Raw genomic sequence first — 72089 nt, 5'->3', positions numbered from 1 at the left:
TTGCTGAAATAGAAATTATAGGCCTGCCTGGCGTGGTCTAAATCTGCAGTTACATTTTATTGTACCATAGCTCACTCAGAAACAGGAGAGGTGGCAGGGCTTAGTACTAATCTTCCTCAAACAATACTAATTCATCCCCGCTGGAATGCACCATCATAAAAGTCTGTGTACTTTGATGTAATTGCCGATAATCGCCTTCGTCATGGAATTTGTAGTTCATTTTATGGCAGAGCTGTCACGAATTTTGGGCAATTCTTTTAGAGCAGAGCAAATATCAAAATGTTGTGCTGACTCATCTGCATCACCACTGGGTGTCTTGGGAAAGCTAATTTTTTTCCGAGAAGCAGTTGCCAGAGAAACTGAAGGCGTAGATGTCATTACAAGATGTTGATAGCTCTTGGATCCTGGCAAAACGAATTAAGTACTTAATCTACAATTACAATTTAGTTAGCAGATTTACTTTTACAGTTTTATTTCATCCGTAAAATTTCTCTAGCTGTTTCTCAAAAAGTATAATTAAGTCAATCACTTGACTGGAGCTAACCGTGTCTGCACTCTCTTCACAGGTGACTACTTCGCTGGACTAAAGTACATTCCCCTCAAATGCTAGGCTTCTTCAGTTGATGCATTCTCCTACATGCTGTTGCAGAATCTCGAAAATGACCTTAACTTTCTCGGGACACAAACAGCATCTCCTGCATGTCATTATCATTTTTTAAAAGTTCTGTAACACCAAGTTGATTGTGTGAGCAAAACAAGAAATGTGATGGAATTCCTCTCCGCTGCAATGCTCTAACAGTATTGGTGTCGTTATCAGAAATCACATATCCTCAAGAGAGTCCAAGAAGGATTAGCCATGTTGCAATGGCATCCCTTACTTTTTGTTACAGATTGTCAGCTGTATGCCTCTTAGTGAAGCCACTGATACACAGAATTTTATTATTATTATTTATTTATAAGGCATCACAAGGTTTCCGTAGCGCCGAACACAGTACAAACAATGGACAGTACAGGGAATAACAGTACAGAACAATAAACAACTAGTACCAAAACTTCAGAGGCTCCAGGCAAAGCAGATGTAATGGAGTAGGAGCAGAAGAGAAGGTAGAGAGACAGGAGGGAGAAGGGCCCTGCTCATAAGAGCTTACATCCTAAAGGGAGGGGAAACAGACAGCCGGCACAAAGGGAGTCAGAGGGGGGGGAGCAAGCGTGCACCCCAACAGAGGAGGAGCAAGGGGATGGGAGCGAGCATGGAGAGAGGGTTAGGTGGAAGGCTGGTAGGCTTTAAGGAAGAGATGAGTTTTGAGTGCCCGTTTGAAGGAGCACAAGTTAGGGGACAAACGGATGGAGCGTGGGAGGTCATTCCAGTGGAGGGGGGCAGCTCGGGAGAAGTCTTGAATTCTAGAGTGGGATGAGGTGATCAGAGTGGACGAGGGGCGACGGTCATTGGCCGAATGCAGGGACCGGGCGGGAGTGTGGATGGAGAGAAGGTTGGAGATATAGGGGGCAGTAGAGTGGGAGAGGGCCTTGTAGGTGAGGGTGAGAAGTTTGAAAAGGATACGGTAGGGGAAGGGGAGCCAGCGAAGGGCAAGGCAGAGAGGCGAGGCAGAAGAGGAGCGGCGAGAAAGGAAGATGAGCCTCGCAGCTGCATTGAGTATAGAACGGAGGGGGCCGAGGCGAGAGCGGGGGAGGCCGGTGAGGAGAAGGTTGCAGTAGTCCAGCCTGGAGATGATAAGAGCATGGATAATGGTTTTGGTTGCTTCATGAGAAAGGAAGGGCCGGATGCGGGCGATATTGCGAAAGTTCGAAGCGACAGGATTGGGCAAGGGATTGAATGTGGGGGACAAAAGAGAGCGAGGAGTCGAGGGTGACGCCCAGGCAGCGGAGTTGGGGAACAGAGGAGATGGTGGAGTTATTAACAGTTATGGAGAGATCCAGATGGGATGAGGATTTAGATGGAGGGAAAACAATGAGTTCGGTTTTTAGCGATGTTAATTTTAAGAAAGCCTGAGGACATCCAAGAAGAGATGGCAGAGAGGCAGTCAGATACACGAGAGAGGAGGGGGGGGGAGATCAGGAGAAGAGATGTAAAGTTGAATATCATCGGCATATAGGTGATACTGAAGGCCAAGAATAGCCTGCTACTGAAAAATGTGACGTACTTGGGTACATGCTGCTGCTGTTCCTGTTGGTGAAGGCGAATCACTAACCCAGTGGGCTGTCACAGTCATATAATCTTTAGTTTGCCCAGTTCCGCTTGTCCCCATCTGTGGTTAAGTGTATAGTGGGTAGAATGGCATTTTGTAGCCTAATAATTACATTTTTAAGAAATTTCTGGTAGAGATGAGGAATAGCTTTTCTAGTAAAATGGTGATGTGATGGAATTTGGTAATAGGCACAGAAGACCTCAAGTAACTGTCTAAAACCAGCTGCTTTAATAGTGGACATTGGATGCAGATCTAATACTACCATAGTCCCCTTGGTTTCTGTGATCCGCTTTGCGACTGGGTGACAGCTTTCTTACTTTCTTTCTCTAGCAAATGATTGTTTAACAGTCAATTGTTGTAAACTACTAGTAGTCTTCATCTGGGTTGAAGATCCACCCCCAGCAGCAGCGGGACAAACGCTCAATAATTCTTCAGAGGAATCATGGTTAGTGGATCAGTCATCTAGCCTTAGCAACTTGGATGCAGGACTAACTCCCATCACTTGTGAGGAAATTGATGATGAAGGTGTTGGGGGTTGTACATTGCAGGTGCTGAGATCTAGATGAGAGAAGGGAGGTAGATGATGCTGGACTGCTTGTTGTTATTTTTTTAACATAAGTTTCTGATTTTCCCAACAGCTTTCAATAAACTCACTTTAAATGCCGTAACATGGATGAGGATCCTAGATAGTTAAGGTCCCTACCTGTACTGAGTGTGGCTTTAAAAATGTAACAATTGGCTAGACAACTGTTGTCAGGATTTGTGTAAAAATAATTCCACACATAAGAGGTGTATTTTTGATCTTATGCCCAGGCATGACAATGGTCTTTTTCTTATATTAGTGTTAGTGAGGTTAATAATAATGTAAGATAAAAAAAGAGCAAAATTATGTGATTTTAGCATATTTGAGCAAGTTTTAGAAACTGGTGTAATGGTCTAATTAAGTATCTATCCAGTGAAATCCATTTCATTGATGCACAGTGCCTAAGTTCAAAGTGGGATATATTTATTCAGCGACCTATGTGTTGTGCTGATTTATGTTGGCATATTGTTGAACCAAGATTCCTAAAATGTTATTTAATTTACATTGCATGCTCATGGTATTGTGCTATTACTTCTCTACACTACCGCTGCTTGTCTGCTGTGGAGTAAAGCCTTATGCCAGAAGCAAAGAGAATAAACCCACGAGTTTATGCAGTTTTAGACCTGTGTTCCTTGTTTTCTTCCAACACCACTAGGTGGATCTTCGCCTCTCTACCATACCATTGGGTCTGTAGAATCCTTCCTTACACCACTTTTCGGGAGCCAACCATCTGCCCCGATACAAAAGCACCATTTTTTTGCGGGGGTGTGGTCAAAATGATGTGAATCACCACAAATCTCGCCATGGAGGCTCCCATCCTGCCCAGTTCACTAGGAAGTGGGCAGGATGCGGGAGAATGGCCTGCTCTCCCGGACATTCCGGTAGAGTGAGCAGGTATGCTTTATTTATTACTCTTTTCTATTAACATGTTAGCTCATTTCATGTTTAATGTTGCAATGTGATATATAAAAAAAACTTCAGATAACAGAACTAATTTTTCTGATGTATAGAAAACATTTGGACTTCTCTCTCTGGTAAATATTCACAATCCATCTGATAATTGTAGTTTTGCATCTGATGTGCATACATGATGAATGGCTTTAATGACAGAAATTGTGTAATTAGGCTTTTTAAAAATATGTACATAAGCTGCTACAACTCTAATCCTCTCCTGATCTGAACCTCATCTCACCTCATTGTAACTTCACATATGTGCAAACTGTGCTTTTAAAAAGTATCTAACAGAAATGTGTTATCTACTGTTATAATCTGTGTTAGGCTGCTCACAGTTTAGAATGGTCTACAACACCATTCTGGCCTGGCTCTCATATAGCCTGACTAAGACCAATGGGGTTCATTATCAGCTGACCATTTAGCACAGATGTAGCTAGTTTTTATTCATGCTAAATATATTTTAGCATTTACGCTAAAGAGAGGCATGTTGGGGTATGTACGTGTTGGGGTATTTCTACACTAAGGGACTGATTCATTAAGGATCTTAATTTAAGAAACTTCTTATTTAAGTCTCCTGGACAAAACCATGTTACAATGCAAGGGGTGCAAATTAGTATTCTGTTTTGCACATAAGTTAAATACTGACTGTTTTTTCATATAGCACACAAATACTTGATAGCTTATTTGTACACTGAAATTTAAAGTTGATATTTGTGTGCTACATGAAAAAACAGTCAGTATTTAACTTATGTGCAAAAACAGAATACTAATTTGCACCCCTTGCAATGTAACATGGTTTTGTCCACAAGACTTAAATAAGAAGTTTCTTAAGTTAAGATCCTTAATGAATCAGGCCCTAAGTGTAAGGAAATGCACAGTTAAACAACACAGTTGAACAATGAGGGAACTATATCTGATGCCTGCAAAGAAAAAGCTTCACGTGATGCAGCTATCACTGCACTTATTTCATTGTCCTGAACATTGTACCTTGATCTTTGTTTTCTCTCTTTATTTCCCAGCTCATTCTCTCCCTCCAGCAGCTCAACATTTGCCTTTGCCATTGTACTACTCTACCATAACATTGTTTTGCCATAGTATTGCCTGTGTTGTTGTTTTACCACTTATTGCATTGCTGATTAGTGATTACATTGTCATTGTCATACCTCCCTTGTCTCCATCCAGGCTTCTAAACTTCTAGACCACTGCACCATCCTGGACATTGCCCAAATAGGTCTCTACATCATCTGGACCCTCCAGGACTCTGTACCACCTAGGCCCCTGCACCATCATGACCCCATCTAGGCCTCTTTACATGATGGCCTCAGTATCTTGCTGATCTCTGTACCATAGTGAACCCCACTATGCCTATTGTTCCAATTTGCTCCTTTTGTCTCTCATTATCCCCTCCATTTAGAATGTAAGCTCTCATGGGCAGGGTCCTCCACCCTATGTCTTATGTCTGTACTCTATGTCTCAAGTCTTCCAACCCTCCATCCTCCGCTTTTTCCCTGTTTGGTCTTATGCCAAAATGTTTTTGTATGCCATGTGATTTGTTATGTTAATTGCATCCGTGCATTTATTATTCTGCCTTTCTGTCTGGAGATAATGCACCAAAATAAGTATCATCATTCATCACTTTTGTTTTAAACAACTTGTTTTTTTTCAGACTGTTACTGGATTTGGTTTTTTGTTTTGTTTTTTCGTGGAAGTAAATCAGCGCCATCACTCTTTCCATTCATTCTTTTGTCTGCTCCTGTTTCTTGGAGCCAGGGGCGGATCTAGAAAAGTATCCTACCCTGGGCGATTTAGGGGGAGCGATTTAGGCCCCGTCCCCTTTTTGACTTCAAGGCTGCCGGCGGCTGCACAATATGTGCAGGTCCGCTCGGCAGTGACAATGTGCTGCCTGGCTGCTGTGATCGCCCCCCCCCCCCCCCCCCCCCTGGATCCGCCACTGCTTGGAGCGCAAATTAGTTTTGTTTATTTACATATTTACATATCGCTATCCCTACCCATTGTTCTTATCTGTAATTTTGCAATCTTGTTGTGTACTATAGCTCCTATTTACAGCACTGCAGAAGCCATATGGCGTCTTATAATTAAAAGATAATATTAATAATAATAATTACAGTATAAACTATATGCAGTTCTACATAGCTACTTTATTCATTGGGAAATAGTAAAGTAAATCATTGACAGTTGTTTAGAGAATTTATCAAGATAGATTCACTCTCAGGACATATCGCCTTCTTGTCCTGCTCAGGAAAATCACCGTGGTGCCTGGAAAATAAAATTATGGTTGAAGGTAATGTCATTGTGTGTTAGGAAAACTACAGTATCTTATAATACATTATTAGTTATAGAGTAAGCAACGTGATTTTAAAATAATAATCAGTGTCAACAGTTCTATCACAATGCACTAATGTTCCCCCTAAGCTGAGTGGTGAGAAAAGGAAAGCATGATAAGTTTGTGTTAATGAGAGCTGACCACTGAAGAGATATTTTGAAAATCTGCTGCTATCTGCAGCCCTGCACAATGGATTTGTACAAACAAAATCAGTTTATAACACTATTATTTCCAGATCAGCTTAGATTGGACAGTGAAATGCACACAATAACATTTGATGCCAACATTTAAAGGGGTGAACCAGTTCCTGTATGAAAAAAATCATTGTTTTCAGCAATCGTGACTGAAGAAACATCAGAAAACTACAAATATGAGGCTTTCCTGGCAGAAAAGAGTGGTATGTGGCTAATTACAGGTCATTTGTTACATCATGTAATTGACTTCCATACCATTATGTGTCTCCAAACCCCTGATATGATAAGTTTCTAAAGCATCACTAAACCCAGTGGCATTTTGCTCCAGATCTTTCTCTCTCCATTAAAGAGCCACTAAGTATACCAAGAGTATACCAAGAGTATACCAAGTTACCTGGCATATTCTTCTTTTTTTTTAAAAAAAAAAAGAAAATAAAATATTTTATTGATTTTCAACACATATAATACCTATCAAACAATACATGTTATTAAAAGAAGGCATTGACAATAGAAGAGAGAATAAACATTGAAGAAGGCTCAGATTTTTTTGTAAGTAGGTAGGTATTTATGATAACAGGGAAATGTACTTTGAGAAATACACAGGGGTTGAAGAGGGAATTGACAGATTGAGGGGGAGATGTTCATCATCATCATCATCATTAATTTATATAGCGCCACTGATTCTGCAGCGCTTTACAGAGAACTCATTCACATCAGTCCCTGCCCCATTGGAGCTTACAGATGTTGGAGGTTTATCTTATTTGTGATGTTAAAGTAGTTTTGAAGGAGAAATAAAGTGATATTTAAGAGGGCAGAGGAGTATTTAAGTCATGTGTATATCTGGAGGGGTTGGTGTAAGTCACCAGGACTGTTGTAAATTGGGAATTATAATAATGAGATGTGTCAAACGGTTGTTAGTGGAGGTTCGGCTTCATAATGATTCATCCAGGAAGATCATGTGTTTTGGAAATTTACTTGTGTCATTAAGAAAAGCTGATATGCTTTCCATTCGATAAACTGATCAAATTGTGTTGATGGTGGCAGATATTGTGGGGGGGCGGTTCCAATATGCAGCTATTAGACATTTAGCCCCACTTAAGATATGTTTGATGAGCTTTTGCATAGACTGGATGGTGTCAGGCAACGGTCTAGGAAGAAGAGAATATAGCGGGGAGTCAGGCAATTTAACCCGAGCAATAGATTCAATAAGAGTATGGATTTGTAGCCAATAGGGTTGTATCTTCCACCAAATGTGCAGCAGGGTACCACGCAACCCACATCCTCTCCAACATCGTTCTGTGGAATTAGAAATTAGGAAATATAGCATGTAGATGGGAGGGGACCAAATACCATCTATAGAAGAGTTTGAAGGAATTATTCTTTATTCTAATTGAAATTGATGTCTTAGCTAAATTAGATTTAATTTTTGACCACTCTTTGGGAGTCAGGGTCTCTCTTGCATCCTGTTCCCAGTATATTTCATGGGGTTCTTTATCTGGTAGACTAAAGTTGTTAATCAGTAGATACAGAGTAGATATTAGGCCCCTGGTATTTGGAGAATTGCGACACAGAGATTCTAGAGGCGAGCATTGGTCCAATGGGAGAGGTAGTTGAGAGAATGCTAAAACTGATTTGGAAATATTGATAGAATATTTTGTGTGGTAAGTCTAATCGTGTCTTGAGATCTGAGAATTTAGGGAAAAATGTCATTGGGTCTAGGTCCCATACAAAGAGTAAGTTATGAAAAGTCCAATGATGAAACATTTTATGGTCCAAACCTGGTGCAAATTTTTTATTGTTCCACAGTGGGACTAATAGAGGATGTATGACCGGGTTACCTGGTCCCATATGTAAATGGAAAATCATGTTGTGGGGAATTGAGCTAATCGTCTGGTCCTGTGTTGGGGTAGGATCCAAAGCAGTGAATAAGGAGAATATAACTGAAGCATATCGGACTCAATAAGGGTCCATACTCTATGATAGGGGGGGCAGTGCCAAAGAATACATTGGGACATGTGCGTTGCTTGATAGTATTTTAATATATTAGGGAGGCCAAGACCTCCGTTAGTTTGATGTTTAGTAAGAATTTGTATTCGTACCCTGGATTTACGTCCCGCCCATATAAATTTGGAAAGCGTTTGTTGCAGGTGCTTAAGTACGTGTATGGGAACTGGGATTGGAAGAGTTTGCCACAAGTAAAGTAGTCTGGGTAAAATGTTCATTTTGACAGAGGCCATGTGTTCAATCCAGGAGATAAGGAGTTTATTCCACTGTGCTAAATCAGATTTTATTGTGTTGATGAGTCTGGGAAAGTTGTTCAAACACAGTTAGGAGTAATTCTTTGTTAGATAAAACCCCAAGATACTTGTTCTATTTATGTTGCCAGCGTAAGTTATAATTAGCTTTGAGATTTTGAACGTCCTTTTGAGGCATATTAAGGTCCAGGATTTCAGATTTATCTGCGTTTATTTTATAGTTTGATAGAGAACTATAGTTAGCTATTTCTTTAAAGAGGTTAGGTAGGGATATGTGCGGTTTAGATATTGTTAATATAGCATCATCTACATATAGAGCGATCTTATGATCTCAAGTTTGCAGGGATGCCTGTGATGTCAGGGTTGTTTCTCATTTTCACCGTTAGGGGTTCCATAAAAAGAGCGAAAGGTAATGGGGATAGAGGGCATCCCTGGCGTATTCCATTGTTTATGTTAAAGGGGGGACTACGTGTCCATTAGCTAATACTGAATCTGTAGGATTATTTTATAGGGCTGACATCCCTCTATAAAAAGACCCTTAGATCCCATGCTCATCAGGGTATGCTGCATGAAAGGCCAAGCCACTCTATCAAAGGTCTTTTCGGCATCTAAAGCGACCACTACAGCAGGAAGAGATGTGCTGTTAGCTTTATGGATCAAGTTAATTATCCTTCTGCTATTGTCGGTAGCCTGCCTTCTCGGTATAAAACCAACTTGATTTGGGTGGACAAGTGACGGGAGGACAGTACCCAATCTATTTGCTAGCATTTTTGCAAAAAGCTTTAAATCTACATTAAGAAGAGATATGGGTGTATAACTACTCGCCTCAGTTGGATCTCGATCTGGTTTGGGTATAATCACCATTCCTCCTCCAGAGTTGGCCCAGTCAAATTATTTCCTCCCTCTAAGATCGAGATGAATAACCCTGTGAGCATGGGCATCAATTGGTCAGCAAATTTTTTATAGTATATAGCAGTAAACCCGTCAGGGCCAGGGGCAGACTGACATTGTAATGTTTTGATAGCTTTAGTGATCTCCTCTGATGTGATTTCCTTGTTGAGTGATGCTAATTGTATTCTAGGGAGTTGGGGTAGTTAACATGAGCGGAGATAGATCTTAATATTTTCCTTAAGCAAAATTGGATCATCTATTGTTGGGTGCAAATTGCGGAGGAAAACATAGTATTCTCGAAATCTCTGTGCCATATTTTGAGGGTCATAAAGGAGAGAACCTGTGGATGTTTTCAGTGACATTATTCTATTTTGTGTGTGCCGGGCACGAAGTTTACATGCAAGAATGGTATCGGCTTTATCTCCTTTTTCATAATATTTTTGTTGGACCCATAGAAGTGTTTTTGCAACCTTTTTGGATAATATTTGATTTAATTGCCCTTTAAGTGATAAGATTTTGGTATTCAAATGCTTTTTGGGATGGATTTGGTGGAGTGATATTGTTTGTTGTATTTTTTGCTCTAGAACCCATATGCGCTCTTTCTCTTTACGGCTCTGTGTCGATGTCATTTTGATAATTGTACCATGGATCGTAACGTTATGGGCTTCCATAGAATAGATTGTGAGATCTCTGCAGAGGTATTGTGAGCAATGTAGTCAGTGATATCCTGAGATATCTGATGAATATGCTCTTGATTAAGGAGTAATGATTCATTGAGACACCATCTGGGGCAGACTTGTGAATGCTGAGCTAAAAGTAGCAATAATTCAATGGCTTCATGATCAGACCAGGACACAGGGAAGACCTGGACCTCCATTAGTTTCTGAGTTGTTAAGTGGTCTACAAAAAAATAATCTATTCTTGAATATAAGTCACGGGGAGCCGAATAATGCGTGTAAGCTCTGGCTCAGGGCTACAATATTCGTAAGGCGTCATATAGGTTGTATGATTTTAACTAGGCTTTTAGTTTACAGGATTCTTTAGTATGACCTGCATAGATGTGTGTTTAGGTGGATCTATCAAGTGTTGGATCTAGAACATAATTGAAGTCCCCTCCTATGATAGTCATGTGATTTGTAGATTCAGATAATTGTTGAAAGAAGTTGGCACAGAAGGCTCCCTGCTGCATGTTTGGAGCATATATTGAAGCTAAAGTTACCGCAGTTTAGTCTAAAAAGCCTCTGAGGATAATATCTCTATCAAGAGCGTCAGAAATCTATAGTCAGTGGAACTCTATGGTGTATTAATGTATTGCTGTCCCTCTACGTTTCGCATTTGCAGATGAGTAGTAAGCATGAAGATAAGATTTAGAAGCTAATGTGGGATGTGAATCTTTAAAATGTGTCTCTTGCAAAAAAATTAAGTCGGGGTCTTGGCATTTAAAAAACTGTAATGCCATTATGCATTTATTTGGTGAATTTAAACTGTTGGTTTAAAGTTAGTGGCAGCGGGTAGGGCAAAACACATGAGGAGGAGAGGGCGGAAAGGAAAGAGTGACCCTGAACTTAGAGCGAGTATCAGGGTCTAAAAGAAAGCGATACAGTGAACTGTGTGATACCATCTGTTTGATAGTGAAGATGATGGGGACGGAGGTTATTTGTTGGGCATATGGCGAATTATAGATCAAATCTGCAAATAAGAGAAATTCCGTGCACATGGGTGCAAGCAAGAGAGGTGTGGATTTCGGAGATTAACCCATAAATATTGATCAGAGAGATATAAATAACATAATAGGAACAATAGGTAAATTGAAACTAAAACATTTCAACAATATAAACATTCATTCTATGAACAAGTATAATGAACTAAAACAGGACAAACTCACTTAACTTTAGTCAGAGAATAAGTGGGAACTCCAGCTCTAAAGTTACTTAATTTGATGCCGCACTTTCTAAGTAAAAACTCAACAGAGAAATGGTGTGGGCATATTATCTAATCTGCCATAGGTTTTGAGTATAGTAGTAAACGCAATGAGCTTGTGAATGATTTAAAATACCAGAGAAACATTTAATATTATTTAATATTAGTCATAGTTAGTGTAAAAAGATTACTTAAATCTCATAGGAAATTTAATAAAGAGAACAAGAAACCTGGAGTCAAGTTATATTCCTGGATAATGCCTGCTGCCAGACAGGAGTCGGAGCAGAGGATCTTTGTTGAGACAATGTAGTTGAAGTGGAGGACTCAGAGTTCTGTAGGAGGCTGAAATTTTTGAGCAAGTCAAAGCCTTGGTCTGGTGTTTTCACTGAGTGGTTTCCGCTGTCTTTGGAAACAATTAGTTGAAAGGGAAAGCCCCATTTGTATTTGACTGAGTGGTTACATTAAACTTTTGTTACATTGATGAGATCTCTGCGTTGTTTCAGTGTTGAAGGAGCCAAGTCCTGGTATATCAGCAGATGTGAGCTGGCATATGAGAATGATTGGATATTTCTGGCTGATTTAATATTCAAATCAGTGTATATGTATAGATCAAAATCAATTCAAATATGTTGAGTAGCACTTCAGAGGGCTTCCCAATAAATGTTGAGACATGTGATTCACTGTTTAACACATTAAAATGAGATTGGATTCCCCACAATCATTGTATTTATAGTGGAGGTAACATCTTGTGTCACTTTGTTATTGAACAGTAAATCTTGCAAAGTTATTAGTAGTTTAGAGGTGGGAAAGGCTTAATATCTCACTGTGATCAAATTGTGTTGTGGTGTACTGTGAATAGTGCACTACAGTTGAAATATACTAAGTCACCACTTGATGGCAGTGTGCATCCAAGTTAAATCACAGTATCAATCAGATCATGTTGTTCAGAGAGCTACCAGTAGATGGAAAAACAGATGTCACTGCAATAGTATACACAGAAGGTGATCGGAAGGAGGAACCCCCCCCCCCCCCCCCCAGAAAACCCACAGGTTGTTTAAAATGGGGGAACTTCTTATTAGAATGTTTTCTGATGATGTTGAACAAGTATAGCAGTGCTATAGGGATGAAGTAACAATAAAACTGAATACACAGGTAGTGATATATGTTAAGTTCTCTTCAGTTTAGGATCCCCTGTCACGCTGTGTTACACTGTAATTACAGTCGGAAAGGTGTTTTGGTGCCAAGATAAAGTTATGCAGTTAGACTGTAATAATTGCTCAATTAAATTAGGTATAATTGAAATATAATCTGGTGATTATGTAATTGTTCTATTAGTGATTTGTGAGGATTATTACTGCGATCAGTGAGTGAGTACAAAGAAGTATATCACAGTGAGGACCAGATAATAGGTGGTTATGGTGTCCGGAGATCTATTAGTTATCAGACCTGTCAGTTCAGCAACAAATGATCCTAGATGACAATTAACAGGAGATCGTGCAATGCTGTGTCTCTGACCCAGAGGAAGATCAGACAGAGAGGTGCTCAGTAACTGTCATGCAGCACCAACCTCTATGAAGGCAACACTCGCCGTTGGCCAGATCTCTAGCTTCCCGACACAACTTCATGTCCTCTCAAAGGTAAACTGCAGCAGAAGGATGTCAGCTTAATCTGTAGAGATATACCTACAGCAGATAAGGTTTGTTTGTGTGGCTGTGGGGTAGACGTGTGTGATTTCTACACGAAGTGGGATTTTCTCACAAAGTATATGAAAATGCACAGTTAGACAACACAGTCAGACAAACATTGGACTACATTTGACTGGATTTTACTTCCAGCAATAAGCAACATCTGCCACAGCCTATTTCTGCATTACTTGTCTTTCTATATGGAACACTGCAATAAGGTTATTCTTTAAAATCCCCTAACTTTTTGGCTTTAACTCCTTTTATCACAATGTGGAACAAATTGCTTTTCTTGGTCTCTTTTCATGGCATGATCTTTAGAACTGTGTCATTTTTCACCCCTCCACCAACACAAACATTTGTTCATATTGCAGCTGCATTACTCCACTCACCTCTAGTTAACACCCATGAACTGCTGTCCTATTTATTATCTCTAACAAGTACAGCCTCCACCTGTCGCCAGAAAATAAAACGTCACACATCTTACAATCCCCTTGCCTATCTTTTTCTCACTCTGCTTCTATTAGCTGGTGATATATCCCCTAATCCAGGTCCCCCACACTCCTCACACACACATACATCAGAGCACTACCGTTCTATAGCAAACCTCAAACACATCACCTGTCTCCCCTCTCTTCCAAAGTCCTTTAAATGTGCCCTTTGAAATGCACGCTCTGTTTGTAACAAACTTACCTCCATTCATGATCTCTTCCTCTCAAAAACCTCAACCTTCTGGCAATAACAGAAACATGGCTCATGCAATCAGACACTGCCTTACCTGCAGCACTTTCACATGGTGGCCTCCATCTCACCCACACCTCCGGACCTGAAGGCAGACAAGGAGGTGGGGTTGGACTACTTCTCTCCCCATAGTGCACGTTTACTATTCTGTCACGGGCACTAGGAGTCTTTGCCCAGGATATCACCAGATGTAGTCTTACCACAGTAGTGTATATGTGGAGATGTCCCCGAAGGGAGACTTCCGCCAGCGCTGTGCCCCTGGAGGGGCTGAAGAGGTCCCTGATGGTGCCCAGCAGGAAGAAAGAAGAGGAGAAGAACTTACCCGTCCATCGTTCCAGCGGTGAGTATCGTGGCTTCTTTCCTGCAGGTCCCGTCCGCGGAGGAAGGATGAGCCAATCAGGGCTCATCTTTCCCCGCTGGCCAATCAGCGGCCGGATACGCGAGCCAATCACGGCTCGCGCCCGGCCATTTAAAGGATTGGCGGCCACGCGAGCCAATCAGCGCTCGCGCCGGTGATGACGTCACACCGGCGACTGTATAAGTCGCCGGGTGGCGCCATTTTCTTAGAGGTCCGTCGGCGGAGGAAGGAAGCAGACGTCTGGAGCGGCGGCGGAGAAAGAAGACTCCAAGCAAGCCGCCGGAGCAGAGAACGTCGGCGGGGAGCCCTTGTAAGGGCTGAGAGCACCCCCGCCAAGCAGCCCTCAACAGCGCCGAACCGGAGAAGAGGCGCCGCCGGCTGGAGGGTCTGAAAGACCCGGAGAAGAAAGAAGACGGCGTGGCAAGTTGAGATTCCTGCGCAGAGCAGGTAAGTATACTCAACGTTAAATTCAGGCACTAGGCTCGTGGCCACGGTCGGGCACAAGGCCCGTGGGGACTGTCTATTAGGGGCACAAGGCCCAGGGACCTGGGCACTAGGCCCCTATAAGTAGTGGGCCAGTAGGCCATATTGTTAACAGGCACAAAGCCCCATTAGTTCGGCAGGGGGCGTGAGAGCCCCAGGTGCAAGGGCAAATGACAAGCGCTGCTTGAGAGATACAAAGTCACTACTGAGATCCAGGTCAAATGAGGCAAAGTCAATAGCCTCTATAACAGGGGTAGGGAACCTGTGGCTCTCCAGGTGTTGTGAAACTACAAGTCCCAGCATGCTTTGCCAGTAGATAACCAGCAGAGAGGTGGCAAGGCATGCTGGGATTTGTAGTTTCACAACACCTGGAGAGCCACAGGTTCCCTACCCCTGCTCTATAACTTCGTGAGATAGAGGACTCCGTAGATGAGCAGAACACAGTCCAAGTGGATATGCAATAAACTGGTAAAGTCAATAGAAGGTAAGCATACCGCGATTCAGTTGAGCAGGCTGTCACGAGAGAAACACAGGGATAGCTGAGCGGCTGAACGCCGACACGAGTAGAGGCCACAGGAGAGTGGTAGCGGTAATCCGTGTCTGTGTAGCACACAGGCAGAGAACTTGACACGAGTGGAGCAATGAAGATTCTTGCGGAGGTCAGCAGGAATAGAAGACACGATGAAACACAGGAGAGTTGAAGCAGTCTGGAAACCAGCAATGTAGCAGTCAGGAATCAGCTGGGACTGAAGACACGATGAAACACAGGCGAGTTGAAGCGGTCTGGAAACCGGCAATGCAGTAGTCAGGAATCAGCTGGGACTGAAGACACGATGAAACACAGGCGAGTTGAAGCAGTCTGGAAACCGGCAATACAGTAGTCAGGAATCAGCTAGGACTGAAGACACGATGAAACACAGGAGAGTTGAAGCGGTCTGGAAACCGGCAATGTAGCAGTCAGGAATCAGCTGGGACTGAAGACACGATGAAACACAGGCGAGTTGAAGCGGTCTGGAAACCGGCAATGCAGTAGTCAGGAATCAGCTGGGACTGAAGACACGATGAAACACAGGCGAGTTGAAGCAGTCTGGAAACCGGCAATACAGTAGTCAGGAATCAGCTAGGACTGAAGACACGATGAAACACAGGAGAGTTGAAGCGGTCTGGAAACCGGCAATGCAATAGTCAGGAATCAGCTAGGACTGAAGACACGAGGAGAAACACAGGTACACCTTCAGAGACTCACAGGGAATGAGACTCCAAGATCAGGCAACGAGGTAATGACCACAGGTGCTTTAAATAGGGAGTGTTGCCTGATCAGCCAATTAACTAAAAGCAACAGGTCTGAAGGGTTCATAGAGGCTGCGCATGCGCAGACCATCAGGATTGCAGGCGGCTACGGTTCCTAATAATGGGAGAAGAGGCACTCACGGTCCGGTGAGTGACATATTCTACCAAATGTCCCATCACTCACGTTCACATCTTTTGAAGTACATGCTATTCGCATTTTTAATCGACTCTCTCTACGTGTTGCAGTGATCTATCGTCCCCCTGGAGCACACCAACAATTTATTGAGGATTTCTCTGCATGGCTCCCTCACTTCTTATCTTCAGACATCCCCACCATCATCATGGGTGATTTCAACATCCCCATTGATAACCCACCTTCCAAAGCTGCTTCCAAACTACTCTCTCTAACCTCCTCACTTGACCTTTCCCAGTGGATTCAATCATCTACTGATAAGGATGGCCACTGCCTTGATCTTGTTTTCTCTAAGACTATGCTCAGTTTCTAATTTTCTTAACACACCCTTTCCCCTCTCGGATCATCACCTTTTCAGCTACTCACTCACCCCCACTGCCCTAACCTCTCTACTGTCTAACTCTACCAAGCCTCCTCATACCCGCAGAAATCTGAATTAATCTTCAACAATTTTCCACCTCTCTCCAACACCTTCTCTCCCCTATCTCTACATTCTCATCTCCTGAGATGGCAGTACCCCAATTTCACCTAACCTTAGCAACGGCCCTTGATCAAGTGGCTCCAGCGACACTACATACTACACGTCGACTTTGATGTCAAAAGTGGCACACTAAAGTAACACGAAATTTACAAAAACTGTCCCGTAAAGCAGAACGTCACTGGCGTAAATCTCGCACCTCTAATGACTTCTTCACATATACTTCTGTCTACCACTCCTATCGAAATGCTCTGGACACTGCAAAACAAACATACTTCCAATCTCTTATCTATGCTCAGGCTTCTAACCCCAAACGCCTTCTTAATACATTTAAATATCTTCTCAATCCTCCCACCCTGAACCCTCCATCTACTATCAGTGCTCAGTATCTTGCTTCCTACTTCAAGGACAAGATTGACAAGATCAGACTAGAAATGGTATCCTCTTCCTCGACAAGCAATCAGCTCAACTCCTTCCCGCTACCCTCTAACACTCTCTCTTTATTTGATCCCACAAATGAAGAGGAAATTTTTACGCTCTTCTTATCTTCCTACTCTACCTCCTGTCCTCTTGATCCTATTCCCTCGCAAATTGGTAGATCCCTGTCTTCTGTGCTCATTTCACCTCTAACTCAAATCTGTAATCTCTCGCTCTCTACTGGCATCTTTCCATCACTATACAAGCATGCAGTGATTACTCCTATTCTAAAAAAACAAGATTCCGACCCAAACTCTCTATCAAATTACAGTCCCATCTCTCAGCTGCCGTGCCCCTCCAAGCTTCTAGAGAGACTTGCCTACACTAGCCTCACACGCTTTCTTTCCGCTAACAACCTGTTGGATCCTTTTCAGTCTGGCTTTCGTTCTCAATACTCCACAGAGACTGCGTTGACCAAGGTTGTCAATGATCTGATCACTGCTAAAACTGAACGCCATTACTCTCTCCTAATTCTCCTAGATCTCTCAGCTGCATTTGACACTGTTGACCACTCTCTTCTCATACAAACGCTGCAATCCCTAGGTCTTCAAGACACTGTTCTATCCTGGTTCTCATCCTACCTTTCTAATCGCTCTTTCACTGTTAATTTCTCTGGAGCCACCTCTGCTCCGTTTCCCCTATCAGTTGGCATACCACAAGGCTCAGTGCTAGGTCCTCTGCTGTTCTCTATCTATACATCTTCTCTTGGAAATCTAATAAGTTCCTTTGGCTTTCAGTATCATCTCTATGCGGATGATACCCAAATCTATCTATCCTCTCCTGATCTGTCGACATCTGTGTTGTCCCGTGTAACTGACTGTCTTTCTGCCATTTCATCTTGGATGTCCTCTCGCCAACTCAAACTTAATCTTTCTAAAACAGAGTTAATAATATTCCCACCCACCAACAAGAGCATACCTGACATTTCTATCTCTGTTGATAACATGACCATAAATCCCACCCCCACGCTTGCTGCCTAGGTGTAATCCTTGACTCACACCTATCCTTTGTTCCCCACATTGACTCTATATCTAAATCCTGCTACATACATCTAAAGAACATTTCCAGAATTTGCACATATCTCATGCAAGACACTGCAAAAACCTTAATTCATGCACTCATCATCTCCCGCAATGACTATTGCAATTCCCTCCTTACTGGTCTTCCCAAAAACAGACTCAAACCTCTACAATCTATTTTGCATGCTGCGGCAAGACTGATTTTCCTTGCAAATCGTTCTTCCTCTGTTGAATCACTCTGTATGTCTCTACACTGGCTGCCTGTTTTGTACCGAATCCAATATAAATTACTTTTACTAACCTACAAGGCCATCAACAAAGCTGCACCAAAATACATCTCCTCTCTTGTCTCAAAATATCTCCCAACTCGGCAACTCCGTTCTACACAAGATCTACGTCTCTCATCCACCCTCATTACATCCTCCCATTCCTGGTTACAGGACTTTTTTCGGGCTGCACCCACTCTATGGAATTCTCTCCCTCGCACAGTAAGACTCTCCTCTAGTCTACAAACTTTCAAGCGTTCTCTGAAAACCTACCTTTTCAGACAAGCTTATAATATTCCTCAGCCACCCTCTTAACCTCGCTACCTTTAGTCTGTTACACAATTTCACACAAGACAACTACCCCCTGACCAACATTGTTGTGTGACGGGTTCATTTAGCTTATGAGTCACTTTTACCTTTGCAGTCTGGCTGGGCCAAAATGCAAAATGTAGACTTAACCTCATGTGTCAATCTCCCATTGTCCCATAGATTGTAAGCTTGCGAGCAGGGCCTTTTCATCTCTTTGTCTGTTTTACCCAGTTTGTTTATTAGTTTATTATGTTTGTCCCCAATTGTAAAGCGCTACGGAATATGTTGGCGCTATATGAATAAATGATGATGATGATGGCTGGAGGGTCCTTTATGGTAATGTGGAGAGGTACCCCGCGGATGTGGTGCCCGTGAAGAGGACGAAGAAGGAAAAAGAAGGAAATTACTCACCGTTCCAGCGGTGTGTATTCTCCTTCTTTCCTTGCAGGTCCCGGTGGCCATGGGCAAGTGAGCCAATCAGGGCTCACTTCCCGCTACTGGACAATCAGTGGGTAGACATTTGCATTTTTGGTGCCGTCGCAAGCCAATCAGGGCTCGCAGCAATGGCCAATGAAGTCAGCGCGCCCATGGCTTTATAAGCTGCTGGGCACCGCCATCTTGGCAGAACAGTCCGGTGACGGAGGGAGATGGATCGCTGGAGCGGCACCAGAAGCAAAGAAGACGTCGCAAGGTGGGCATAAGGCGCTGGGCAGTTAGGTGCAAGGTAGGTTTTGTTATCGGGCACGAGGTCTTTACCGTAGGCAGGGCTCGAGGCACTTGGTTCAGGCAGGGCATGAGGCACTTGGTTCGGGCAGGGCACGAGGCCCTTGGTTCAGGCAGGGCACAAGGCCCTTAGGCTAGTCTGGGCTTTAGGCCCCAGTAAGGAAGGGCAGCAGGCCCTAGGGTTTATCTTGGCGCAAGGCCCATAGCTAGAGTTAGCAGGACGCAAGGCCCTTGAGAGTGTAGCAGGGCGCAAGGCCCTTCAGTGTAGAGAGGCGCAGGCTTCTAAGTGAGTGGGACACTCGGTCTCTGGGTAGTGTAGGGGACACTTGGTCCCTTAATAGTTAAGTGGATTAGTTACTGAAAGTGGCTTACAAAGCCCCTCTATCCATCCGAAAGGGCACCTAAGGTCCTGAGCCCCAGGACAAGGCGAGCGTAACAGCCGGAGTTCTGGCCGCGGGCAGAGGCCTGTGGAGCGACCGAGTTCAGTGGACCCGGACGGCCGAGGATGTGCGAGTGGGAGATTTCCATTTGAGGAGAAAAAGGGTACGGTGCATTTCATAGTGGTCCCTCAGGATTTGGTGAGTACCTGGGGTGTTGGGGAAGGGATTGTTCTGTGTGGCTTGGTCTCCCTTGTCATACAGGCATTGGCTGTCAGACAAGGTCTTCGCTAGACCCCTGTGAACGAGAACCCCTGGAGAAGCAAGGATAGAGGGAGTCAACGTCGTACACCCTCTTCCGCGAGTATAGCCCGGCCCGTGGTGCACTCACCTTGTGGAGCTGCCCCTCCCAAATTTCCCCCTTCCCTTACAGCATAACGAGTGACCGGAACCCTTTTCCCCTTTTTGGGCGCTCGGACACCCCCCCCCCCAATCTTCTCACTGTATGCCTGATCTGAGGCTGTCACAGAAAACAAATGTCGTGAAACTGTCCTGACAAGAATATCGGTATTAGTAGTGTTGCACCTCACTTTTGGTTACTCAAGTGGGACTATACAGTTGTTCGATAGATCACTAGTATTTTTGTGATGGTATCAAGAAAGGTTAGTTAAGATAAGTGGGTTGTTTGTAGGGATATATGGAGGAGCTCTTATACTCTTCGTTTTTATACAGTACAGCAGTAGATGCTGACTGGAATGTGGTGTCAAACATATAAACGATAATAATATTAATAATTATAAATTCCATTTCTAGAGTTCCAAAGTGCCTATAAGCTTTTCTGTTGGATGGATGGATGGATAGAAAAGTTCAAGCTGTTTATGTTTAATACTTACTATAGGAAAATAAAATATCTACCTGGAATTAGTTGTAGAGGTTAATCAAACAAATAGTCCACCAATTACTCCAACAACTGCTCCAGTCAATTGAGTTACTAATCCACCAACATTAATAAGCGTGCCAACAAGCCTAAGAGCTTTTACATCAGCTTTAACTCCACAGAATCTGGCAGTATTTTCTATAACGAATTTACGACAGTTACCAAGGAAAGGATCCTGAAAAAGAAAAAAAACACTGTCACAATGCTTTTCTTAAAAATGTTCAACCAATAATATTTTTGTTAATTTTTGCATGTAATTTTTTGGAAATGTATTTATTTGCTCATTTGACAAAGAAAATGAGCATCTAAAAGGGAAATCTAACAACCTGTTCCTTGAACCAAAAAAAGGTTGCACTCCCCTGATCTATATGAATATTTAGTATAATTACCATACTCTGGAGCCCTTTATTGAGTAAATCGACAAGATCGAATTTGTCGGAGGCAGAAATCTTAGCCTGAAAAAGAACGCAAAAAACAAATTTCAGTGTTTATTTTCTTATTTTTATAATATAAATACTATGAGTCTGATTCATTAAGGATCTTAACTTAAGAAACTTCTTATTTCAGTCTCCTGGACAAAACCATGTTACAATGCAAAGGGTGCAAATTAGTTTTCTGTTTTGCACATAAGTTATATACTGACTGTTTTTTCATGTAACACACAAATATCAACTTTAAATTTCAATGTACAAATAAGCTATCAAGTGTTTGTGTGCTACATGAAAAAAAAGTCAGTATTTAACTTATGTGCAAAACAGAATACTAATTTGCACCCCTTGCATTGTAACATGGTTTTGTCCAGGAGAATGAAATAAGAAGTTTCTTCCTTAATGAATCAGGCCCCATGTTCTTAATCACTTAAACCATACTAATAAAATGGTGATCATTTATATTTCTATATTAAAAGAAGAAATTCACAGAAGTGAAAAAAACATTGTAATAAACATATCATACTGACAACAGATAATCTATACATATTAATTTTAAAATAAAAAGTAATCAATAAAATTACTTTCCACTGTGCCAGTTTTGCACTAATATTACAGAACTTGTTGTCTATGAGAAAAAAAAAACATTTAATGGATGTTACAATAATGTAATTAACTGTGCTGAAAAGTACAGCACAAGAGAAGTGTTACAGTACTTTGAATCAAACAGACAAACAAAACATGTTGCATTGTGTAATTTTAAAATAAAATGTGCATTGCTAGGCACAAACATTCTTCGGATTGTCCCTATATTTCTCTTTAAAAATATTTTTATTCGTTTACTTTTTATGCAACAACCACCTTATCAAGTTTGCATTGAGAGCATTTTGATTCATTAATGCAGAAAAAAATGAAATATAATTAAATTACCATTGCACAATGTAGAGCCTTGAGAAGGTCGTCAATGCTTACAACAACGTCCACAGCTATACTAGGATTGTTAGTCTGAAACAAATAAACAGATAATTATTATCATCATCAACATTTATTTATATAGCACCAGTAAAATCCACAGCGCTTTACAATTGGAAACAAACACAGTAATAATACGATACTGGGTAATACATACAGACAGAGAGGTAAGAAGGCCCTGCTCACAAGCTTACAATCTATGGGACAATGAGAGTTTGATACATGAGGGTAAGTGCTACTTATTGTATATTGGTCCAGATAGAATGCAAAGGTAAAAAGAACTTAGAGGGCTATATGATCCAGTCACACAACAATGTTAGTCATAGGGTCCTTGTTGTGTGTTAACTATGTACAATGTGGTTAAGGAATATTATAAGCTTGCCTGAAAAGGTGGGATTTAAGAGAACGCTTGAAGGTTTGAAGACTAGAGGAAAGACTTATTGTGCAAGGGAGGGAATTCCACAAAGTGGGCGCAGCCCGAATAAAGTCCTGTAACCGGAAACGGAAGCATGTGATGAGAGACGCAGATCTTGTGCAGAACGAAGATGTCGAGCTTGGAGATATATTGAGACAAGTGATGAGATGTATGTTGGTGCAATTTTGTTAATGGCTTTGTATGTTAGAAGAAGAATTTTATGTTGGATTTGATGTAGAGACTGACAGAGTGGCTCAGAGTGGCTTCAATTTGAAGGGAAAATCAATCTAGTCGTAGCATGGAAAATAGATTGTAGTCTGATTTGGGGAAGACCAGTAAAGAGGGAATTGCAATAATCAATGCAAGAGATGAAGAGTGAGTGAATTAAAGTTTTGCAGTGTTTTATGTGTGATATGTATGTATTCAGAAAATGTTTTTTAGATGTATGCAACAATGTAGACAAATAGAGTTGATGTGGGGAACAAAGAATAGAGTCAAGGATTACACCTAGGCAGCGAGCTTGCGGGGGTGGGATTTATGGTCAGGTTTGCAACAGAAATAGAAATGTCAGGCAGGAAATTTCTGTTGGTGGATGGGAATAATGTTAACTCTGTTTTTGAAAGATTGAGTTTGAGTTGACATCCAAGATGAAATGGCAGAAAGACAGTCAGTAACACGGGACAACACAGATGTCGAGAGATCAGGAGATAATAGATAAATGTGTGTATCATCCACATAGAGATGATACTGAAATTAGAAAGGAGTTTATTATTTATCAAAGAGAAGTGATGTATATAGGGAATAGCAGAGGACATAGGACTGAGCCTTGTGGTTCTCCAACTGATAAAGGAAGCAGCGTTGGATTCAGAGAAATTAACACTTAATGAGCAATTATATAGGTGGGATGAGAACCAGGATAGGACAGTGTCTTGAAGGCCTAGGGATGTAACGTTTCTAAGAGGAGAGAGTGGTCAATGGTGTCAAATGCAGCAGAGATATCCAGGAGAATTAAAAGACAGTAATGGCCTTTAGTTTTAGCTGTGATGAAATCATTGACAACCTTGGTCAACGCAGTCTCTGTGGATGGTGAGAGCGAAAGCCTGACTGAAGAGAATCCGATAGATTGTTTGCGGTAAGAAACTGTGTGAGTTGAGTTGAGTGCAAGCAATTCTCTAGAGAGGCTTGGAGGGGCATGGAAGCTGAGTGATGGGGTAGTAATTTGAAAAATGAGTTTTGGTCAGAATTTTGTTTTTTCAGAAAAGAAGCAATCACTGTGTGCTTAAATAGTGATGGAAAGATACCAGTGGAGAGATAGAAATTACACTTTTTTGTTAGAGGTGGAATGAGCACAGAGATCTACTAAATTGTGAGGGTGTAGGATCAAGAGGACAGGACAGGAGTTAGAGTAGGAAGATAAAAAGAGAGTAAATATATTTTCTTCATTTGTGGGATCAAATGAAGAGAGGGTGTCAGATGGTACTGAGAAGGAATTGAACTGATTAATTCACATGATAAAGAACTGATGAACATTTAAAATTACCGTTTAAGGATAGTACATATGTGACTTTTATGTTTCATAATCAAACAGTGCCACTGACATAGAGCTAATTATGATGCAACAAGCAAAACAAATATGTAAATAGAATAATGTCATGGTCCTTAGAAACTAATTAGTTATATTGGTTTAAGAAAGTCAAATTAATTAAAGCAAATAATGTAAATCATTTGAAAAATCAATACTTTAAAAACTGGTAGTCTTTCTAGTTCATTGAGTGAGCTTAACTTATTTGACAGGTATTAGAACTTCTTTATTGGTCTGGATTCTAATACACCCAATCTGAATGCAGCAATAATACAAAATTAGCATGCTATTTTCACATACAGTACATGTCATGAGAATGTATGTGGCAGAAATCTTTCTCTCTTTCATCCTTGTTTTACAGTAAAAATAATTTTGCCAACTAATGTCAGAATGTCAGGGAGATTCCTGCATTAGGAGAGACCTCCCAGACTCCAGAAGAATAGGCAATTTTCCCACACATCACAGACGTACAGAAGGGTGGGTGGGGACATGCCGCAAAATTGCATCACTAAGCTCTGCCAACCTCACTAAAACACATTGTGGCAGACGTGTGTCCACATGAATTGTGTCATCATGCATCTGCAGATCAGTTTACTGATTTGAGTGGGTTTTGTTGAGGTGATGATCCCCTCCCACTTAGTGTCATGAAACTCATTTTCAGACACAAAATCTCTTCCTCCCATCACTCCCCTGACAACTCTACCACTCCATCCTCCTCTCCCTCCAGCCACCACCTCTTGGGCTCCTTCCACTCCACTATGGGTGAAAAAGTTTGCTCTCTTATATTATCCTCTCCATCCTCAATCTGCCCCTGGATCCAATCCCCTCTCACCTCCTTCACTCCCTTTCAATCACTGCCTGCTCCAAACTGGCTCAGCTCTTTAATCTGTCCATCTCCACTGGAATCTTCCCGTTATCCCTTAAACATGCTCTTGTCTCACCCATTCTTTAAAAACCCAATCTTGACCTCATATCACTCTATAACTACAGCCTCATTTATTTTCTCCTTTTCGCCTCAAAATACTTGAGCACTTTGTCTATAACCATCTCAACAGCTACCTCCCTAACAACTCCTTCCTTGATCCTCTACAATATGGATTCTGCCGCCTCCACTCCACAGAAACTACCTTGATCAAAGTCACCAACGATCTTCTCTTGGCAAAATCCAGGGGCTACTTCTCCTTGCTTGTCCTCCTGGACCTGTCTGTGGCCTTTGACGCCATGGATCACACTCTCCTACTCCACACCCTTCACACCATTGGCCTTTCTGACAGCAATCTTTCGTGGTTTGCCTCCTACCTCGCCAAATGCTCCTTCCCTGATTCTATCTCTGGCTCCTCGTTCCCCATACATCCTTCCCATAAGAGTCCCACAGGGTTCTTTTCTTTTTCTGTGTACACCTCCTTCCTGGGTGAACTCATCAGTTCCTTTGGCCTCTGGCACCACCTCTAATCCAATGACACTCAACTCTACCTTTCATCTCCTGATCTCTCTCCTTCACTCCTTTCTCTGGTGTCCAGTTGAGTCTCTGTCATCTCCTCCTGGATGTCCTTACGCTGTCTCAAACTTACCATGGTCAAAACTAAGCTCATTGTTTTCCCTCCATCAGGATTCTTGACCCCTACTGACATCTCTATCCCTGTTGACAATACCACTATCTCCTCTGATCCCCAACTCCACTGCATGGGTGTCATTCTTGACTCCTCCCTCTCCTTTGCCTTTCACATTCAATCTCTTGCTCAATCCTGCCACTTCCAGCTTCGCAAATTGCCCATACCTGACTCTTTTTATCCCAGGATGCCACCAAAACTCTTATCGACTCACAGATCATTTCTCATCTTGACTACTGCAACCTTCTCCTTGCTGGCATCCCCCGCTCCTCTTCCATCTACATATAATGCTGCAGCTAGACTTAACTTTGCCACTCCACATCTGCCTCCCCTCTCTGCCAAACCTTACACTGGCAACTCTTCCCCTAAAGAATCCGCTTCAAACTCCTAACCCTTAAGTTTAGGGCCCTCTCCAACTCACGATTAAAATAGAAAAGATGAATATACAGCACTGAAAGCAGCCTCAATACAAAACCAACGCAGATAAAATAGCAAATGATTTTAATAATTAGTAAAATAAGATCCTTAAAAATGTAAAGTACCACAATACATAATCATGCTGTTGGACAAATATATTCACACCATTCTAATAGGATAACATCTATGTATGGAACTTCAATTAATTGTAAACCTCAATTACTTCATAAAACTATAATGTTAATAAAAACCATCAGAAACACATGTAAACAACCAACATGAAAATAGGTTATTTAAATTCAGTGTAGAGCCCTCTCTAATTCCACTGATCTCTACATCTCCAACCTCACCCCCATATATACTCTCTCCCACCCTCTAGGGTTGGCCAATGACTTTCATATTTTCTCCTCTCTGGTAACCACATTTCACTCCCTTTTCAAAGACTTCTCCCTTGCTGCCCCCCACAATTGAAACAATCTCCCTCGTTCTATAGACTATCCCCTAGCCTCTATACCTTCAAACGACCATTAAATGGTCACCTGTTTAGAGAAGCCTTCCCTTCCTCCAATTAACCATTTAACCATGTAGTATACATCACTCTCTTTCATCCTCCATCTCTCCCACTTGTTTCTTCACCTCAGATCCCCTTACATTGGCTCACCACATGTGTCAACTGTTTGTCTGTCCCTGAGCCCTTTAGATTTAAAGCTCTAGTGAGCAGGGCCCTCTTCCCTGTTGTTCTCATTACCCATAACTTTTGCTCACTAGCAACACTGTGTACCTCCACTTTGGGCTCTCTGTCTGTTTGTCAGGTGCCGTCTCCGCTCTCTCCACAGGCGCCGGAGACGGACACCTTCTCTCCGCAATCCACGTCCTGTTGCCTAGCAGGAGAACTCTATCTCTACTCACCTTTCTGCAGCCAGCATGTCTAAACCACCTAGATCTCCCTAACCCAATCAGGAGGCACCTTGGAGTACTTAGGGCAGCCTCTGACACATCTCTAGTGCCAGAGTATTGGTTCTACCCTGCTCCAGCATTTAGTTTGCATTCCTGTTCCTGAACTCCTGTGTATTTGACTCCTTGGCTTGTTTGACCTCTCTTCCGGATATCCCTTGTACTTCGCTGCCCGCACTGGTATTGACCTTTGGACCATTCCTGACTACTGTTGCCTACTCTCAGTGGTACCTCGCTTCCTTGGTTTCGACTCGGTCTGTCTGACTACCCTCTAATCGCTGCACTGGTTACTTCCTGGGAGAACCGCGACCTGCACATCGCACGCAGCAAAGCCCAAACCTCCTTGCGCGGGTCCCTGGTGAACACCGGTGGTGTGTTAGACTCTGCGCCTCTCAGGTTAGTAGAGCTAATACCAGTCAGTGATATTCCTTGTGTAAAAGTGTGACAGAATACTCTGGCCATGAGCGGACCGGACGAACCTTCGGTATGCGACTTATTAATTCACCTGGGTCAAAGAGTGGAACGACAAGAATCCAACCAGGCCCAATTATTGCAATGCATTCAGGGAGTCATCTCCCGTCTGGACTCCTTGCAAGCATCACCATCTACCACTTCCTCGGCCGCCACTTCCTCTGCTGCATTAGATCCTACCATCCCCGCTAGGGGTACTACCGTCAGAGGCCTCCGTCTTCCTCCTTCCGAGAAATATGATGGCGATCCGTTGAAATGCCGTGGCTTCCTCAACCAGTGTTCGATTCAATTCGAGTTGGCTCCGGAGAATTTCTCGTCAGAAAGAGCAAAAGTGGCCTATTTAATTTCACTTCTCTCGGGGCAAGCATTGGCCTGGGCTTCCCCTCTCTGGGAACGAGAGGACCTCATACTACAAAATTCTGTGGTCTTCATTGAAAGATTCCGCAAGGTGTTTGATGAACCCGGAAGAATCTCTTCAGCCGCCTCTGGTCTCCAAGGATTACGCCAAGGCTCTCTTACAGCAGGACAATATGCGGTACAATTTCGGACCCTTGCAGCCGAACTCCGATGGAACACCGAAGCTCTTATCGCTACCTTCTGGCAAGGCCTTAATGAGCGCATCAAGGATGTTTTAGCTTCTCGTGATCTTCCTTCCAATCTGGATGACATCATATCCCTGTGTGTTAAGGTGGACATCCGCCACAGGGAACGAGCTCTCGAACGGGAACACACTCGCCGGCCGTTTCCTCGTTTGGCACCTAACTTTATTCCTCCTACTCCGCCTGCAGAGGAGCCTATGCAGATCGGCCGTTCTCGTCTCTCCCCAGAGGAACGTGAGAGACGTATGAAAAACCGACTCTGCTTGTATTGCGGTGAACCAGGACATCTTCTCTCCGTTTGTCCCAAGAGGCCGGGAAACACCACCTCCTAGGTGATAGTAGGGAGGTCAACCTAGGACCCCAGTCCCTTTCTCCCTACCTTCGGAAGGAGTCGGAGTTCTTGATGCCAGTCACCTTGGTTTTCCCTAATGGCCCATTTACTACCTGGGCCTTTGTGGACTCGGGGTCCGCAGGGAACTTCATCTCTTCCAAACTAGTGACCGAACCCTGTCTGGATACTATACCCCTGTCTCGACATTTGATGCTCACTGCGGTGGATGGAAATAGAGTCTCCAATGGCTCAATCTCTCTCTCTACTTCTCCTCTCCAGATGGAGATAGGAGCACTTCACTCCAAGACTATAAGTTTCCTTGTGCTACCCCAATCCATTAACCCTATCATCTTGGGTCTACCCTGGCTGAAGCTCCATTCTCCACAATTCGACTGGCAGCGAGCTCAAGTTATCCGCTGGGGTTCATCCTGCAATAAAAGATGTCTGAGATCTGTTTTCCCATCTAAACCCAAGCTGGCTTGTCTCTGTACTTTTTCCTTGGTGGGCCTTCCTTAAGTCTACTCTGAGTTCGCTGATGTGTTCTCTAAAACCGCTTCCGAGATCCTTCCTCCCCATCGGCCTTGGGATTGCCCCATCCACCTCATCCCTGGAAAGAACATTCCTAGAGGCAGGGTATACCCACTGTCCTTGCTCAAGACACAGGCTATGTCAGAGTATGTGGCTGAGAACCTCATGAAGGGTTTCATTAGGAAATCATCTCCAGCAGGTGCAGGCTTCTTTTTTGTAAAGAAGAAGGATGGCTCTCTCAGACCGTGCATTGATTACAGGAGACTAAATGCCATCACGATTAAAAATCGCTACCCCCTTCCTTTAATCTCTGAGCTCTTTGACCGTATACGAGGGGCACGGATCTTTACTAAGTTGGACCTCAGGGGAGCCTATAACCTAATCAGAATTCGCAGAGGAGACGAGTGGAAAACCGCATTTAATACCAGAGACGGCCACTATGAATACCTGGTGATGCCGTTTGGGCTCAGTAACGCCCCAGCTGTCTTTCAGGACTTTGTGAACAAAATATTTAGGGATTTACTCTACCAATCAGTGGTTGTTTATTTAGATGATATCCTAATCTTTTCACAAGACCTGTCTACTCATCTCATGCATGTCAAAGAGGTGTTTTCCCGTTTACGTGCTAATCTCCTGTTCTGCAAGCTCGAGAAATGTCTCTTCAATTGCTCTCAAGTACCCTTCCTAGGATATATTGTATCAGGCTCCGGTCTTCGGATGGATCCAAGCAAATTGGAGGCTATTCATAACTGGCCTCAACCTTCTGGGCTCAAGGCTACCCAGCGCTTTATTGGCTTCACAAATTATTATCACCAATTCATAAAGGGGTTTTCTACGTTAATTTCCCCTATTACTCTTCTCACTCGCAGAGGCGGCCAATCCAAGTCTTGGCCCCCAGATGCTGTACGAGCATTTCTAGCAATCAAGGAGGCCTTCTTGTCTGCACCCATCTTATCAGCACCCAATCAAAATAAGCCTTTTTTCTTAGAGGTGGACGCATCCTCCGTTGGGATTGGAGCAGTACTGTCCCAAAAGAATTCTGAAGGCTTTCCTGTTCCTTGTGGTTTTTTCTCCAAAATATTTTCGGCCAGTGAAACCAACTACGGGATTCGGGATATGGAACTTCTCGTCATCAAGACCGCCCTGGAGGAATGGCGTTATCTGTTGGAGAGGGCACACTTTCCCATCACAGTATATACTGATCATAAAAATCTCACCTACTTACAGTCTGCACAATGTCTGAACCCTCGACAGGCCCGTTGGTCGCTATTTTTTAACAGATTCCAGCTGATACTAACTTTCCGGCCCGGTACCAAGAATGTGTGTGCTGACGCATTATCCCGATCTTTTGATTTCTCTGATGTCTCGTCATCCATGGTTGTCAAACCTATCCTCAACCCCTCTACAATTCTAGCCTTGACCAACTCCTCTTTCAAGATCCCTCCTCCTGGTTGTTCCTTTGTGCAAGAACATCTGCGCATTAAACTCTTGAGATGGGCCCACAACGCCAAATTCGCTGGTCATGCTGGAGTTAAGAAGACAGTTGCTCTCCTATCCCGCTTATACTGGTGGCCCTCGTTATCCTCGGACGTCCAGAAATACATCCGCTCATGCGAGGTCTGCGCCCAACACAAGACGCCTAGGAGATCCCCTGCTGGCCTTCTCCACCCACTGCCTATTCCAGATCTACCATGGCTCAGTATTAGCATGGACTTCATTACGGATCTTCCTGCCAGCCATGGCTTTAACACCATCTGGGTAGTGGTGGACCGCTTTTCTAAACTAGCCCACTTTGTTCCCCTCAAGGGACTTCCCTCTGCTTCCCAGTTTTCCCACCTGTTTATTCGAGAGATCTTCCGCCTTCATGGCTGCCCGAGGGAGATCATTTCTGATAGAGGAGTCCAATTAGTCTCCCGATTCCGGAGGTCCTTTTGCAAACAGCTGGGTATTAGTCTAAAATTCTCCTCCGGGTACCACCCGCAAATGAATGGGCAAACGGAACGGACCAATCAAGACCTGGAAGCATTTCTAAGGTGTTACTGTTCGAACCAACAATCTTCCTGGAGTGAACGTTTACCTTGAGCAGAGTTTACTCATAATAACCACCAACACGAGTCTACAGGTAACTCTCCCTTTTTTACCATCTACGGGAGACATCCTATTCTCCCCACCTTCTCCGATCTATCTGATTCCTCCGTACCTTACGCACAAGACTTGGTCCGCAATTTCTCCCAAATCTGGTCCCAAGTTCGTTCCAGGTTACTACTTTCTTCAAATCGGTACAAACACTTTTCTGATCGTCACAGAAGAAACCTTCCAAGACTTCGGGTAGGAGATAAAGTGTGGTTAGCTACCCGTCACCTTAGACTCAAGGTTCCCACTATGAAACTGGCTCCACGCTATATAGGGTCTTTTCCCATCTCCTCTGTGATTAATCCAGTCACTTACAGACTTCATCTACCAGTTTCCATTCCAATTCATATTACATTCCATATTTCTCTGCTAAAACCACTCGTTCTCAAGGAATTTTCCAGTAAATCCTCTCCACCTCCTCCTGTCAAAACCATTCGTGGTGAAGAATTTCTCGTATCTCTAGAGGAAAACGCCAATTTCTCATCCATTGGAAGGGCTACGGCCCAGAGGAGAGATCTTGGGTCTATGAAGAGGATATTCATGCTCCACGTCTGTTGGCAAGATTTCTGCGGGATTCCTGCACCACCCGTAAGAAAGAAGGGGAGGATACTGTCAGGTGCCGTCTCCGCGCTCTCCACAGGTCCCGGAGACGGACACCTTCTCTCCGCAATCCACGTCCTGTTGCCTAGCAGCAGAACTCTATCTCTACTCACCTTTCTGCAGCCAGCATGTCTAAACCGCCTAGATCTCCCTAACCCAATCAGGAGGCACCTTGGAGTACTTAGGGCAGCCTCTGACACATCTCTAGTGCCAGAGTATTGGTTCTACCCTGCTCCACCATTTAGTTTGCATTCCTGTTCCTGAACTCCTGTGTATTTGACTCCTTGGCTTGTTTGACCTCTCTTCCGGATATTCCTTGTACTTCACTGCCCGCACTGGTATTGACCTTTGGACCGTTCTTGACTAATCTTGCCTACTCTCTGTGGTACCTTGCTTCCTTGGTTTCGACTCGACCTGTCTGACTACCCTCTAATCGCTGCACTGGTGACTTCCTGGGAGAACCGCGACCTGCACATCGCAGCAAAGCCCAAACCTCCTTGCGGGGGTCCCTGGTGAACACAGGTGGTGTGTTAGACTCTGCGCCTCTCAGGTTAGTAGCGCTAATACCAATCAGTGATATTCCTTGTGTAAAAGTGTGACACTGTTAACTCCACGCCTCCATTGTTTTTGTACCTCTTTCAGTGGCTCTAAACCGGTTAATTGCACCCACGCTAATGGGCACAGGTTTTTGCAACCCAGTAGCTGTGTTGAGAGTTGTAGTGTTATTTGTTTACTGCATTGTACTGTTATACCATTTACTGTCTTTTTGTTTTCCCTCTGTAAGGCACTGCGGGCCTAATGTGGCGCCCTATAAATAAAGGTTAAGAATAATAATAATGGGCTCAAAGCTCCCAAGCAAGTTATCACCAATATATCCATGCTGTGCTGTTACTGGCACCTGGACAAGTCTCTTCTCCACGTCAGTAGTAATACCTGTCAGCCACACACCGCTCCATGCTATCTTGTATCTTACCTGCACCTGGACAAGTCTCTACTCCACGCCAGTGGTAATACCTGTCAGCCGCAGACCGCTCCACGCTACCTTGTATTCAACCTGCTTCTGGACAAGTCTCTACTCCACGCCAGTGGTAATACCTGTCAGCCGCAGCCCACTTCAAGCTACATTGTATGTTATCTATTATTGGGACTAAGTTTCTACTGTGCATCTGTAGTGAGAGCTGGTAGTCACTGACTTCTCTACTATACTGTAATATTGGCTGCTCGTATAGACTTTCCTTCAGTTGTCAAGCATCTGTCTGTTTCAAGTTTACCTGCTTGCTAGGCACTTCGGAACTTCTCATTTCCAGTTACTACTGGTCATCATACTCGCTGTGTCATTACTGTTTCTACTACTCAGAGACTATATATCTTCTGGTATTCCTTCTCTTATCCAGCTCAAGGAGATTCGTGTTCTCATTGTGTATAGCTATATCCGCATATTTACCATACTCCCCAGAGGGTCGCGCTCCCTCTCTCTTGAAGCCTGCTCCCACCTTGCACACCTCTTCAATCTATCCCTCTCTTCTGGAATCTTCCCCTCCTCTTTTAAACATACTCGTCTCCCCCATACTCAAGAACCCGTCCCTTGATCCCGCCTCTCTCTCTAATTGCCGCCGTATTTCGCTTCTTCCTTTTGCCTCCAATCTCCTTGAATGGGTTGTCTACACCCGTCTCACATCCTTTCTCTCCTCTCACTCATTCCTTGACCTGCTCCAATCTGGTTTTCACCCCCTCCACTCCACTGAAACTGCCCTCACTAAGGTCACTAATGACCTTCTCCTCGCTAAATCCAATAGACACTACTCCCTTCTTATCCTTCTTAACCTCTCTGCTGCCTTCGATACCGTTGACCATGCACTCCTTTTGCAAACTCTCAAATCTATAGGCCTATGTAACACTGTCCTCTCCTGGTTTTCCTCTTACCTCACCAACCGCTCCTTCTCAGTGTCTACTCATGATTCTACATCACCCCCTCTTCCCCTACCTGTTGGCGATCCTCAAGGCTCCTTTCTTGGCCACCTGCTTTTCTCCCTCTACACCTCCTCCCTTGGTGTCCTTATCCGCTCCTTTGGCCTTCAGTACCACCTCTATGCTGATGATACCCAAATTTATCTTTCATCCCCTGACCTCTCCCTTTCTCTTCTGTCTCGTGTCTCCTCCTGTTTCTCGGCCATCTCATCTTGGATGTCCCAACGCTTCCTGAAATTCAATATTTCCAAGACCGAGTTTATAGTCTTCCCCCCTTCCAGGACTCTCCCACCTCCCCCCTCTCTATTTCTGTTAATAACACTACCCTCTTTTCTGTCCTCCAAGTCCGATGCCTTGGGGTCATCCTTGATTCCTCCCTCTCATTCAAGCCTCACATTCTGTCCCTCTCAAAATCCTGCTACGTCCACCTTCGAAATATATCTAAGATACTTCCCTTTCTCACCACGGAAGCTACGATAAACCCTTGTTCACTCGCTTGTTATCTCTCGCCTTTACTACTGTTACCTCCTTCTCTCTGGCCTACCTGATTCTCGCCTTGACCCTCTTAAGTCTATCCTCAATGCTGCTGCCCACCTCATTATTCTCTCCCACCGCTCTGTCTCTGCAGTCTCCTTCCAACAGTCACTACATTGGCTCCCCATACCCTACAGAATTTAATTTAAACTCCTCACCCTCACCTTTAAAGCTCTTAAGCAATCTTCCCCTTCCTACATCTCTAATCTCATCTCTACCTACACTCCTACCAGCCCCCTCCGCTCTGCTTGTGACCGCCACCTCACTACTTCACTGATCACCTCCTCACACTCTCATCTTCAGGACTTTGCCCGGGCTGCTCCCTTGCTGTGGAACGATCTTCCACGTTCCATCAGGTTAGCATCTACTCTCAAAGGCTTCAAGCGTGCTCTTAAGACTTATTTCTTTATTCAAGTCTACCAGTCCTTCTCCTAACTTCCTTGTCCTGGCTCTCTCCCCCAGTTAGTACCACCCTATCTGTGTCTCCCCCTTCCTTTAGGATGTAAGCTCTCATGAGCAGGGCCCTCTTTCCTTGTGTGCTCCTTCTATTATTCCATCACCCTCTGTACCTCTTGGGATGCTTTGCTAGCCCCTTTTTCCATGTTTTCTTAAGCTTCGGCCTACTTCTCGCTGATTTCTACCATCCCTTTCACTATCTGTCCCAGAAATAATCTGATTTGCTTTACCCTGTCACCTGTGTTTGTATATATATTTGTATCATGTTGTGTCTTGGTTCTCTGTTTTCTGTATATGTAATGTACGGCGCTGCGGACCCTTTGTGGTACCTTATAAGTCAAAGATAATAATAATAGTACAGAAATAAAGGAGGCATTTACATTACATGTTGCAATGTAAACGTAACTATAGAAGAATAAAATATAAATATGCCATTTTGCAATTTTTTAATTTTTCCCATAACATAAAAATGTCTCCAACAAAATACTACCAAATTAAAGTCATGTAATTCCCCACAAAACATGTTTGGTTGAGATGTAAGCCATGTTCAGATAGATTAAAGGTGTTAAAGTTTAGGCAAAATTGCAATTACAATGTATCACACATACTTCAGCTAGAAAATTATATATTGAATATAGGCAGCATGGTGGCTAAGTGGTTAGCACTTCTGCCTCACAGCACTGGGGTCATGAGTTCGATTCCCGACCATGGCCTTATCTGTATGGAGTTTGTATGTTCTCCCTGTGTTTGTGTGGGTTTCCTCCGGGTGCTCCGGTTTCCTCCCACACTCCAAAAACATACTGCTAGGTTAATTGGCTACTATCAAATTGACCCTAGTCTCTCTCTCTCTCTCTCTCTCTCTGTGTGTTAGGTCATTTAGACTGTAAGCCCCAATGGGACAGGGACTGATGTGAGTGAGTTCTCTGTACAGCGCTGCAGAATCAGTGGCGCTATATAAATAAATGGTGATGATAATGATGAATAGGATTTTGGCTGGAAAAAAGTGAATGCTTATATGTATCATGCAAATTATTGGAAATGGTTGGCCTCAATTAATGTAAATATTATACAGCCTCCCTTTCCCACAGATTATGTTACTTCAGTCTATAGGCCCACACATTGTTTTGGGGAACTTATCGATCAATTACCTTTCATTGGTTTTAAGCACATTATACTGTATGCTGCATCTATGAATAAACTAGATATGGGCAGGCTCGGTTCCCCGAGATCCGAATCCATCCGAATTTAGACTATCCGAATACCGAGCCGAGCAGGCTCGGTACTCTTCGGCCCATTCGGAATCGAAATCGAGGCAAAACGTCATTGTGACATATTCGTATTTCTGCGCTCGGTTCTCGCGAGATTTGAAAAGCATAAATACCAGCCTCCACAGCAATCCATCGCCATTTGACAGAGGGAGAGAGCAGGGTTAGGTCACAGGCTATAATAGCGAAGGGACAGAGCAATTATTGTACACATAACTGTTTCTATACTATTCTATACAATTCTAATATTAATACCATTTGCAATTGTTAGAGCAGTAATAGAGGAGGATAGAGGAGGTTTTTTTTTCTTTTTTTGGCACTCCAAGTGCTTTTGGGGTGTCTCATATTCCCCAGTATTTTACACTAAATTTTTCTGGCTGTCAAAAAAACTCATATTTGTCAGCAGTATCTCAAATAATATTTTGCACTCCAAGTGCTTTTGGGGTGTCCAATATTCCCCAGTGTTTTACAAAAAAATTTCTGGTTGTCAAAAAAAGTCATCTTTGTCAGCAATATATCTATCTAACACAATATTTTGCACTACAAGTGATTTGGGGTGTCCAATATTCCCCAGTGTTTTACACTAATTTTTCTGGCTGTACGTCACCTGGGAAAGGCGATGTAAAAGTACATAGTCTTTTTAAATCAGGGAAAAAAACACACACCTACAAAAAATGTACCGCGTTGAAGCGAAAAAGAAGTGTAACTGAGGAAAAGTTAACTGCCAATAAAAAAAAAACTGCCAACATGCCATTCTACGCACGCAGTGGCAAAGAAAGAATGAGGCCTTCACCTTTCTCTATTAGTGCCAGATCTAAAAATATTACTGAGCCTTCTTCTTGTAAGGTCACTCGTGAGCAAGCAAGACCAAGTAATTTGCAGTCTAAATGTGGTGCACAACTACTGTTACGCGGGAAAGCCGAGCTGCAAGAAAACAGTAAGGCATTAGAGGATAATGTATGCTCTGAATCAGAAATGACACCAATCCCTGTGGAGAGTCTATCCACCAGTGGTATGTCTAATCGTGAGCATTCTGATAATGTACCCATAAAGAAGGGCCCTTTCAGCAGTTCTGCTGATGTGTGCCTTTACAGCCCAAGTGTAGCCGGTGATATACCAAGTGAGGATGACACTTTAGAATTAGAAGAGGATGAGGGGGAGATTTGTGTAGGTGACGAGGGAGCTAATGAGGATGTTGATGAGGATGAGGTTGTTTGTGTAAGTCCTGCACCAGTGGAAGCAGTTCTAGCACGTGACAAGAAAAAGGCCATTGTCATGCCTGGCCATAAAACAAAAAAATCAAATTGAGGATGCCACTTTGGAATTAGAAGAGGATGAGGGGGAGATTTGTGTAGGCGACGAGGGCGCTAATGATGATGTTGATGATTATGAGGCAGACAGATACCAAATTGCCTTTCTCAATTTCTATTTATATTCTAAATTATATAATGGCTGAATAGTTTTCTATTTTACTCCTATTAGAGAGAGGATCTAAAGCAGACAGATACCAAAACTGCCTTTGTCCATTTCTTTTAATATTCTAATTCTACAGTTTATGCAGGCTGCTTTTTCTCTATTCAACTACAAGTGGAGGTCGGGGGGGTCATAGACAGCCACTAAACTACCTTGGTCCATTTATTTTTTATATTGTTCAGTCTATGCAGGCTGCTTCTTTTCTATTTTACTACAAGTGGATGGAGGGGGGCTGATGCATACAGATACCAAACTGCCTTTGTCCATTTCATATTTATTATCTTCATTGTGAGTTTGCATTTTATATTTTTAATCTGCTGAATAAATTGTTTGCAAAAATACTACACTATATGGCTTTCTTATATCTTTCCTACTATTGAGCAGTGATGCAGCAGTTATTAATAGAACATACTATATTTGCATCTTGTCTCTGCGAGCAAAGGAAATCACCACCTGGGATGACTGAGGAGCCTATATACAGATAAGCTGTTTTTTTACTTATTTCTGGTACGCACATTACTACACTATTAATCTGCACAGTGTCTCACCTGATTTGCTGATATATTCTGCTATATGCTGATATCCACCTGCATTACTATTTTTCTCTGGATTTTATGGTCTCTGGACTCTCTGAGCTTACTGACTATATATACACAATTATCCATTTTTACACCTGAAGGCGCCGTCCTTCCATAACTTATCATTTTTATTACATACTTTAATCTATCTAACACTTGCTATAGCATCTCTATACCCAATATATAAAATAAATTAAAATTAATTTCTTAAAGAATCTAATAAAAAGTGCCAATGGTTAAATCCTGTACGATTGCTAGATTACAGTTGTGAAATATAATAGGTATCTCAGTCACTGTGACATACACATTTCAGTTAAACACCAATAAAATAAACTAGCCATACATTATTCCCAAAGGACTATAGAAAAGCAACATGTGTATTTTTCAACAAAATAAAATAAAAATGATATTTGCAAAATTATATGTATCCACAGAAATCATTATAATAAATTAAAATAAACATACAGAAAGAAAATACTAGGTGCTCATGACTGAGACAGGTAACTGCCTATAGGTTTCATCTAAAAAAAGAGACCTAGCAACATTGCAAACCATTGTAATGTGTAGTCCTTATTCAAAAGCAAACACCAAACAAATGAACATATATAACTGGTAGAATCTCTGTCTTGTAAGATTAGCAGCTAGCCAGTGTACAAAGAATGTAAGGTGAGATTAAGTAAGGGAGATGTGAAAGGTCTCTGCCCTTTCATATATATTCTTATACAAGGTGCTTCTTTGAGATAGGGGGTAAACTAAGTTAGGTGCAAAGTATGCAGGCATACATTGGGTAAGTATGTAACATTTTAAATGTTAAAAACTCTGCATCAGAGAGTACTGTAATAATTGTAGTCCGACTTAAGATTTTATAAACTTACCCGAAAAGCTTCAATCACTTTAGCTCTATTTTTTTCATTCATTTTCAGACATTCCAACTATTCACAAAAAATATGATTTTAATATAAAGAACACATCTTTCCTTACATAAAAAGAGACACTTTACATTCATGCACAGCTTACATGTATAGCATTAGTCTCTACACTTTAATCATAATGTGACTTAACAATGAGTCATGGAAAACTATACATCTGCAACGTATCCTATATTCTAATAAAAGACTACTTGGACCTTGTTCCTCATATATCCATATCTAGTAACGAGTAACTAGTAACTAGTAATATGATGCTATATAGAATATTGTGCCCTCACATAAGAGGGGTTAACAGCTCAATACTAGGAGACTTTTAAGAAGGGGGTAATTTCACAACCGTCATTCAATCCTACTGGAGCAAAGGTTTTCAGCATATAGATCCAATAGGTTTCCCTCTGTGATAACCTTAATAACCGATCTCCCCCCTCTTTTATTCATCTCTATATGCTCTATGGCCTTAAATCGCAAACAACTCGGATTGGCATTGTGACAGCTAAAAAACATTTTGGGGATGCTATGGTTATCTATTGTATGCAGAATATTTCTTACATGTTCAAAAATGTGAATCTTGAGTGCTCTTTTTGTTTTTCCTATGTAAAGTCTACCACACTCACATTCAATTAAATAAACCACATGAGTGGCATTACAATTCATAAGTGTTTTAATAATCCTGAATTTTTTTGCAGTTGAATTTGCGAATGTTGTGTGAATTTTGTGCACATATTTACATGCTTTACAATGTCCGCTTGGGAAAACTTTTAGTAGATGTTAACCAATTATCATTTGATCTGGAAACGTCCATTAAGTAAGAGGGGGATAAAATAAGACTTGAGAGTTCTTGGTCTCTTAAACACAATTTGTGGCTTCGCAGGCAGATAAGAGGAAAGCAGAAGATCTAATTTTAATAGTTACCAGTGTTTTCCTAAAACATTTTTTATTTTATTGTTTGTTGTATTAAAGGTCGTAATAACCGAGCACTCCATTGATAATTCTTTCCTATCTAATTTTCTCCCTTGGTCCAAACTGGTCAACAGTTATTGCTTGGGATAACCTAGCTCCAGAAAGCGTTTGAACAATACCGCTACTTGTGTTTCAAACATTTCCATAGTCTCACAGTTCCTTCGGATTCTCATAAACTGTGAGTTGGGAATATTATCTTTCCGTTTCTTATAATGATAGTTTGCCGGGGAAACTGGCAAGAGTCTAATTCATTTATTTATTTTATATTGTAATATCAATGACTTAATTAGCCAGGCTAGTCAACAGTTATACATTATCTGCATGTGGCCTCCATAGATTGTAAGCTTGGGAGCAGGGCCTTCTCACCTCTTTGTCTGTTTTACCTAGTTTGTTTATTAGTTTATTATGTTTGTCCCCAATTGTAAAGCGCTACGGAATATGTTGGCGCTATATAAATAAATGATGATGATGATGATAATGTGGCCGTAATGGTCACGTGTTTCATTAATTATTAAGTTTCCCATGAAAGTGTTATTTAACCTATAATTCATTGATTAAGGATATCAATTTTTTTATATTAATCAGTATGATCTGATCGCTATTTGGGAGATTTATAAGCTGAATAATAGAGCTAGATATACAGCCACTGCCCTCTCTGACTGAGAAGGAGTTAATTGAAAGGGGCCGGCATCAGGTTTGTATCAGTATTAGAAATTCTTGTCTAAATATACTGTGTAACTGTTCGTTATTTTTAGGTATAATAAATGTAGAGTATTAAGATAACCCTCGAAAATACGGTTATATAATGATTACGATCTGTATATGAATACCTGTAATAATGATTACCTTATGTAAGAATGGGATCATATTCAAGTCACCGGGTGTGCATCTGTTTGAGTAATTATGTTGCCCTATAAGAAGACTGTGGGAAGATGTTAGACCCACCCCTTTTGACAAAGTCGCCACAGACGAAACGCGTAGAGAGATTGCAAGGAGTTTGTTGTGTGTGAGGTCTGCTTAGTTTACGGGCACTGCGAGAGCGAATAGACCAGTGTGTGTAATATGCTTTGATTTTATGATCTTCTGGTACCTGCATCTTTGTGATTTGCCCCCATCTTTTTAATATATTTGATATATACTTTACCCGTGGAGATCAGGTATACGAAGGGGACGATGCGCAGACTATAGTCTGCTGGACTTGGATATACCGTTATTAAGATTTGTGATTACGGACTTTTTTCATTGTTTTGACTTTGTATGTCATTTGCATCTGTGTTTAGGTGCTATATTGGTTTATACTACTGTGCGCACTGTGAAACCCCTATTTCTTTTTTAATCTAGTGCAATCTTATTGAAAAACAAACTGTAGCATGACTCCTTTACATAATTACAATTCAGAAAAATTATGAAAGCAATTTCATCCCAGTGGAACTGGGTAAGTATTTAGTTTAGACTTTGATCTAAGCTATTGTATTAAATCTTACTTGACTGGATTTAAAAAAAAAAAATACTCTAATTTGGAAACAAAGTTTTCAAACTTTAGTTCCATATCCCGGTATCATATCACTTGAAGTAGAATGATATCGAAAATTTACTGCTGTATGGGATGTTATTCTAGAGGGGAATTCAATTGACTGCACTATTCGTGAGAATAACATGGCCTGCACAGTCTTACCGTTAGTACAATAATTTTAACATGGATTTTTGCTCACGGCTCACAGAGCTGCTAGAAAAAATCAGAGTTGAAATTACCATACTAACGGTAATAATGCGCATTCTTGATAATAGCGCGTTCAATTTAATTCCCCCCTTTGATGTATGTGTAATATATGAAAAGTAACTGAAAATCATACGACTGAATTCAAAAGTCACAATATGTGGACGGGCCTTTTAGTAGTTAGGTTGATAGACTTAAGAATTGTTTCTTCGATTATTTATAAAATCACATATGAGATTATAGAATTCTGACATTTAAAACATTCCATGTAGCTTTCAACACATTATGGATGAGTCCTCTAAAAATTAACTTGTAAATCTCCCTATGACCTAAAAATGATATAAACAGTCACATAAATAACATTTGAAGCATAATATGACCAAATTGCTGAATCAAGAAAAATAAAACTAATAAACATGTATTAAAGCAGTTTGTAATCCTATATCATCATTAGCATCATTAATTACATCATTTGAAATTACTTTAAAGCAGGTGTCACGTAATTTACCACTTCTGCTTTATAACATAACCAATGTTTAAATTGCAAAATCCATACCTTTTTGCATATTGTTTGTGATAATAAAATAGTTTATAAAACATATATTTAATTGAATAAATTGTAAAAAAATACTGTACCATTTGCATAAAGACAAAGTCTACGTCACATCTCTTGAAACCAGCCACAAGTTTCTAAAGTAGAAAGAAAATAAGAAATAAAATGTTTTGAACACTTACCTATGGTAATATTGAACAGAAAAAAAATGTACTCATGCATATATATTAATATATTAAAGATATGTATTAAATAAATAGATTGGCAATGTACCTGCCTTGTAAAGGGAAGTTTCCCTTTACAAGGCAGCGCCGCTTTACATTTAAGCGCTGAAGACGCCAAACTCGCCGGAGTTGAAGAATCCGGAGGTTCATACATTTACCCCCATATCTCTTTGGGTTATTTAGAAAAAAAACACACACATTTGCTTTTAATTTTCTTCCTTGCAACTTCAACAAAACAACACATCTATTTGCCGTGTCAAGAGGTACAAGAAATTAACCATATTTTCTGAAAATCCATAAAATGCCCCAACACTACCTAAAGCTCTACATGTCCATAACAGAGGTTTTCATCTTTCCTCTTCCACAGTGACCATCTCCTTTTAAATCTGATGCATCATTATCAAAATCACAATTGATTCCACCCTCTACTCTACAACTCACATCACAGTTCTGTTGCCTCCACCTTCAAAATATTCCCAGGATATGCTCTCTTCTAACCCAAAATGGAACCAAATATTTTATACTGATCTTCCTCTCTTCACTATAACATGCAATGTCCTGAAAAATACAACCTTCATATCTATCAAGCCTCATCTTGAATCATTCTCTCACATGTCATCTTAGATGACCTAGCCATTGGCTCCTCTATGAATATCACTTCTCACTACTGCCTACAAGACAACTCCTATGCCACTACTAACCTATGGAATTTCCTACAATGTCTGATTAGACATTATCTTTAGGACTATATCATCCCTCACCCATCCTGCAACACACACCTCTGTCCACATTGCCCCTTCATTATTTCACTCACCTCTAGTGAACACTCATGAACTCTTTTGGTATTTAAATTCAATAACTTTAACAGCCTCACCCTGCCGCCAGAAACTAAAAGTACACACATCTTACAATCATCTTTCCTACCTTTCTTCTTCCCTGCTTCTATTAGCTGGTGACATATCACCTAATCCAGGTCCCCCTCACTTCTCCCACACACATATATCTGAACACTACAGAAATCTGGCAAACCTCAAACACATAACCTGTCTCCCCTCTCTTCCCAAGTCCTTTAAATGTGCCCTTTGGAATGCACGCTCTGTTTGTAACAAACTTACCTCCAGTTATGATCTCTTCCTCTCAAACAACCTCAACCTTCTAGCAATAACAGAAACATGGCTCACGCATTCAGACACTGCCTCACCTGCAGCCCTTTCACATGGTGGTCTCCATTTCACCCACACCCCCAGACCAGGAGGCAGACAAGGAGGGGGAGTTGGACTACTTCTCTCCCCACAGTGCACATTCACAGTTCTACCAAGTGTCCCATCACTCACATTTACATCTTTTGAAGTACATGCTGTTAGGATTTTTAACCCATTCTCTATGCCTGTTGCTGTCATCTATCGCCCCCCCCCGGTCCACACCAACAATTTCTTGAACATTTCTCTGCATGGTTCCCCCACTTCTTATCTACTGACATCCCCACCATAATCATGGGTGATTTCAACATCCCTATTTCTAATCCACGTTCCAATGCTGCTTCCAAACTACTCTCTCTAACCTCCACACTTGACCTCTCCCAGTGGATTGAATCCGCTACTCATCAGGATGGCCACTGTCTTGATCTAGTTTTCTCTAGACTATGCTCAGTTTCTGATTTCCTTAACACTCCTTTTCCCCTCTCGGATCATCACCTTATTAGATACTCGCTCACCCCCAGTTCTTTACCCTCCCTAGTGTCAAACTCTTCCAAGCCTCCTCGTACCTGCAGGAATATCAACACTATTGATTTTCAACAGTTTTCCACCTCTCTCCAACACCTTCTCTCCCCAATTTCTACATTCTTCTCCCTTGATCGGGCAGTACCCCATTTTCATCAAACCCTAGCAACTGCCCTGGATCAAGTGGCTCCAGCGACACTACATACTTCGCGTAGAATTCGTTGCCAACCGTGGCACACTACAATAACACGAACTCTACAAAATCTGTCTCGTAAAGCAGAACGTCACTGGCGTAAATCTTGTGCCTCTAATGATTTCATCACATATACTGATATCTACCACTCCTACAGAAATGCTCTGGACACTGCTAAACAAGCATACTACCAATCTCTCATCTATCTTCAGGCTTCTAACCCCAAACGCCTCTTTAACACATTTAACTCTCTTCTGAATCCTCCTGCCCCAAATCCTCCAACTAACATCAGTGCACAGGATCTTGCTTCCTATTTCAAGGACAAAATTGATAAGATCAGGCTTGAAATGGTATCTCCCTTGACAAGCAATCTGCTCAATTCCTTTGTAGCACCCTCTAACACTCTCTCTTTATTTGATCCCACAAATGAAGAGGAAGTTTCTACTCTCTTCTCATCTTCCTACTCTACCTCCTGTCCTCTTGATCCCATTCCCTCACAAATTGGCATTTCTCTGTCTCCTGTGCTCATTCCCCCTCTAACTAAAATCTGTAATCTATCTCTTTCTACTGGTATTTTTCCATCACTATTCAAGCATGCAGTGATTACTCCCATTTTAAAAAAAACTGAATTCTGACCCTAACTCTCTCATAAATTACCGGCCCATCTCCCAGCTCCCATGTCCCTCCAAGCTTCTCGAGAGAATTGCCTACACCCGCCTCACACACTTTCTTACAGCAAACAACCTATTGGATCCTCTTCAGTCAGGCTTTCACTCTCAACACTCCACAGACACTGTGCTGACCAAAGTTGTCAATGATTTGATCACAGCAAAAAATAATAACCAATACTCTCTTCTAATTCTCCTGGATCTCTCTGCTGCATTTGACACTGTTGACCACTCTCTCCTCATATAAACGCTACAATCCCTAGGTCTTGAAGGCACTGTCCTATCCTGGTTCTCATCCTACCTGTCTAATCACTCTTTCAGTGTTAATTTCTCTGGATCCACCTCTGCTCCGCTTCCTTTATCAGTTGGAGTTCCACAAGGCTCAGTCCTAGGTCCTCTGCTATTCTCAATCTACACCACTTCTCTTGGAAAACTAATAAGTTCCTTTGGATTTCAGTATCATCTCTATGCGGATGATACACAAATTTATCTATCCTCTCCTGATCTTTCACCATCTGTGTTGTCTCGCGTTACTGACTGTCTTTCTGCCATTTCATCTTGGATGTCTTCTCGCCAACTCAAACTCAATCTTTCAAAAACTGAATTAATAATATTCCCACCCAAAAACAGAAGCTTCCTGCCTGTCATTTCTATTTCTGTTGATAACATGACCATAAATCCCACCCCACAAGCTCGTTGCCTAGGTGTAATCCTTGATTCACAACTGTCGTTTATTCCCCACATCAACTCTATATCTAAATCATGTTACATACACCTAAAGAACATTTCCAGAATACGCACATATCTGACACAAGACACCGCAAAAACATTAATTCATGCACTCATCATCTCTCGCATCGACTATTGCAATTCCCTCCTTACTGGTCTTCCCAAAGTCAGACTTGAACCCCTACAATCTATTTTGCATGCAGCGGCTAGATTGATTTTCCTTACAAACCGTTATTCCTCTGCTGAGCCACTATGTCAGTCTCTACATTGGCTGCCTGTATTTCAACGAATCCAATATAAAATTCTTCTACTAACATACAAGGGCATCAACAAAATTGCACCGACATACATTTCCTCACTTGTCTCGAAATATCTCCCTACTCGACACCTCCGTTCTGCACAAGATCTATGTCTCTCCTCCACTCTCATCACATCCTCCCACTCTCGGTTACAGGATTTTTTCCGGGCTGCACCCACTGTGTGGAATTCCCTCCCACGCACAGTAAGACTTTCCTCTAGTCTTCAAACCTTCAAGCATTCACTGAAAACCCACCTCTTCAGACAAGGTTATGATATTCCTCAACCATCATCTTAATTTCCCTAGATTACCCTATTACCATCCTCTACACTGCTAACGCAAGAGAACAACCTTCTGACCAACATTGCATTCTAGCTGGTCCATCGTGCAATATGATGTAGCACATGCCCTTGTGTTTCTAACTCCCATTGTCCTATAGATTGTAAGCTTTCGAGCAGGGTTCTCTTACCTCTCTGTCTGTATGTATTACCCAGTATTGTCTTATTAATGTTTGTTCCCAATTGTAAAGCGCTATGGAATTTGCTGGCGCTATATAAATAAATGTTGATGATGATGATGATTAGATCTCCTCCATCTTTAAAATCTTTAAATGCTGTCTGAAAACCCACATCTTTACTAGAGCTTACTCTCTTCCCATCTATACAACTCAACAAATGTCACAAAATTGTAAATACTGCTGCTGTCCTAATCTCACTCACTCTTCTTACCTCAAATTTGCCCTTTCTAGACTGTTAGCTCTCACAAGCAGTGAGCCCTTCATACCCTTTGTTTTCACATCTGCACTTTTATTGACTACCTTGTATACCCCTGCTTTACATATGATCTGTTTTCCGCACTGTTGCAGACCTACAAATCAGTGATAAAATACAATAATATTTTGAATTTAAAAAAAAGCTTTTGTGGACTTTTCAGTGGCTGTTTCTTTAATGCAGGTAAATATATTCAATTGAGCATGGGGATAGAACCTGTTGTTCCAATGCCCACATAGTCCCTTCCACTTGTGCCAGTGGTCGTGAGTACCAGTGGTAAGGTATTGTCTTTTAGATGCAGCATGCTCTATTTTGTTGAGTTTTCTGAAGTGAATAGAAGGGTATTAATGGAGTGTGCTCTATTAACCCCCCCTCCCCTTCCCAATACTGTAGGTGTAAGCACTGGTTACACACCACGTGTCAAACACGATTGTGCTTAACGTGCATTGCCACTTGCTTTTTATTAACGCCAGTGGGGAACTTGGATTTACAGCATTTTGTCTTTTGCATTTTTGATCTATGCTGGGTAGCTAGAAGCCTCACTAACGTATATCGCATCAGCATTACAATTAGCATGAAGTGTACATTTTGCAGTCATCAAAAACATGCTCTATGAGACTGAATAAGAACTGATATATTGATTAAAGACATTAATATTGTTGGATATAATTACATATTATACATATGTTATACATACCATAGTTTTTTGGGGGAAGGGGAAGGGGTAAAATATTAATAAATTTTTCATTTACCACAACTGTGAAGATAGATTTTACAATACAAATTTTTTCACATGACCTTTCCATTTCTTTTTCCTGGAATAAGAGAAAAACAAATAATAGTGAGTGTTAGAGAAGGTATATGTAATGTTCTCTTCTGTGATTCCACATGTTAATAATTCAATAATTCTTAATTATACAACATGTTACTTTCAATGTAAGTAATTTAAATGTACATACTTTACATGGAAATTAGCATGGGAAAGAAAACTGCATCTGAATATTTGCATATAATGTAACTTTTTTGTTTACATACATATTTAGGACACATTTTTTAAAAAAAAAATCCTGAAAGACCAAAAATCAGACTTCATAGATAAATATTTGTGAAACTACCTGGTACCTGTTAATTTTATTCTGTTTGTAATTTTGAGGGTTTTTTGCATATAAGAAATATGTTCTATATTCTGCTACAATCGGCTCTTTTATCTTATGCAACCATACTTGAGTTCAGGCCAAGAGTGTCTTTGGGGGACTACTCTTCAGCAGGGGCTGCAATTAATAGCTTTAGTTCTCCCATCTGCCTAGGGTCTAAACTATATTATAGTATTACTGCAGAGGACCTATACTGACAAAAATGGACACTTAAGGGACTGAAAGTAAGGCAAAAAAAATATAAGTTTGCTACTGGACAAACCATGTTACAATGCAAGAGGTGCAAATAAGTTTATTATTTTGTACATATGGATAGTACTGACTGTTTTTTCATGTAGCCCACAGATACTTGATAGCTTTAATTTTACACTGACATTGAAGTTGATCTAGGACATGTCATACCCCAATTATAAATCTGGTTCCACATTTTAAATGTATCTCCCCCTCCAATGCAACCTGGTTTTGCCCATGTGAAAAGTTACTTATTCTTTTTGCTTTACTCTCCTTAATGAATCAAGCCCTCACTTCTTGTTCTTTTTTTAGGCATTGCAAGGTTACATTTTAACATGTTGGTAGATGCAATTTAAAGTCACTTTGTGGATCTTTCATACTTATAATGGAAACTGTATAATGAAGAAAAAGGAAACACGTACCTTTATTTCTGCATACTCACAAACAAGTCGAAGAAGCTCTATACCAATAGTTTCAGCTTGTCCTTTCTGATAAGTAGTAAAAAGACATAACGAAGTTTATATAAAGTAACTACAGTATTAATTGTTTTTTGTAACAATAATTTTTACACTAAATGTTCCATAAGTGATACACCTTAAGTGTAGAAAAATATAGCTTTAATATATGTATAAAATGTGTCTCATCAGATTTGTTGTATTGATGCTTATGTTTCCATTACAGTTTCTATCATTTGTGATTCCACAAAGCCCCAAGTTTGTTATGTAAAATGGCAGTCTTTTCATCTTCATATTAGTATTGACATTGCTGGTCATGTTTTTTTAAACCACTAATCTTTACAGGGTTATTCTGTTTTCATAGAAATGACAAATCAATGGCATGTACTTCTCTCACTGTCCGTTCCAAAATGATGAGCCCAGTTATGATTTTTATCATTGCATATGGAGAGAAGTCTTGTGAATTGCTCTTTTATTGTCAACTCAACAATGAGACTAAAGGTTTGTGCATTGTCCAAATGAATAAATACTGTCTGGGATCAAGGATACTGTTGCAGTTAAAATATAACCTTTACTCTGCTTTTTATGATGTCTTATGAACACTAAAATTGCTTTATATCTATAATATACTGCACAAGACTACATCAAAATTAAAATAATGCATAAAACTATTGTGTGTGTGTGTAAGTGTATGTATATATGTATATATATATATATATATATATATATATATATATTTATATATCTAATATATAAATGCTTAGTGGCGTCTGTGTGTGTGTGGAAAAAAAAACCAAGTTGCAGCGCCACCTGCTGGGCAGAGTTATACCCTGACCTACTAAATTCTTAGTGTGTGTGGGAAAAAAAATTCAAAAAGGGCTGAAATTTGGTAGGGCTCAAACTCATTTTCGTGAGGTAATTTTACCTCATGAACACACATGTGTAGAGGCTTGCGTTAGTGTGTGTGTGTGTGTGTGTGTGTGTGTGTGTGTGTGTGTGTGTGTGTGTGTGTGTGTGTGTGTGTGTAAAAAACTATTTTCTCAGAAAGGGCTCATCCAATTGACCTGAAATTTGGTATACTGACATTATTTGACAAAAAAATTAGAATAGTCAAGTCAGTTAACTTCCATCATCCCCCCTTCCCCCCGTGGGAGGGGTAGTAAAGGCTAAATTTACGAGTTGAGGGTTCAAACTTATTTTCGTGATGTAATTTTACCTCATGAACTCACATTAAAAAGGCCGCTTGCGTCGGGAAGTAAAGCTCTTCCCCTGAGGAGGCCTGGGCTAGGCCCAAATGCATGACAAGAACCTTTTTAAGACCTTAAGTAGCTTGATTTGACTAGAATGCATGAGTATCATGCACGGGTTAACTTGTATATATATATATATAAACACACACAGTCTACTACGATACATTTTGAGTAGCCGATAAATTGTGATTTATAATGATCCCTTTTATAGTCTGTTATAAAGTTCAAATCTACAATAGAGATGGAGCAATAATACTAGCTCTTCTAGATCTATCACAACATTTTAGATACTGTTGCAATAATAAATTCTGTAATATACCAAGGAGATAAACAGGATTTACAATGAAAGAGAATAACAGGGTAATACAAGGTATTAGTTGTCATGAGAATTTAATTTTATGAACTTTTAATTATTTTAACACTACCTAAATCACTGTTGTAAAAGATTTTAATTAAAACACCTTCCATACATTGGGGTACTGTATTTCCCATAGGTTAGATTAAATTCTTACCATGTATTTCATTCAATCATCATGTATTCTTTGAAGCATATAAGTTAATATTTAATGTCTAGAAGTATATAAAATGCAACGTCAAACTGAGCAAATTACTCATAATAGAGACTGTAGTGCTCCAAGGTCCATCCACACAATATCACACGGGAAGTGGCCAGATACACAGACTGTGCAGCAAAGTGTTCCAAGAAACTGTTGGCATCTATGGGAGAAACAATTGCCCTTGCTCAACAAAAAATGATAAACATATGATAAAATAAATGTTTACTTACGGAGATTGGCCCCATGCATGGGATAAGCGCATCAGTAGAAACTAGAAAAATAAATATTTATTGAAATATAAACTATACATACAGAATGGTTATATAAAATAATATTGGTCAGAGCAACAGTTTCATTATTGATTGAGAGCAGAGAATAACACTGTTTCCATCCTAGAGCATAATGTGTGGCTAAAGGGGCCTCTCCTACAAACATATAAAACCATTTGTAGAATAAGTGGAAGTAAAAGTGCACAAAAGTCAATTCAAATTGTAAAACCTAACTAACATGAGGACTATATTACAGCTTCTATCACAATCATTGTGGTTATACTGCTGTGAACATTAATGTCTACCAGTTCTGTGAAGGAATGTTACACATTTACTACCAAACTCCACAATGCATTATGCAGTAACTTGATAAATATCTTACATCCACATACAACACTATTAAACAGAACAGATCTTACCAAAGCAGCTGCTGAGAGCCACTAACAGGAAAGCAATTGCAATCTTCATGGTTGAAATAATTAGCGTTTCAACTTGAATACTCAATTACACATATCTAATACAACGTGCTGCAACTCAATTTATACTGCAAAATGTAGCTTAAGGGTGTTGACATTAGAGTCTCTGTTTGACATTTGGCACAAAGTAGAAGTCATCACTGTCTTCGTCATAAGCTACTGAAACTTTATAATTATCTCAACAGGTTCAACCTCCTTAATCAAATATTTCTGAAATGATGTGTTGCCATCTATTCATCTTTCATACATCTGGACTGTAAACTTAAAATCCAATAATAATTTACTGCTTATTATTCTACAGGGTTACTTTTATTTCTTCTCAATTCATTGGTTCACATTTAAAACCATGAATAAAAAATAAACGTGCTTCAGTGGACATTATATTAGGCAACAAAATCGTCTTCAGTTTACAATAAAATAATAAATGTTTTTCTTGTGAAAAAGTAAGTATTCTACAGTTACTTTAAGTATATTTCTTTATCCACAGTATATCATCCTGTGAAACTATTGGTGCCTCCACCTGAGTCTGAATAGGGACTTGGCAGGTAACCGAGAATTAGAGCAACCCGGGCTGACTCAGAAAGTTTCCTCTCCCCAACACTACTAACGTTATCACATTCATAAATCATACGAACAATGTTTTATGGTAGAACTCCAATCAGATAGTATATATTTATTGATCTATTGTAGGGTTGAATCAACTAAGCAATTTTATAATTGATAACTAATAAATAAAGCCATTTCATGACTTCAGGATCTATGAATGGAGAAACTACAATAATTCCAATTGACTAGCCAAATATTATGCACTATCCTAATCTTATTGTAGAGTCCAACCTACTTGTCAGGATGAGACTCAAATATAATATTAAATTAGTTTATATGAATATGATTTCCCCTCAGACAAAAGTGTTTCAAAATGTGTGGCCGCTCAGCCCAGGGGGAGGTAATTAGTTTAATCTCACCAGAGCTCAAACAATCTTTCAGGAAACTCACTTGACATATGCAGAGCAGAACCATGCATTCCTTCTGACCATTCATGTCCGTTCCTACTTAGAGTAGTCTGTCTTAGACTGTGTGAATTCTTAATCCATTTGACTGACAAGTGTGTACCAGCACCTACATTTGTGTAACAGAGTTCTGATGTGTTAACCCTTTGATTGCTTGTGTGTGCATTGCTAACCTGTGTGTAACAAGGAGCTTAGGATGTGCCAGCAGTTTGTGTGACATTATCTTGGGGCCTTATTGTCCTGATTCAATAGGTGGTGGCAGATCATAAGTGTTTATGGGGGTGTTTGGGGGTGATTCAACAAACTATACCCTGTGTAATAGATGAGTGAAAGAGTGAGTGCTGAAATTGTGTGTAACCCCATACTGCAAACATTCCAAATCAGGGATGCTGGGAGCTCCTTCCTGACACTAGTCTTGTACCTAAAGATGGCTCATTTAAATATAAAGAACACTTAACATCTGTACTAGTGAGCAGAGTTGTAACAATATAATTTTGTGCCTGGGAAAGATAGAACACTGGCTCCCCTCTCCCATCTTGGTGAAAGTAGATGCTGCCTCTCAAGATCGGCGCACCACCAGGTAGGCGTAACCATCTTATGGTGGGACATGCTTACAAGCACAAGACCATTCTCCAACCCTGTGCTGCACTCTCCTACCTGTTCTTGGTGCCAACCTATAAGCAGAAAGGCCTTGACGGGTCAGATGGCTTTTTATGTATTTGCAAATGTGTGTAACTGAGAATTCTGCATTTTCATGTGCAAGTAGAATAGCAGCTCTTTTACTAGTTCACAGCAGTGTGCTGGGGGATTTTTCTCTATATTTTCCTTTCTAGTCTTCATTAATACCAGCTCTATTATAGTAAAGGGTAATTAAAGTAATTGTGTAGGTCTTGTACACCCTTTCTCTGTGCTGTCAGTATAGCAGACGAAGTCTATTTCCATTAAAGACAATATTGTACTGGATGTCAATTCAATTTAATGCAGATGTTATGTCATCAAGAGTATATTATCGTCATTCAGTTTTACCCTAGGGATAATAGTCTATATTGGATTTCCACAATAAAAGTCTATATGGCCACGGTGAATGTCACTCAATTAAGTAAGCAATTAGTCTATATTGACATCAACAGGACTCAAAAGTGTCCAGTATACAATTCACACTTTTACTTATAATGTCACAAATATCTCCCAACAGTATTCAAATTATACTGTCAACTTGCAGAAGGTATTAATCCTTTTTATTTATATGCTGCTTGTTTTAAAGACCACAGCATATTCCAGGGAATTCTGCCCATTCTGATATCCTAATAAATGTGTTCACTCAGTTTCGATAATAATGTTCCACATTGCTATTGGTGACCTGTCAGCCTTTTGCCAATCACTGTGAGCATACACTTATACACTTAATATTCATCCATTATTCCCCAGCATCACCTTCAGTCCTGTCTTGGCTGATCCTCAACCCCATAACTGCCATTCAGCTACAACTGTCACCTCTCACTCCTAGCTCAGGCACGAGATACTGTGCTGTTAATCTGTTATCTTGTTCTGTTAGTTCTGTGAATAAGTCACTTACCTAGTAGAGTGTGGTGCTGTCATTGTCACAGGACAGGGCACAAGGGTGCTGTGTACTGTGTGGCGGTCACAAGGGTGCTGTATATTTTATGGCGGTCACGAGGTTGCTGGGTTATCTTCTGCTGCTGTAGCACATTGATTTCAAGGTTGGGTGTGTGGCGAATTCAGTGATGCTCTTGTATCTCTATACAAGAAAAATAGTGAGATACTAGCAGAGATGTAAAGAATGAAGAATAGGAGAGCAACGAATAATAAGAATACAAGGATTTGATTACAAGGATTTGAAAACAAACAGAAAGGCAGAAAGGGAGATTTTACAGCAAACATGACAGCTGGATTGGACACTATGGCTCTATTTTATTCCACTAATCCCCTTGGTTATTTGCTAAACTATTACCCCTCCCTATACTTAACTAGGGGGTCTTACATCAACCATGCAATCCAGTGTCGTCCGTCATTAGCTAATATGGAACTCTGTATCACCATTACTATATACCTTTGTGACAGACTTCCTAGCTTATAATAGAGAAGTGAAAAATTAACTCTTAGTGACTCATACTTAATATCTCACAGGTGTTTGTATCTGAAATACATAAAACGACATTTAGAGCAAAGTATGTACATACTTCATTTTTGAATAATGACTCTAAGCCAAACAAATTATCATGAGCCATTGTAGCCTAAAACAAAGAGTGTTACAATGATCCATTGTTAATTAGTCTTTCAAGAGTAATTTTTCCACTTCTCCATCCCCCCCTTTAATCACCAGGTCTATATTTCTTTTGTTTATCCTTATCTAGGAAAAAGAAAAGACAAGATAGTTAATTTTAAACAACAAATGAAACAAACATTTTCATTCCTTACCATCGGCCAGCGATCAGGAAAGCAAGCACAAGACAACATAAAACAAACAAGCACAAACAACAAAATATACTTTTAAATTAGTTTCTTTCTAAACCTGCACACTGATACTTACCACAGATTAACATTTACCCCGACTGGTTGTAGGACAACAGGTATGACCTGACTTCTAGAGTTGACTATAGTTCTCCCTCAAAACATTTGCTGCTATGAGGTGTGCAGGCAACTGTTGCGAAACCTCTGAGACTTGTTTGAGCCTTCTCTGTGGGTGTCTATGTGATTCCCCCTTAGGTGGCCCAAGTCTCTTTGCTTCCACTCTGGTCATTGTACAGTCCCTTGCTTGGTGTCCTATTTTATTACATCTAAAACACTTCCTCAACTCATGTTGTTTCTTTTCCTTAAACCAGGTGTTGTTATACTGTGGTCGTGTGTGCAGTCCCTCTAGTGCTGGGATACTTACCATCATTACCCTATCACTTAGTTTCTATTTCTGTTTATTTATTTTTCTATTGTGTCCTATAACTACCTCCCTGAGAGCATTTACAGTGATTCCTCTCCAGTTTGGTAATGAATTTTGCACCCTGTTTTTCAAATTTTCCCTGAGGCCACCCATTAAAACTGAAACAGCAACCTCCCTGTAGTGTACATTATCTATTATGTTTGATACCCCAGTGTATTTGGCCATCGCTATCAGAGCTCTGGAAAGTTAGTCTGTTACATTTTCACTATCCTTTTGTTTGATAGTAAAAAAAAATCTCCAGTCCACTACCACAGGAAAGTATAAGGCTAACTGAGAAGTTATGCGTTTAATATTTTCATGGTTATCACCCTCTGTTGAGGATCTATACTCCTCCAACATACAATCCTTAATAAACTTTTGTATATAAGTATCGAGAGGAAGACAGGCCTTCGACACTACTCACCAATCATTATTTGTTGACTCGTACACATTACCATAATATATAATAAACTTCTGACACTTGGCCAAATCTTTTCTAGGATCAGAGAAATCAGAAATAATTGAAAACATTTCAGATCTAGTCCATGGATCATGCCTTGCTACATGTTTTATGGGAACTTCACCATCTTTGTCCGTCTTACCATTGGGAACTGCTGTTGTGCGAACAGGATGTAAACCTACCAAATCACTATATTCTGAACTAATTGCTGGAATTGCTGTTGCAATATAATGGATGTCCCCCTTTCCATTAATTTCTATATTATTCTCACCAATTTCAGCCGCTGCCCCTGCTGGTGGAACCGTTCCTTTTCCTTGTCTGTGTGGTGCCCCTTTCACGTTACCAGCATGGGCAATGGCGGTGACGGTGGGTTCATTTCCTTCTTCTGAAACATTACTCTTAAGATGGCTTAATACAACATACAAGTTACTTGTTAAAGTTTTAAAATTTTTGGTATCGGCTGTACTTACAACCCCGACCGCATTTTGCAGCGGGGGTGCGCTTGCGCTCAGTTCTCCACGCTTTGCAATGCTCACTTCCGGTACTCTTACTTCCGCTGAGCACGCACTCCCTTGCCAGGTGTACCCTTCTTGTTACCAGAAATTTAAACAGTTATGTTCAATTCTCGTTTTTGTTGATTTAATCACTTTATCTCTAACATTATTTAACACCTCTGACTCGAAACTGCCTATGTTTGGGAAAGGTTTCACACACTCCTGGGTCATCTTGACCTATTTGTCGCAGTACGCTGTTGCGTACGCACCATACTTTTTAAACATAAGGAACCTCGCCGAACCAATCGGACCTTCCCTAGGCAGCACATCATCAACCATCTCTAGCGTTTGCTTCGCATCCATTGTGAAGACAACCTATTTCTCAACGCTACGCAAAAAGGGCCTCTTTAACTGTTCTCTTTTCAAACAGAGCTTACTAGAGATTATAACCGTGGACGATTTACTCAGGCTATGCCACCCACCTCCTAACACAGAAATATCACTATGAACCACAGGAATATCAGCTCCTCGATACCTTGTCGCTCCACAAAATCTGTTGAGTATATTACTTAACTGGTAGCATTGGAGTTTACCCGCCTTGCCAGCGTAATTCCTCCTGCATCTCCACCGAAGTCACAATCCCGGTTACACAATAAACCATGCGGTCCGATCGCACCGTTTAGCGATACTAGCTATCGCTAAACTTTGCGATTACTATTGGGGAGTATGTTTCAAAAGCCTCTTTAACTGTTTTCTTCTCAAACAGAGCTTTTGCTGCCAGTATACCTATCGTGTATACCTAACCTCGGTTGTCCAGCCCGCCTCATCAGGCGTCAACCGATCCCTGTATTTTCAACAGTAAATCAACTTTCACTTCAAAATCATACAATTCACAAACACATACATCTTAGTTTTCTGCACAGAAAATAAATTTCCCAAACAATAGTAATATCTTTTCAGAGGCTTTAGCAAGTCATTATACTATGCATATAACAAACTATAAAAACTATAAAAATAACGTGGCAACATTACCGGAAGTGTGCATACTCAATACAGGAAGTACACATACGCTATGAAATGCAATATATTTTAAGTGCAAAACAACAATAAAAAGAAACAGTTTTCTTTCTTCTCCCTAGATTCAAGTTAGCGCTCCTTTAGATTATGCAACAACGGACATTCGGTTTCACAACACACAATGAACAACAGGTTTTGAACACATTGCATTCTTTCCCGTATGTGACGCATCTTCCACCCTTTGTTGAGGAATGGAAATCCGTATGTGTTGCGTATCGTCCGGTAGCGTAACCACCAACTTCGAGCCCCCAAATTATTAAAGTAATTTTATCGTTTTCCAATAAGCATTGTCTAAGCGATTTCTTGTGTTTTCAAAGCACAAACAATTTATTTAGCAGATGCAAAAGTTTTAGCAATTCAATACATAATTATATTACAGTACAGCCAATACCAAAGATACATACATACTGCTGCGCCTGCCTGCGCTAGCTGCGCTCCGCTGGTACCAGCTACAGTACTTAACTCCAGAATACTGTGGTCAGAGAATGACTGGGCTAGTACCAGCAAAGCTGTATTATATACACTCAGCGCTACAGAGAAAACAATGCAGGTGACGAGGCTTGCTTCTATAGGTCCAGGCTTACGACCAGTTTAAGGTAGTCTATTCACAATACACAGTCAGTATCACTTTCAACATTTATTCCCTAACATCGCTAACTAGAGTATGCAATGTGCGATCTCTTCGGCGAATGAACCGGACAACTGCTGACGAATGGGGGATTAAAATGATACTAAACATGACATAGTTCCTGCTACCTGAACCTTAAATATCACTAAAGTGTACATATAACCTTAATATATATATATATAACTAGAACCTAAATACAATCTGCTCATAAATCACTGTGGAATAGAACCATTATAAATATGAAATATATAAATAAATGAATGTGAGAATGCGAGTGTATGCATGCGTAATTTATCGTGTGATTCGCAGTGCCACGTGTTACGTGCATACTGATCGCAATCGCACGGTAAAACAATATTAACCAATATACTTTCGTTCATCCAATTATACGACTTCGACAATATATATATATATATATATATATATATATATATATATATATATATATATATACACATATATACACACATATAACTATATATATATATATATATATATATATATATATATATATATATATATATATATATATATATAATCATCAACATTATATAGCGCCAGCAGGTTCTGTAGCACTTTAAAATTGGGAACACACAGTACTAAAACAGTACTGGTTAATACATAGAGACAGAGAGTGAAGAGGGCCCTGCTTGCAAGTTTACAATCTATGGGACAATACTGCATATTGATCCGGCTAGAATGCAGAGGTAAAAATTATTTAGTGGGTTCTATGATCAGTCACACAACAATGTTGGCCAGAGGTTTTTCATCTTTTGTTAGCTGTGTAGAGGGTGGTAATATGGCAACCTAGGGAGATTAAGAGGGTAGTTGAGGAATATTATAAGCTTGTCTGAAGAAATGGGTTTTCAGAAAACGTTTGAAGGTTTGAAGATTAGAGGAAATTCTTATTGTATGAGGAAGGGAATTCCACAAAGTGGGTGCAGCACAAAAAAAGTCCTTTAACGGGGAATGGGAGCATGTGATGAGAGTGAACGAGAGATGCAGATCTTGTGCAGAATGGAGGTGTCAAGTTGGGAGATATTTTCAGACAAATGAGGAGATGTATGTTGGTGCAAATTTGTTGATTTCCTTGTATGTTAGTAGAAGAATTTTATATTGGATTCGTTGAAATACAGGCAACCAATGTAGAGACTGACAGAGTGACTCAGCAGAGAAAGGACGATTTTCATGGAAAATCATTCTAGCCACTGCAACCAAAATAGATTGTAGGGGTTTGAGTCTGATTTTGGGAAGACCAGTAAGGAGAGAACCCTTGAAAAAGTCCAGATAGGACGAAACGCGTTGGGACACGCCCACTTTACGTAACGTCACTTCGATATCCACCTCGAGGGATCTCCTACAGAATTATGCCCTGCACAGCTCTAACTCATCGGGACTAACAGCGATTTTTCTGCCCTGCCGCGCGGCCAGTGTGAGGGATCTTAACAGCAAGTATTCGTACTCGTAACATTAGCTCACTCCCCTTATGGACATATGACTGGATTCTCTCCCCCCATTCGTATTCACCATCTGTAAGGACACATATTGGTGTTATTAACACCACACAGAATTCTATTTTTACTAGGACATTTGTTTATATCTACATCTGCCATTGCTCTGGAACCCGTTACAAACTTACTTCATTGACATTTGGCTGGAGGCTATCATTGTTTTATTGTATAACATTTGTTGATTTTATTGTGCAAACGCCTATGGTTTTTACTTAATGGTATTCATCATGTTGTTTCTATTATTGTAAATTGATTGTTTTTACATTAGTGACAAAGAAGGTAGTTTTGAACCTATGTCTGTAATATTTAGGATGTATTAAAATGTTATTTATTTGCCATTTGCACTCAGCTTTTTACCACATTTTTTTGTATGTATATTAGTTAGGTATCTATAGTCAATGAGCGCCTAGTTAACCCTGTTCATATTTTCCTTGTTGATTGAGGGAGGGATACCCTCAACTGGTGCAGCTCTTGCAGTACATTCTAGAGAGCGCGATCCTTCCAAACTATATTGAGTAAGGAGAGAATTGCAATAGTTGATGCGGGAGATGATGAGTGCATGAATTAAAGTTTTTGCAGTGCTCTGTATGAGATATAAAAGTTTTTTGGGAATGTTTTTTAGATGTATGCTGCATGTTGGAAATATAGAGTGTATGTAGGGAACAAAGGATAGTTGCGAGTCAAGGATTACACCTAGGAAGCGAACTTGCAGGGTGGGATGTATGGTCGTGTTATCAACAGAAATAGAAATGTCAGGCAAACTTTTGTTGGTGGGTGGGAATATTATTAATTCTGTCTGTAAAAGACAGATGGATGCTATAGAAAGGGGGGATAATGGGTGCTATAGAAACGAGGGTGGATGCTATAGAAAGGGGAGAGAGCATGCTATAGAAAGGAGGTGGGGTGGATGCTATAGAAAGGGGGATGGATGCTATAGAAAGAGGGAAGAGTGGATGCTATAGAAAGGGGCAAGAATTGAAGCTATAGAAAAAAAGGGGTGGATGCTATAGAAAGGGGGGAAGGGATGCTATAGAAAGGGGAGAAAGGATGCTACAGAAAAGTTAGAGACTATGGGGTCTATGTACTATACTATGTAGTGCAGTGAAACATTGCAGCAATACATAATGAAGCACCGCTGTTATTCACTATATCGGGGTTACTCTAAGATAGTTGAGGGACCATTTATGTTTTTTACTATTTGCCCTCTATGTAGCTTTACTTTGCTGCTTTCTATTAGTATAATTAATTTTACATCTACAGAATACATTAACAAATGCAAATAAATATAGAACCGTGTAGATTATCTATATCATTTACACTACCGTTCTCTATTTATTTGCATGTGTTAGTATATTTAATATTACATTTACAGAATGCATTAATAGACAGTAACAGAGGAGAGCCAAGTAGTGGGCAAATACTAAAAAAAATTAATGGTTGCTCAACCATTAAGCATTAAGCTGTTTATTAAATGTTTGTAGGCAAGAGGGTTTGTGAAAAAAGATCTGTTTGGCAAGGGGGCATGTGAGAGGAAAGGAGTTTGGCAAATGAACATGTTTGGGAAAAGCAGGTGTATGGGGGGGGGCATTTTAAAGAAAAGCTGGTGGGCAAAAAGGTGGCTAGGGCACTTAGGACAGCAGTGTATGTGAGAGGTAAGCTGGTGAGCAGAGGGGCATGTGAGTGAAGCTGGTGTTATGTGGGTAGTGACAAAAGCTGATGGGCAAGGGCTGGCATATGTGAGACTAGCTAGTGGGCAGTTGGACATTTGTGAGAAAAGTTGTTGGGCAGCCAGGGACATATCAGTGTGCAACAAGTGAGTGATGTCAAGGTATTGTTTTGTTTTGTTCTGTAATCTGACATTTGGAGCCTCCCCTCTAGATATCCTGTGTTTGCTCCTGGGCAGCAGTGAAGCCTGGACAGCATTCTGTGTCAGGCATCAGTACTTCTGGACATCAGTGCATCTGGACTGCAGCCAGCCAGGAATAGGTAAGAGTTATTATTTTTATTTTAGAAATGTCAAGTATGTTAGGGGCTGGGAACTGAGATTTCTGGGGAGCAGAAGGGGTGGAAAGTTTAAGCTTTACATTGGGCGCCGAGCAACCTTGCACCAGCCCTGCCAATATGGCTGCTTCCTGGTATTTAACTATGTCAGGAAGATCGAGCCCACTGGCCCTCTTCGGCTGGGTTATGATTGAGTGTGAGGTGTCTGGGATTTACCCTTCCATGCATAAGAAGTAAGTAAGAGATGTAGCTTATCTGTATAGGGTTGGAAAGGGAGAAAGCAAGTGTTCGGAATAGATACATCATTTTCGGTAACATTGACGGTTTAAAAGCAACATTTCTGACCAGCTAGGAGACCTCGTGACACTGCCACGACTTTGCCAGATTAGTCAGGTGTATCAGTAATTGGGTATAATTATAAAATAATTTATGGGGGGGTAATGAGAATCCTTGAGGTGTTGCGAACGTCTTTGCGGCTTGCTACTCCAAATTATGCAACTTGCGCGATTGAGATGCCACCCCACAGCTGACACCTTCCCTGATTGATGACTTTTTGAGAGATCTTCAACTCTCGTCCATAGATCCAGAATCTAATGCTGTCCTTAATGCCCCATGGGCACAAATTGAGATTCTGTCCATAATTAAATCTTTACCCAGAGGCCCCAGGTCCTGATGGAATCATTAACAAGTTTTATTCCACGTTTCAGGCTGAACTCACCCCCAATTCACAGCAGGTGCCCTTTCTTACATCAGCCCTCTGAGATATTGACAAACACAAACAGGGCACAATGTCACACACCGCCCCCACAGACCAGCAGTCTAAAGTCCCTCAGGCAGGCAGAAGTCCCGGCGATTGCTGCCGCATCCTCCTGATGGCGGGTGCCATCTTGCTTTCGGGTCTGCGCATTGGCCCAAGTCTATTGGAGTGATATTTAAAGCACCTGACCTAGCTGTCAGGTACCTGTTCTTTGTGCTCAATTCCCTGCAAGTGGTAGGACCTGGCTCTTTCTCTTTCTGCTCTTGGAATCCTGTCTGCAGATACCAAATTGAACTTCCACGCTGTTCCAGTGACTCCGTTGCTTCCTATTCTGAGTTACCTCTCTAGTGTCCAGCTACAGTTCAGTATCTCCTGTCCGCAGACCAGATTGAACTTCCACACTGTTCCAGTGACTCCATTGTTATCTACTTTGAGTTACCTTCTAGTGTACAGCTACCGGCTATTCTCTCTGTTCTCTGCACTCCCAAACTGATCTGCCTGGTACTCTCTCAAGGGGCTGCGACCTGCGGGACAGGGGCTGCTAAGACCATACCTCCTTGCGACGACTCCTGGTGAAGGCCACCTGTTTCGTTAGACCCCTCACCCTTGGGTCGAGTTGTGCCACATCAGGCAGATTCAGGGGATCCTAAGATCACCTGCAAATTTCATGACACACACTCATCCTCATTGTGGATTTTAATATTGTAGTAGATGCCAAACTTGATAGATCCTCTGCAACCAACCACTATCAAACAGAGTTGGAGACGGAGTTGTCCTTGAAACCCTTAATAAAGCACACCCTTCTGGTGACCTTAAGACCCGTATTGGCCAGATTAAGAGTCAACTCCAGAAATTACCAAGCAAGAGCTGAGCAGACTTCGTCAAAAATATTATGTATCGGGTAATAGTGTGGGTAGATTGCTTGCTAGAAAGTTGCAGGGTCAAGGGTCTCAGATACCAGCCGGGAAAAACAAAATGGGTGAAATATCCCCCTCAGTCACTCCCCCCGGATTGTTAGGGATCCTTCTGTAGTGTAGGATGGTCTCCACCTGGCTTCTCGGGATTTCGGATAGTTCTCTTGTCAGGTGAAAAGACAACCACGCTCAGAGTGATAACCAATATAGGCAGTGTGCCCCCCAACAGGGCTATAGGGGCTGATATCTGATGTAGATACAATTGCAGGAGAGGTGCCGCATTTCCAGGTGTCACAAACCCCAGGCTTGTTATGTAGAGAAGCGGGCTAGTACAGGTCCATGCTCTGGGGGGAAACCAGCACACACACCCAGTCAGTAGTAGTAGGCCTGTGACTGGCCGTGTCCCAGATCTCCCAAAATGGTGGGTCCCACATTAGAATAGTCGCCCACGGTGAGAATTGCTTCACCGGGCATCCGACATCGACCGCGGCAGTCTCAATATTGGAGTGGATGTTACCCTGCCTTAGAAGTAACAGCCACTTGATGTATTCTTGAGACGCTTTTAGACAATTGTGACAAAACATGCATTGCTGATGCAAGGCCCGAAGATGGGGAGCAGATATGTAAGCCGGGCACCAAGAGTTGATGGCACCAATCACGTCTCTGCAGGTGAGAGGACACTCTGCTGCAGTTTCAAAGTAATTCTGGGCAGAGGGAACCACTCTAAATGCAATTTGTAGCCCATTGAGTCACAGAGCTTTGGAGACATGCATCTGCTGCTAATGGCATCAAGATCATGCCCCCCTCGTTGTTTTAGTTTTAATTCTTATTTGCTCGCTCTGTAGGGCTTTGCTGTGATCATTGGACTTTATTATATTAGTGCATTGGCTTAAAGACTGTGAAAATCTGCACTATCATTGCCTCAGAGACTCAGTGTTATATTCCTGCATTTCCTTAGATATTTGTGTTATATTCCTGCATTATCTTTTGACAATGACTCTTTCCTGCATTACCTCAGAGCATTCCCTGTGTTATCACTTGTATAATTCTTGATTACTACCAAATCCGGGGAGCTTGGGCTCTGTTAATAATTACATGCTGTGTACTGCAATAAACTCCAGATTGTTTTCACTGCAACATTACCTTGTAATACCTGTTGTTTTCTAAGCTGGAAGAATGAAATTGCACCGACATACATTTCCTCACTTGTCTCGAAATATCTCCCTACTTGACATCTCCGTTCTGCACAAGTTCTATGTCTCTCCTCCACTCTGATCACATCCTCCCATTCTTGGTTACAGGATTTTTACCGGCTGCACCCACTTTGTGGAATTCCCTCCCACGCACAATAAGACTTTCCTCTAGTCTTCAAACCTTCAAGCGTTCACTGAAAACCCACCTCTTCACACAAGGTTATGATATTCCTCAACCACCATCTTAATTTCCCTAGATTACCCTATTACCATCCTCTACACTGCTAATGCAAGACAACAACCCTCTGACCAACATTGCAACACACACAGCCCACTCAATACTTTTACCTTTGCGTGCTAACTGGTCCATTGTGCAATATGATGTAGCACATGCCCTTGTGTTTCTAACTCCCATTGTCCTATAGATTGTAAGCTTGCGAGCAGGGTTCTCTTACTTCTCTGTCTGTATGTATTACCCAGTATTGTCTTATTAATGTTTGTTCCCAATTGTAAAGCGCTACGGAATTTGCTGGCGCTATATAAATAAATGTTAATGATGATGTTGTGATAACAAAACATTCTGATAAAGGAGGCAATAGTGTTCTCTGGCCTAGGGATAAGTACTAAGTAGAAGCAATACAACAACAACAATTAAAATGGTTCCTTTTCAACTCTACTATGAATATTCTTAAATTATACCATGTTATTCTCAAAAGAACAAAAAAGTAGTAAAATAATATCTAAGGCAGATTAAGATGATTTATGGGTTGAGGACCCTAGAGTCCCAACCTTTTACATGTTATTCAAAAATCACAAGTATTATGACTGGCAAACATTTGTTTACCTATATGATACTGAAGGAGATTAAATAAATGTTAGTTATAGATTAATCATAGGAGGAGACTTTATTCTGCTTCAAGGGGATTACTATGGATCAATTTCTAATTGGTTTCTTTGCTTGATTTTCACCAATTAATAGTGAGCATAATAGCACATTTTCCTTTATGGTCTATACAGTTTTTTGAACGTAATACACTATTATTTTTTGGGTTTTTTAGCTATATGAATTCAGGATTTTATTCCTATCCTACTACAAGATATCGCCTTGATAGCTGCACAGGAAGCAAACTTGACAACCTACTATGGGTTATGTATGTTTTAAACCACCTTAAGGTGATCAGATTAGTGTTTAACCCATGAAAGATCTTAAGAACTGTTGAACATACTACACAATTTTCATTTTCTTTTCAGTCCTCTGTGATGAGGGATATCCTCATTCACTATTTTAACACTGAAGAGGACTTTAGGGAACTTCAAAACATCCCTCTAACCTGCAATCTGGATAAGATATAAACATTCCTACTTTTGACTAAACAGTGTTGTTTTTGGGTCTGGCACAAGTCAACTACCTATAATAACCATCTGTGACATTTTGTGACGAGTCTTCCTTCATATGTTAGGGACAGTATGGATTACCTGTTGAAAGTACATGATGTTACTCTGAACCCAGGAATGTAGTTGGTAATGGTAACATGTGACATTTAAGCTTTTAATCACAATATCTAACATGATATAGGCAAGAAGCAAATAAATGCTTTCTGAACATGAGCACCTACGATGAACTTGATGTGTTCTTATTCGAACTTCTTAAGTCCGTTCTAACTAAAAACTTTTTCATATTTGATGAAAAATTATTTCTTCAAACCAGTCCTTAATTTATCTGAAAAGGAAGACTGAAGAAGCACAGATCATTTTTTTGGAAAGAAGGCAACAATACAAAAAGATTTGGCACAAACATCTACATATGCTTCAAATGGATAATGACTTAGCAAAGGTGCTAGATGATAAAATACACTTGTGATGGTGTAGATCCCTCAACCTCAATCTAGAGATCTCTTGGTCCACAACTATGTTAAATTAGATCACTTAAAGAAAAACATCAACAAAAGGTTTTGTAAGGTTAGCTCACATATAATTGAGTGAGATCTTGCTGTCTCAATGAGTATTGACTAAACTTCCCTGGGGGCGCGAAGTCTAACAAAATCGGAGGTGTTCACCAGGGTTTCCCGCAAGAGAATATGGGCTTCTGCGGCTCCCACCTTGCAGGTCGCGGCCTTCCAGGAAATCTCCCAATGTGACAGTTAGAGAACAAGTTACATAGCAGAAGAATGATCCAATTCGGACATCAAATGGTGGTAACGAAGATTACCATTTTATTATAAAACATTAATACAAGAGTTCAATGAAGACTTGAGTAATTTGCAACCAATAGGCTGATCAGGCTGCAGCCTGGGGCGCTGGGTTAGGGCATCCGGTGTGTTAGCCTAGGGCGGCTGGAACCCTTAATCAGGCCCTTCACTCAGTATGCATGCCTTGATGAATCAGGGCCACTGTGTGCAATGGTACATGCATAGAGAAACAGTTGTAATAAAGATAAGCAATGATGACATACACATATCTAATAAATTTGTGTGACAATTTAATATTTGTGTAATTTAGTAACACAGCTGTTTGGATATTGGGACTGCCTCTTTAACTCTGGTGAGCATGAATCTCTGTGTATTCTTTCATTACCACTTCAGCTGTGGTGAACATGAGTCATTTCACACCTGTCTCATTAATTTAAGGTGTGTTTCTCTCCTGGCCTGATTGGAGCTTTTAAGTTTAAAACCGACTCCTGCTCTATGCATTCTCTGACTCTGTACCTTGGAAAACAGCACCACTACTACTGCAAGCTTTTTGGCATCCAGTTTGCTTTTAATTCTTCTGTGAGTATTGCAGCTTAAACATATTATTGCTTATATGAAATAATTGTCTGCTGGCTGGTAAAGAAATCTCTCTACATCACTCTGTCAGCTGATACTGCACTGAGGGGCTCTGGGCTCCTTTCAGTTGCACTTGGACCTTTGCTGCCTTCATCATCACTAGAGATTTTTTTCTGTGCTTATTAATCAGTTGCAAGCTGTGTTTCCTCTGTATCTGATAATAACTACTGGGTGTTTTCTACATATTCAAAATGAATTCGCAGTTGTTTGAACTTCTCTCCTGCCTTTATCTTGCCTTAAAATATCTAACAAACGCACAGCATAATAATTTGAGGATTTCTACTACTGTAGTGTATCTCGATAATAAGGCTTACATTTTAGTGGATAATGAGGGCATATTTACTAGATAGTGGTATTGTAAAAGTGATGTGTTGCATAAAATAAAATCTACATAGGACTAGTGTTTGTGCTGTAAAACCTTAACAAAATACACTAGTAAAGGGTATGCGTCAGTACAATTTAAATTTCCAGCATTCATATAAAATATGATTTAATTGTTAAAAGTCATTGGTATGAAATGGCTAATGAACCTATTTGAGGATATATGTGTATTTGTGTTCTGCTTTGGCTGATTAAATACATCTTAATTGCTTAGATCTACATATTTGCAAAAAATACACCACCTTTGTGTATGGTTTTTAAAACAGCTACACTTCTTCTCTTAGTTTCTCCTGTATAATAACAGAATATTATGATGGATTTTGTCAATAGCTAACATGAGAACTACAGGTTACATAATATATCTTGTGCGCTCCAAGCTCAGAAAATGTGTATATTCAAAATAAACCAAATTGTTCCATGTCGCAACCCCAATCAAGGGTGCCAATCCTTATAAACAGACCCCAAATAAATATAAAATTGGGTACGCCAAGGAAACCAACCTCAATAAATACAGACTATAAATATATAAATAAATACACCATCATTATTTATTATTATTTATTCATTAATATATTCTGTATTTATTGAGGTTGGTTTCCTTGGCACACCCGATTTTGTATTTATATGACAACTACAGGTGTTTAAACAGATGGAGGCATTGACCAATCAAAAGCAAGGACCAATTTAATTGAATCACATGGGCGCGGATTGTTCTTTTCACTCACAAAACAGATAAATAACAATATCAATGCATATAAAATGATTTGTATTAAAACGAGTCACTACTTTGTTATACATAATCTAGATTGTTAGGAGATATGCTTAGATGATACCCTATATCAGCGGTTCACAAACTGTGCGTCACGGCTCCATGGGGTGCAGCAGCGATCACGCAGGGGTGCCGCGGGCTGGTGGTAAACGGGGCTAGGCAAGGCGGGGGGACACCAAACGCTCCCCTCTGCCTACTACCCCCCATTTGTCTGCCAGCTGGGCAAAAAAACAACAACTCACAATTCCGGTTACCAGAAGCTTTCCTCCTCCCTCCCTACTCCGTTCTCACTGAATGTTGTGCGTGACGTCATCACGCCCGACATTTTCAGTGAAGAGTGAGGCAGGGAGGAGCCTAAAGATACAAGACAGAGGAGAACAAAGAAGACAGAAGAAAACAGAAGACATAAGAAAGAAGGGCAAGTAAAAGGTAAGAATAGGGGCACATAATGAAATAGACAAGGGGCACAGGGTGAAATAGACAAGGGGCACAGGGTGAAATAGAAAAGGGGCACATTGTGATATTGTGAGGAGGCACATTGTGATGTCGTGAAGGGGCACGTTGTGATGTCGAGAAGGGGCACGTTGTGATGTCGAGAAGGGGCACGTTGTGATGTCGAGAAGGGGCACATTGTGAAGGGGCACATGTAATATTGTGAAGAGGTCCAGTGTGATGGTGAAGGGGTGCAGTATGAAATGGGGAGGGGGTGCAGTAGAATGATGAAGGGGCACAGTGTGATGATGAAAGAGTCTAAATACTTTTTACATTATTTTGACCCAACTACTTAAAAAACGGGACAACCCAGTAATTATTTTGGCTTAGGGGTGCCTTGGAATAATTACGGAGACTCTAAAGGTGCATCAAACTTTTTGAGAACCGCTGCCCTATATAAACTATTACAAGTATCATACAGGTCTGTGATAGTTGCTTGGCAACAGGTTTATGACTGCTTATGGATTAAAACGGATTCTTGTAGTTAAGATATGTAAACAAGAGAAATAAAACATTAACTAGTAGGTTAATAGGCTGCTAAAAATTGACCCTAGTTTGTGTGTGAGTGTGTGTTAGGGAATTTAGACTGTAAGCTCTGTTGGGGCAGGGACTGATGTATGTGTGTGTTCTCTGTACAGCTCTGCGGAATTAGTAGCGTTATATAAATAAATTGATGATGATGATTAACTTTTATTTTAGTCGTTAATGGTATTTAGCAATGGTGTTATTCTAGAAATTATATATATATATGGAGTGTCTACCATAAACTGAACACAATCATATTCATATGGGATTAGAATCTACCCTCTGCTGTCAATACAGGTACAGAGTTAAAGGCTTAAAATGCTAGAGCAACTGTGAATCCTGCTGATCACATCACAATCATGATGTCACACAGGTACAGACCACAACCGTGAACTACGGCAATAACCCTATTTTAAAAGTAGAAGGACCAACTAAGCAAAAATCTTGAAAGAAAGAAACAGGGAAGAATGAGAAATGAGGGCTGTATTTAAGCTCAAATTAATTTAAAAGCTAAGGCTGGATCATCAAACTGTACTTAGTACTCTGGGGTTAATAGTTTAACTGGAGGGAGTACGCCTAGCTAATGTCATATGCGAGGACCAGGCATAGCACATCAATTAGATGAGCGGAGAGAGTTAAGCAGTCTCTTGGCTTTTGGACGTTGCCCCATTAAGGTAGATACCTGCGCCCGGGGTGTGTTGGTTGTCCCCCATCTGCGGGTGTCCCATGATTAATGCTGGGGCACCCTGGTTTGACTGGCGGATGTCGATCTGACTGCTCTTTTCTCCACCACCATACCTTTAAAGTAAACTCTGTGGATTCTGCCACACTAAGGTGTTGTGTCATTTATTCAGGAATAGTTAAAATAAGGTTAAGGGGTTAAAGAAAGTAAAGATATCAGCTGTTAAGCATTTTAAAGCACATTAAAAATACATAATTAAAAATAAAATAGTAAAGAATAAAAACTACTTAAATTAAAAATGAAACGGAAAAATAAAAAAGGAGAATAATGCATGAATGGCAAAAAAAAAACAATCTAAAGAGGACAATGTTAGAAATACAATGAATAATAATTTGTACCTCTAGGTGTTAAGAAAAAGAAGCAGAAAAAAAAGTGATATGAAAACAAAAACTTCTCCCAAACAGCAACAATTTACGCTATGCAAATTCTCTGAACTCAAATGTTTCATTGAGACCTTCTATATGAAGCATATTTAATGTAAAGAACCAGAAGGCATCTCTGAGACAGAGTTTGCAGAGTGTGAAGGGGGGCCAATGCAGCATGGCACAGGGTGATGAAGGGGGGCCAGGAGAAGGGGGGGCAAAAGCAGCATAGAGGGAACAGTGTGATCATAAGGAGGCACAACATGATGATTAAGAGGCACAATAATGTTTGTGTGATGGCACAGTGGGCTTGTGCCAATGTAATGTGTGGTAGGTGATGGCTAAATAATGGATGCTATTTTGTTTGTAGGGTGAAGATGAGGAAATTTAATTATATAGTGGGGACTATTCATTTAAGATGGGGTGGTTTGGGGGCTATTAATTGAATGTGGGACTGAGTTTGAGGAACATGAGGTCTATTTATTGAATGTGAATATAAATTATTTTAATGGCAGTGAAGGTTGCGGGAGATAGGTATATTTATTATACGTAAATGCAATTAATTTATTGCAGGGGCTGTCTGGGGGGAGGGAAATAAGATTATTAAATGGGAATACTATTACTTTAATGTTGGGGCTGGAGGAAGGCCTAAGTCTTAATTGTGGGTCCTATTGATTTAACGTCGGGGCTGGTTGGAATTTTCTAAATGTACCCATTATTTTTTCAAATAGGGCCCTCAACATTCCAAGATCCAGACAAGCCGCAACTAAAGAAACCAGCAGCTACAGGTGGTAAAAGTGACAAGAACAGGTAGGCGGTCTGTCAAATGTTCTGAGTCTAGTGCAGGCTAGGCTAACCTGTAGCACTCCAGGAGTTGTGAAACTACAAGTCCCAGCATACCCTTCCAGCAATAAGTTACTATATATTGGCAAAGCATGCTGGGGCTTTTAGTTTCACAACACTTGGAGTGCCACAAGTTAGCCAACCTTATTTTTGGTGACTGTTCTACCTAATCTAAGGGGTAGGTCAAGACTGTGTAATCTTTATATACATACTGCATTCTTTATGTACTACACTATGGTGTTAGCTGTCCTTCCTGGACTGACCACTCCCCCTCTAGTGTCTGGTCTCACCTCTATGATGGCTGGCCACACCCTCTCTGGTGGGCCCCTAGCGTTGCAGTCCTCCGATGAGCCCTTCATGCCCCATTCTGACACTGCCTGGTATAGAGTGGAATTTGTTGCCATTGATTTTCACAAAAGTCCCTTGGCCACTAGCAGCAAAACAGCCCCAAAGCATTAATGATTGAACACCATATTTGACAGGGGAAATCAAGTGCTTTTCTTTGTATTCAGTCCCTTTATTCTCCATACAAGACAATGGTGTACTTGGCCAAAAAGTTACATTTTGTCTCATCTTGTCTCACACGATTACATTCCTAGTTACAATGACATTTTGCAAAGTTCAGGTTCTACACTTTGTGTCTTGCTGTTAGGAAAGACTTCTTTCGTGGAACTTTTCCAAAAGGCTTCTAAGTCATGGAGGTGGCATCTGACAGTGGATTTAGAAATTTGAAACCCCCAATATTCAACTAAACTGGACAGTTCTGAAGCTGTGATCTTTGGGTTTGTCCTTGCCTCTCTTACCATCCTCCTCACCGTGGGCCTGATTCATTAAGGTAAGTAAAGCAAAAAAAAAATGAGTAACTTTTCACCTTGGCAAAACCAAGTTGATTTGGAGGGGAGGGATGAATTTAAAATGTTGGGACAGATTTATAATCGGGGTAAGGCATGTCCTAGATCGACTTCAAATGTCAGTGTAAAAATAAAGCTAGCAAGTATTTGTATCTTACATGAAAAAACAG

General features: G+C 40.9%; 2 long non-coding RNA genes across 2 annotated transcripts; both read right to left on the bottom strand.

Moving 5' to 3' along the window:
* Nucleotides 1–38244: 38244 nt before the first annotated feature.
* Nucleotides 38245–47584, bottom strand: LOC142107045 (uncharacterized). Its single transcript, XR_012679854.1, has 3 exons — nucleotides 47510–47584; nucleotides 42238–42291; nucleotides 38245–38927 (listed from the first exon to the last, which is right to left on the bottom strand). It is a non-coding gene; the product is annotated as an uncharacterized LOC142107045 (long non-coding RNA).
* Nucleotides 47585–48563: 979 nt separating this feature from the next.
* LOC142107348 (uncharacterized) lies at nucleotides 48564–51345 on the bottom strand. The gene is made up of 3 exons (XR_012679947.1): nucleotides 51093–51345; nucleotides 50635–50675; nucleotides 48564–48630 (listed from the first exon to the last, which is right to left on the bottom strand). It is a non-coding gene; the product is annotated as an uncharacterized LOC142107348 (long non-coding RNA).
* Between the last annotated feature and the right edge of the window lie 20744 nt (nucleotides 51346–72089).

The sequence above is a fragment of the Mixophyes fleayi genome, chromosome 11, assembly GCF_038048845.1.
Source record: "Mixophyes fleayi isolate aMixFle1 chromosome 11, aMixFle1.hap1, whole genome shotgun sequence".
Taxonomy (NCBI): domain Eukaryota; kingdom Metazoa; phylum Chordata; class Amphibia; order Anura; family Limnodynastidae; genus Mixophyes; species Mixophyes fleayi.
Note: the sequence above shows the minus strand (reverse complement) of the source record. Positions and strands in the feature narration are given on the sequence as shown.